Here is a 72,089-nt window from a genome sequence, read left to right on the forward strand (position 1 = left end):
CCCGCTTGGGTTGGATGAAGATGTTGGAGCCAGGACGGATCGGTGAACCTGGTATGGTGAAGACAAGGTAGGAAGATCTTCAGGGGCTTAGTGTTAGGTTTATTTAAGGGGGGTTTGGGTTAGATTAGGGGTATGTGGGTGGTGGGTTGTAATGTTGGGGGGGGGGGTATGGTATGTTTTTTTTTACAGGCAAAAGAGCTGAAATCCTTGGGGCATGCCCCGCAAAGGGCCCTGTTCAGGGCTGGTAAGGTAAAAGAGCTTGTAACTTTTTTAATTTAGAATAGGGTAGGGATTTTTTTATTTTGGGGGTCTTTGTTATTTTATTAGGGGGCTTAGAGTAGGTGTAATTAGTTTAAAATTGTTGTAATATTTTTCTTATGTTTGTAAATATTTTATTATTTTTTGTAACTTAGTTGTAACTTAGTTCTTTTTTATTTTTTGTACTTTAGCTAGTTTATTTAATTGTATTTATTTGTAGCAATTGTGTTTAATTAATTTATTGATAGTGTAGTGTTAGGTTAATTGTAGGTAGTTTATTTAATTAATTTATTGATAGGGTAGTGTTAGGTTTAATTATATCTTAGGTTAGGATTTATTTTACAGGTAAATTTGTTATTATTTTAACTAGGTAGCTATTAAATAGTTCTTAACTATTTAATAGCTATTGTACCTGGTTAAAATAATTACAAAGTTGCCTGTAAAATAAATATTAATCCTAAAATAGCTATAATATAATTATAATTTATATTGTAGCTATATTAGGATTTATTTTACAGGTAAGTATTTAGCTTTAAATAGGAATAAGTTATTTAATAAGAGTTAATTTATTTCGTTAGATTAAAATTATATTTAATTTAGGGGGGGTGTTAGTGTTAGGGTTAGACTTAGCTTTAGGGGTTAATACATTTATTATAGTAGCGGTGAGGTCCGCTCGGCAGATTAGGGGTTAATAATTGAAGGTAGGTGTCGGCGATGTTAGGGAGGGCAGATTAGGGGTTAATACTATTTATGATAGGGTTAGTGAGGCGGGTTAGGGGTTAATAACTTTATTATAGTAGCGCTCAGGTCCGCTCGGCAGATTAGGGGTTAATAAGTGTAGGCAGGTGTCGGCGACGTTGAGGGGGGCAGATTAGGGGTTAATAAATATAATATAGGGGTCGGCGGTGTTAGGGGTAGCAGATTAGGGGTACATAAGGATAACGTAGGTGGCGGCACTTTGCGGTCGGAAGATTAGGGGTTAATTATTTTAAGTAGCTGGCGGCGATGTTGTGGGGGGCAGGTTAGGGGTTAATAAATGTAATACAGGGGTCGGCGGGGTTAGGGGCAGCAGATTAGGGGTACATAAGTATAACGTAGGTGGCGGTCGGCAGATTAGGGGTTAAAAATTTAAATCGAGTGGCGGCGATGTGGGGGGAGCTCGGTTTAGGGGTACATAGGTAGTTTATGGGTGTTAGTGTACTTTAGGGTACAGTAGTTAAGAGCTTTATGAACCGGCGTTAGCCAGAAAGCTCTTAACTCCTGCTTTTTTCAGGCGGCTGGAATTTTGTCGTTAGAGCTCTAACGCTCACTTCAGAAACGACTCTAAATACCAGCGTTAGAAAGATCCCATTGAAAAGATAGGATACGCAAATGGCGTAGGGGGATCTGCGGTATGGAAAAGTCGCGGCTGAAAAGTGAGCGTTAGACCCTTTAATCACTGACTCCAAATATCAGCGGGCGGCCAAAACCAGCGTTAGGAGCCTCTAACGCTGGTTTTGACGGCTACCGCCGAACTCCAAATCTAGGCCTCAGGCATTAATTAATTACTGTTTGAGCATATATATGCAAACTAGGTTTGTTGCAGGTTATTTCAACAATGACATCTAGAAGCAGATAAATAGTTATAAAATTCTGAGTAAGATGATGTTATTGTAATTAGAGAGTGATGATAAACAAAAGCATACTTGATTTATAATAAAGTTCAGAGTTTGTTAAATAGCTGTGTCCAGGAAACAGAATGGGATTATTTTTGATACTTGCGGTTTGATGATATTTAGCATAGGTAATAGAAAATGCTGTATCTTGGATTAGTTGGTAAATTCATGCAGGAAACAGTCACAGATCTCAGTTGTTCAGGATCACAACTTCAAAGTTAATGCAAAGCACATTAGACCTGCGAAGGATTAAAAAGAGGCTGAGGTAATCAGGTGCATGAATGATTAATCAGGCAGGCAAGCAAGCTGAATGTAAATACTGCCCAAATGCAGCAGTCAGAGAAGGAAGTCTTAAAGGGATAGTGACATTAGGCTGAGATATGTTACACTAGGTTTAGCTTTCAACTAAGAATACCAAGAGAACAAAGCAAAATTGGTGATAAAAATAAATTGGAAAATTGTTTAAAATTACATGCCCTATCTGAATCATGAAAGTTTATTTTGGTCTAGACTGTCCCTTTAACAATACCTCATATCTCTGAGGATACCAAATGTGAGCATAACTGTACAGATGATTATATAGAAGGCTAGGGCTGCTTTCCTAAATAAACTATACAGTATTGCACTATTTTGTGCATTTAGTGTTTTTGTTTTTTTCATATAAACCGGCAATGTTTGGAGGGAAGTTTCCTGATCCATACCATACTAAAGGAAGCATTGAAGCCAGCACATCTCTTCTATACGGATCTGGCGGCAGGAACCATTTGCTGGACCACACTCAGGCTATCCTGGATCACCCTTACTTACCTCATACGATTGAGGTAAAGTCTAGTAAGTAGACACTTTTACCATTTAGGGATATCTCAATAGTATCTTCGCAGTAGAAATTTATGAATTCTGGATTCTTACTATAGAGAATTTTTGTGAAGTTGGGTACTACACTATACAAAGCCCTGGGATTAAGCAGCAGTTGCACTCTAAATTGAACGCTTCTGATTCATAGCACCTCAGAATTTATCTCATAGCGCCCCATTACCACTTGCTTTGTCCATATATATATATATATATATATATATATATAAATATATATATATATATATATGGAAACATTCAGACTTAACAAGCAATGGTACCATGTTTCTGAATAGTTTGTCTAAGAATAATTTTATTTTGTAGGATGTCTTTTTTGAATTCGGGAACAATAATCTTTTGGTCTTTAGTTCATAAGGACATTTTTCATTTTAATAGTGTAATATGTTAGCAATTTCTATATATGTGTTGCTAGTTATATAAATATTTTAATTTAATTTAATCTGGAGAATATTAAAGGAACATTCTAATGCAAAAATGACACCATTTAATTTATTTTTACATTTATTATTATTTATTACTATGTATAAGCATTGGGCATAGCCAGCCAGAAAAGGTATTCAGATTAGCTACCAGATGTTTCCTTATTGGGAGCTACAATAAAAATGCAAAATGATAATGCTAATGTTTTAGAGCATTTTATTATTGCACTGTTGCTAGTATAAAACAGTGTGCATATAAAAACACAAAACGTTAAATACATAGTTAAATTCAACTCACAAGCAGTAATGCCCTACTGGTAGCTATCCAGGCATATCTGGAGAGGTAATGACAAGAGGCATATGTAAGCAGCCACCAAGCACCAGCTAGTGCATTGATTATTCTGAACCCAGTGGTAAGTTTCCATCCGTGGAGGCTGAATTAGTTTCCAGGGTCTTGCATCAAGAAATTTAATAAAGGGCTTTATTACTCTAAGAGGTCTTGTGATGGTTGAGGGCTAACACCAGGGTCAATATTTAAACCTAAAAGTGCTACATCTTTGTATCATTTATTTAGAGCTAGATTACAAGTGGAGAGGTATTTATGCTCCCGCTTGAGCATTAACTCCACTAGAAGTACTTTTTTACGCATCGGGTTGCATGCATATTACAAGTTGAAAGTAAAAAAGTTTTTGCACGAGCGTTAAGTCAATTTGGGCAAAAAGACGAATTTCAAATATCTCAATACCCCATAGACTTCAATGGAGCATGAACAGTGGGGAATAAAAAAACTAACAACCTCACTCTCGTGCAATCAATTGCGTTTTCTTAAGTGTGCCAACCCACTGTATATATATATCAATTTATAATGTTTTTCCATAAAATATATAGGCTAGCTGCAAGAAAAAAAGCTTGTTTAACATTTTCTGCTCAGCAGGAAACATAACAATATAGGCTCACAGTATTTATTAGTGCTATGAGAAACTAACTCTTATTATGACTAACACACATATGTTTATCAAAACACTGTGCAGTTAAAATGGCTACATCACTGAATGTTGAATATACTTTTATACAGTCTTTTTAAACTAGTGTTGAGAGATGATGTTGTGGTTCTAATTATGTCAAGTTATTTGTGAGCCTAGAGAGAAAGGGCAGTAGTGTTTGTAAGTATGCAACAGCTGAAGCTCTCTGACACTGAAAATATAGAAAAAGTATATTTCTTACAGACACGCAGAACTGAAGCAACCAAGAGTGAAAGATAAAGAGATGGATTAAGAACTGAAGTGAGTATACAGTTGATTAGTTCAGAACTGAGAGCAGGTCAAAACTACATTGGCATATTCTAGATGCTGATGGGTTGTGTTCCAGACTTTGTAAGTGCAAATGAAACTTTAACTCAATACAGAAACCTGACAGATTTGTTAGAAGAGTTACTTACAAGCAGAACAAAGATTTGATCAAGCAGGTGTTGAGAGGAGACTTTGCTGAATCATCTAAGGGATTAAACGCTTACCGGATCCTTCCCAGCTGAGGAGGGAGAATCTTAACCATAACTTAACTTAAATAACTATTTACATGTGCATGTAGTGCAAAATAACGACAGACAACTTTATATGGGAGAAATTTTTGACCGTCACAGGTCAGAAATTTTATTAACCTAAATCAACTTCTAGAACCGATAGAAATGAATATGGTGGCATAGAGACCAACTAACCCAGAACAGCAAGGAGATTTCTGGCCCAACAGGAACAGCAGCAGAGGGGTTTCTGCTCTAAGGAGATGACGCTGAGGGGTTGCAGAGATCACGTGAGGCCTACCCTCCTCCCCAGAAGTGTGGTCATCACTCACCCCTAGCGACCTTCTCCTATGCAACAGGACCGGGATCTCCCGCCACAAGGAAGCATTTTAATGGTCCCTTGCCGCCAATACCCACAGCCCGATTTAGAGGAGGGGTGAAATTGCTCTTTGGATATCTCCAATGAATAAATCTAAACCCACATCAGAGAGATGAACTTTATCCCTTCTGTAAAGTTCAGTTCTATCAGCCGAAATGGCTCCGTACCACGAAGCCACCTGAACCTGTGACGGTTTTTGCCAATGATGAATTAATCTTTTTCCTAATCCGATATGTCGCCGTATGGGCAGACATATGCCTCCAGTGGAGCCGGGGGACTATATTGGACCATCCTATCATGACCCCTGGAATGCGAACGCTCAACCAACCGATGTCTGTTGCATAATTTTTATTAACTAGAGAACTGGCATGGCCCCCATGTCATTACCCCCCAAGTGAAGGATCAGGATATGAGGCTTACCCCAACGTACCAGGGCCTCAGATATTGTCCTCGCAAGTTGTGGCCAGCACATCCCCCTATCCCCTAACCACCTAATGGATGCTTTGTTGGAGGGGAAACCTAGGGATTGGCCAATTGGGAGGGATGCACAATGGAGGGAGGCCCAGTGGACGAAGGAATGGCCCACAATCCAAATTCTCTTCACTCCTGGAACAGTGCCTGTGGAGACAAATATTTTAGTATTTGCAAAACACGAGAAACCTCAAACAATTGGCTGGACATATTTCTTGAAACAATTGGACCGCCAACGCCCAATACGTTTTATGTCCTCGCTCGAGGACCCTGCTTGCGCCGCATCTGTCGCTGCCCCTATACGGAAGGAGTGTGGGGCCAGCTTGCTAGAGTCCAGCCCCGCTTTGACTGCCGCCAGCTTCAGAACCCTACCAAACTGGAACTTTGAAAGGGATCTGCCGTCCGCGTGAACCAAGAACTGTCCCGGGACTAGCGGTCTGTGGGTTAAATAAAGGTTAACCCATTTTACCGGGCAGCATGCACTGTCTGCTTGTGGATGCACGGGGATCCAAGTTCCCCTTCCTTCCTGTTCTGTTTTTGAACGTGGAAGGAAAAGGAGGAGGGACCCAGGAGCGCCCGAACGTGCTGCTACTGAATCCCCGATCCAGACTTCTGTTTAGAGGGTGCTACTAATTCACTAACCCTAAGGGCTCCGGCGAAGGCCAAATTAAATGCTGTTTTGAAGAGCACGGCTTCAAATTCTGATACACAAACCACATTGAGCGCCTGTACCAAACGTTCCAGGCGCTCGCGAATAATGGGCTCGCAAGAGTCAATTTTTCCCTGCTGTGATCTACCCCAACCCTTGACTACATGCCTGATGAAAAATGAGGTTGTGGGGTCAGGGATGGATAAAGCCCTGTAGAAAAATAATAGTGTGGCTAATTTGGACTGTATTGCCCCTTGATGGGCCCCAGAAGTGTGTAAACTCACCAGCCAATCGCATAACGTGTCCTGAGATCCCTGAGCAACATCAATTAACCTGGAACTACAGAAATTATCCTATTCAGTCCACATGCGGACATAAGAGTGCCATGTGGATGGTGCTAGGGAGGAGCGAACCAACGGAAGCAAGGCTATCCAGGAAGAACGAGCTGCCAAAGGAAATCAGGACAGCGTAAACCTAGTGTAGCTGCCCTTGGAACTAACTGCCTAAATTTTACCCATTCAAAACGTGACAGTGCGTCGGCCACCACATTGTTCACCCCGGGGACATGACGGGCCTGGAATTGGATGTTAAGCTCCAGGCAGCGCCACACCAAGTGACGCAACAAAGTGATCACCTTCGCGGAGGTGGCTGTTAAGTTATTGATTGCGTATACCACACTGATGTTGTCTGTCCAGAACACAACAGTCCCATTCGCCAATTTCTACCCCACAGCTCGACGGCCAAGACCACGGGGAATAGCTCCAGGAGAGTTAAATTACGAGTCAGGCCTGCTAGGGGCCATGACTTGGGCCAAGGTTCTGCACTCCACTCTCCCTGAAAGTAAGCCCCGTAGCCGTGCGATCCAGCTGTGTCCGTGAAAAGATGTAATAACTGACTTGACATGGGAAATGACCGCCACACCCGCACCCCGTTAAAATGTGTAAGGAATTTTTCCCATACTACCAGATCTGCCTTCAAATCTTCCCCCAGGGTTATTTTAGAGTTCGGGTTGGACCTACCGCTTAGCTGTCTCTCTAGTCTTCGGTTAAAAACCCGACCCATGGGGATAACCCTGCAGGCGAAGTTAAGCAGCCCTAATAATGATTGTAATTGTTTGAGGGAAATAACTGATTGCAAAATGGCCGCTCTGACCACCTCTAGCATGGCTTGAACTTTGTCAAATGGCAGCCTACAAAGCTGAGCGATGGTATCAATCTCTATCCCTAGGAAAACTAAACATGAAGTTGGGCCTTGAGATTTGTCTTCGGCCAGGGGCACACCAAAGTGGGTCATAATACTGCGCGCTTTGTTCATTATGGTTAAGCATTCGCCAGAACCTGCCCTACCTATGATGAGAAAATCGTCGAGGTAGTGTGCTATGGAATCGCTGCCCACGTCTGAAGCTACTACCCAATGCAGGAAACTGCTAAACGCCTCAAACAAGGTGCATGATAAAGAGCAGCCTATAGGTAGGCAACGATCCACATAGAACATACCCGACAACTTGCAACCCATGAGGTGGAATACTGAAGGGTGGAGTGGCAACAGCCTAAATGCTGATTCAATGTCAAGTTTCGCTAATAAAGCACCTGGACCCGCCCTACGAACCAGATATAGTGCACTATCAAAGGATTAATAGCGCACTGAACTGAGTTTTGGGTCAATGGCGTCATTGACTGAGCCACCTTTAGGGTTTGACAGGTGCTGAATGAGACAAAACTTTCCTTGTTCTTTTTTGGGGATCACCCCCAGCGGAGAAATGACCAAATTGGCTAAGGGTGATGAAGGAAAGGGCCCGGCCATGCGGCCTAAAGCCACCTCCTTATCAATTTTTTCCCTCACAACCTTAGGGTGCTAATAGGCTGAGTTAAGATTCCTATGAAATTTCCTGGCCTTAATGAACTTGACTGTTGGTATTTTGAAACCATATGAAAACCCTTCCCACAACATTCGTGCAGCACCTTGATCTGGGTATGCCCATAACCAGGGTGTCATTGCCCCAACCTTAATTGGCGTTTCCGCTTTTTTGGCCCAGGCTGGCATTAGTGGGCTTATTGGTTGTGGTATTGTCCCTTCGCTTACTGCATGCCAGGGTGTGGGCCAGAGCAGAATCTGCAGATGTGCCTAAAGGCGCATGAGCTACCCTTTTCGCTTTTTTATCCTGAAAGGGCCAGCATGTGCCCCCCCCCCCCTTTTTCTATTTGTATTGGAACGAAATGACTGCTGCGGGGAGGTAATGGAAGAGGAGGAACCCCCTTTGGGGTCCATCCACTGCCATAATTGATTATCTATGGAGTCGAAAGTTAAGGTAGGGTTACCCGCCATCTTTCTTCTGAACTCCGCATCATACTCCCTCCATACTCCCTCACTGTGATTACGCTGAATCCAATCTTAAACTTTTTCTTCTGTCCTGACCCTTGAAAACCCATTGAAGAGTCACTATTTGACCCTGTGTCAGAGGTGGATGAGTCAGAAGAAGAATTGTTATCATGTGTAAACAAATTATTCTCACCGTGGGAATTGGCAATCAGTCCTTGTTCGACGGTGTTAGCGACTTGGTCTGGATGCTGATTGGGAATAGCGACGGCGTTGGATGAGGCCTGCTGTCCATTTGAAGTGCTAGCGGCTGCTCCAGCATCCCCTGGGTTAATTACAGCAGCAGCGGGTTGCTGGACCTTTGTTGCCTCCTTTGAGCGAAGTACTCCCTGCAAAAGAGATAACAATTTGCGAGCACTTTGTTCTTGTGTGTGTGGGTTATCAATAGCAGGAAGTTGGGCAATAGCATTAGCATCCTGGCCTGAATTAGAAACAATTGTAGTAGCAGTGGTTTGGGCAATAACATTATCATTCTGCCCTAAATTAGATACAAATGCATTACTTGCGGCAGCAGACATAGTTGTGTGATGTCCCTGACCTACTGTCTGTCCCTGACCTACTATCTGCACATTCACCCCTTGCAAGCCTGCATTCGCCACCATGGAGGATGATTCATGAGGTTCAGCCACATGTAAACCACACTCAGACCTTTGGGGGTTAAGAATTAAAGCTGTTGGCTGTGCAGCCGTCTGACATACATCACCATCATGCAAACCACGTTCATACCTTTGGGGATTAATGAAACCTGCTGGCTGTGCGGCCGTTTGAGGTACGCCACAATCAGCCCCTTGAGGGTTAACGACTAAAACATCTTGCTGTGGTGCCGTTAAAAGTTGTCTACCAACAGCACTTACAATGTTACTGGAAGCAGCCTGCTAATTGGCTGTTTGCGCTGCAATTGCATTCCCTATTTGAAACCCCTGAACAAATTCTAAAGGCCTCTTTGCCCTTGTAGGGTTAATACTGCGAGCACCCCTTCCCCTTCTATTGCATGTCTGCCTGGCATTGCCTCTAAACTGTGAGCGACCCTTTTGCGGCACTTAAAAATACTGGTCCTTTTTTTCCGCCCGCTTGCGCTGAACACTGGCGCCATTATCACCCCCCTGTCCTACTATTAATACCCCATCCATGGGCAAGGACGGCTCTCGGTGCTCACCTGCATCTTCTACTGCACCGGGAGCCGATGTCCTTGCAACCGCGTGGGTTTTCGTCAAACCGGAAGTGCCGATGGGCACTTCCGGTGACGTCATAAGCATGTCGTCGGCCCCGGAGATAGGCCCTTCACCGCACGGTCGGAGTTTGGCAAGGCCGCAAGGCTCCAGCAATAGCACTGGAGAACTTGTGGTCACTGAAGGTGTCCCCCGATTAGTGAGTGGGTTAATCAAAACCGGAGTTTCAGCAGGGTTAATATTAGATATTACAGGCCCCTGGGGAATAGATTGAGAAGCAGCCATTGCTGCAATAATGTTTAGCTATAAACCTGATACTGCAGACACTGCTGAGGGAGGAACAAGCACTAATAAATGAAGCCATGTTGCTAGCTGCCATATTTTCAAAAGGCAAATTTATTTGCTGTTGAAGGGGGTTTACTTGATCTAGCTGATCATTATCTGACTCCTGCTCTTCTATATTATGTACCTGAGCTGTAACAACATTAGAGAACTGAGTTGGAGGAATAATATCCAAATCATCCAAATTATCAGATTGAACACTTATCTGTCTGGTCACATTTGCAGATCCAGATGGTGCTTGGTCAGTCTGAAAACGTCTGGGAGGCAAAGTAGAACGTCTTGAATGATTCATGTCTGCACTGATGAGGACAAAACTGCTTCAGTCAGGATCCGGAGAAGAAGAGGAAGTTGCAAGGGGAGATTCAGCTTTTCTACAGGTAAGGAGGGGCCTACCCTGAATAGCAACAATGTTGCACCTCAACACCAACCCTCTCTCTTCTATCCCACTCTCCTCCAGCCTTAACCCTTAGACTGCTCCAGGCTTATGCTAAGCCCTACACTGCATTTTCACAAAGTTGTAGCATGATGAGTTCCTGTCTTCCTGAAAGTGTAAGCCATCTTTAACAAAAATGGAGCATTAACTGCTCAAAGGTAAGAATTGCCTTATATATACTCATTGCTTTGCTTTACTATAAGTTTTCACAGCATTCTGGGGTTTTCCCTTTTTCAATACTAATTGGTACAATTGACACTCTCCCTGGTACAAAATATTTGGCACTTTGAGCAGGGTTAGTGTTGAAAACTGGAGACATAATAAATGTATTGACTTATTGTTTGGTCCCTGGGTGGTGACAGGATGGGCATTGGGGAAATTTGTAACCAACAAGTCCAGAAGTAGGGGAGCCATTAGGAGATATAGCTAAGCATTTGATCATATCCGTATATCGCTCAGCAAAGGCATGGAAGCAGCAGCAAAGGATGGTTATTTTGTGTTATAGGCAACATATCAATTAGAACAGGAAAAAGTATAGTTAGCTCAAGAGTAAAATCAGTTAGCACAGGCACAAAGGATAGAGAAAAGATAGCTTGGAAAAAGAGCAGTTAGCTACAAAAGTGAAAGAACTGAAAGAGGTAATTCAAGTACTGGGAGCATGATAGTTCCCCTTATGGCAGGGGAAGGGAAGGAGGGGGAGACCCAATTCCACAGAACTCTAACTGTAGTGCAGTGAAATCTAAAAAACAGTGTATCTGAGAAACAATCACAGAGTACAAAGCACAAATAAGTAATGAGACATATCATGAATGTCAAGCATGCCTGGTGACTAAAAAACAAAGGAAATAGCAAGGGAACAAAATCACCATGTAGACTACAGGCACCTGACAGACAGAGAGATTGAGGAAGTGCAGTAATACACCCAGACATAGTTCAATGATTTATCTAAACTGGCTAAACAAATGGCTCGGGAAACATTGTTTGAATTGTTGTTGTGACTGTGGGATGATAGCATAGATCTCTCACCTAAGAAATTTGTAGCCATGGGAACACTCACTCATGATCCGCAGTTCAGGCAAGTAATAATCAACTTTAAAAAAAAAAAAATAGGAGGTGGTATTACATACTTGTGTTTGCTGGATTGTACACAAGGGTTACAGACAGCAGACTGGGAGGGACTGGGCATGGGGCCCATGACCCTGGGTTTCATTTGAAGACTAATTAAAACTTTCCTATCAGTGTACAGAGCCCCAAAGTCAGAACCCCTGAGGAAGAGAATGTTACAGACAAAAAAGTAGCTGGTAGAGGGAGAGCATCCAGAAAGCAAATATAAATAAATCTGACCAGGGCTGTAGTTGCTAATGAGGAAATAGATATAAAACTGACTGAAAAGTTGGCTGAGAAATGTAGAATGTTAAAACCATTATCAATTTACTAAGACAGATGCAGATACAGTGCAAAAAACAGACAGGGAGAATTATAGGGAGAAAATGCTAAAGCTAACCACCTTAGTCCTCTCCGCCCTTCCCTTATTGCATAACCTGGATGAACTAGGGAAAGTAAATAAAGGAACAGCCTGATACCAATATTGACAAAGCTGATACAGGCTGGTGCGTGGTTCATTCCTCAGTTAGACTAAGATTTTGGCAAGTCCCTGAAACCCACACCCACTATTTTTGTACGATTAGTTGCCAGGAACGGAAGCCCATATGAGTAGATTAGGGTGTGGTGGGGAAATCAGAGCAGACCCCAAGAAATGCTCATTCTTTTGACAATTTTCCCAGATGACACACAAATACACAGGGTGCATCACTTGTTAATTTGAAAGGGCTGGGAGGACAAACAGTGAAAGCTGTAAAAAGACAATGCCGGATGTCTATTTCTAAAATGCCCATGTTTACCATGCAAGTAGGGATGACAAGTCTGTAGGAGATTATTTTGAGAATAAACATTCTGCTTAGGCAAAATATCAAGACAGAGTGTTCGTTCTTACATTTGGATTCTCACACTGTACAAAGCCCATCAGAACAGTGAAACCAATTGAGCGGGGTCAAGCTAAATGGACAGCAGTACTTATACCTCAACTTGCTACCCTAGGGTGTCTGAAACAGCACAGGCTGCCAGCGGGGCTCAAGAAAATTGTGTAGCCTCTCCATTTACTGCTAGAGACAGGTTGCATCTCTTTGGTATGTAAAGAAACCAGATGGTTCTTGGTGCATGACAGTGGACTACCAATGAATCAACAAACTAGCCCCTCCACTTGTGGCCACGGTGCCTGACATGTTGTCTCTGGAAGAACACATCTCTAAAGAGACTGATGAGTGCCATGCAGTCATAGATTTAGCCATGTATTTTTAAGAATACCCATTCCATGATTTGGAAAACGCCCGTCACATGTGCTATGTTTCATTACATATTACATTATGTCCTATGGTACAATAGAAGATGAAATTGCCCACAATGATCTCCTAACCAACCAATGCTAAACAAGCTGCATCTTTTGTGCAGGCAATGGGCTTTTGAAGAAACTTTATCGAACATCTGGGACTGATACTGAGACTAATTTATAATATAACCTGAAAAAAATCACATGAGACTAAGAACAAGAGAAAGCTTTCCAAGATGCAAATAAAGCTATTTCCCAGCACAGATAACTGGTGGACCTAAAAAAGGGCCAGAATTTCCCGTTTGTTGTCACTTGTACCCACAATTTGATGCTGTGGGGTTTATATAAGAGCAAAGTTACTGTTCAGGCAAAAAAGTTGAGTTTGTACAGGGTTGTCACCTCAGCCATGTTTTCCTGGACTTTTATGAGTTACACGTGCGGCAGGGTGTGCATGAAGGAACATGTATGGTGTTTCTGGTCAGCACTATTTATATTCCTCTTTGCACACCCTGTAACATGTGTAGCTCATAAGTGTTCAGGAAAACATGGCTGAGGTAGAAACCCTAGTTGGGTAGTATCTCTCAAATGTTATTAATCTGAGAATTTAATCAAAAGCAATACCAGAAGATAGAATAATTGCTGTTTCTTAATGTTTTAGGTGCAGCAAGATGCATGTTCCCACACCAGCATGTGTGCTTAAATGTTGTCCAGCTATTAAAGCAACCCTAGACCTCACTGTCACCACTTCTACTGTAGGACCCTTTAGGTTTTTTCCTAGGAGTTGGGCCTAAAGGGATTATTATCATCAAATGTAACAGAACTTTCAGTAATGATTTTTCTACATCTCTTATGGCATTCTGATGTGCTACTGTTAAAGATATTTACCCTCTTACATGCTACTATTATATTAATCATAATTAAAAACAGTAAAGGACCATTATAGACTGTTTTGACTGTTATTGCTGCTAAGGACTTACGTACTTTGATTGCCATAGTAACCTAACTTAGCCACTATATGCTGTTTAGAGGGGTTAGCAATCTCTGTGTGTTTATTTGTAAGTGTCTAGTCTTAGTCTGTGTATTTTATGAAAGCTGTATTTTATTATTTGAAACAAAGACTGGTTCCTGTCTTACCTGGGAAGCCAAGGGGCTTAAACTTACTTGAAATCGCACTTAGAAATGAGTAATAGCTCTAATTAATGTAAGTACCTGGCTTGAATTGGAAGATCCTAATATATATATACAGAGTCAGCACCAGATTTTCCATTAGGCACAGTAAGCATGTGCCTATAGGCGCACTGCAGTGAGGGGCGCCTGCCTGTACGAGGAACCATGATATTTTTATTTATTTTTTTAATTAAAACACACACGTTATGTGCTGCTCCGGGCGTTAGTCAATTAGGCGCCACATGATGTCACTGACCCTGATGCGACCAGTACCAGCAAGCGGAGCTGACAGCACAGGGAGGAAACAAGAGAAGAAGTTCACTGAAGAGAAGAGGAGAACTGTCTGTCGCCTAGGGAGAAAACAGAAGCAGCATCCATTCCTGTGAGTAAATTAACCCCTTCACCCAATAAGGCATATATATATATGTCTTGTGGTACTTTGGCTATCGTTCCCGCAAGACGTATATATATATATATATATATATATATATATATATATTTGCTTCAGTAAGCTCCAGCTGGAGTTCCTGAAGCTCAAGGCATCTGCCGCATATGAAACTCCAGTTCCATATGAGGGCAGATGCGTGATCATTACAGAAGGTGACACTGTGTGTGTCACCATCTGTAACAATATTCTGTTGGTGCCTGCGGGAGGTGTGGGCGGGAGGCGTGTGGCGGGTGGGCGGCCCAGCAGTGGAGGGGGAAGGGAGGGAGTGTGGTGCCCTACGCTACAGAAAAAATAAATAAAGGGACAGGGGTGGGGCAGCTACACTATAGAAAAGGGTTTTGGGGTGTCCTAACTAATTATCTAGGGAGGGGGGAGGGGGGGAAAACACTACACTAAAAAAAGAATTAAAAAAAAAAAAACATTTTTTTTTTTTTAAACGGCAAATAGTAAGAGGGGAGAGGTTTATAGAGCTGTTTGGGGTGATCCTACACTGCAGAAAACATGAAAAAAAAATATTTTGCAGATTTAAAAGTAAAACTGTGCTTACTTTGTTACCTTAAGCTTTAACTAATATTTTAGTTTTCCTAAATAATAAAAATATCCTGAGTTTTTTCACTTTTTGTTTTGTGAGGGGGTGCCGGGGGGGGCACTATTGTTTCTCTCTTTTTCCTTTACATATCTCCCCCTGGAGACACAGCGTGGAATTACTTGGATCCTCCAAAGCTTACTATCATAAGACCTATATCCTTTACAGATTTATGCTCATTTTCTGGACATTTTATTTTAATACTATTTGTGTATTTATGTGAACACGGCAAATTGTTTTGTCACATAATCATAATAATCATAATAAATGTGTTTGATCCTTTAGAAAAAAAACTACTATTAACAGGAAAATGCAATTAAGGTCTAATGGGATTTTTGAATATAAATATTTTGACAAGTTTTTTTAAAGAATTGTGATTGACCCCTATATTAGCTATTGGTAAAGATTGCTCTCAAGGCTATTTCAACAATGCTTTTCGGTTGCTTAATGCTAAAATACTACCCATTAGAGCTAAGTGAAACAAATGATTTGTGACAGAATCAACAGGTAGAGTGTAAGGGACTGCAATTGTTTTATGATTCCATGAACAAATAATTAACTAAACAGCCAAAATACTAGCAGATAGTAAAGCTGCTGTTTTTCTAGCAGAAAATAAGGCTCATTTTAACTTTGCTGCTCAGCACACAAGATGACATTTTAGGCTCACAGTATTCGCTAGTGCTATTAGTGCTATGAGAAACCAACTCTTATTATGACTAATACACACATATAGGGCTAGATTAAGAGTGGCACGCTAACTGTTGCGCACAAGCAATAAGGGGTTTATCACGACTCTTTGTGCGCATTACAGGTTAAGCATAACTTCAGAGATCTGGTTATATGCATTTGCAGATATATATATATATATATATATATATATATATATATACATCTATAAACACATAAATACATATATAGACATATATAAGTGCATTGGAGCCCTTTGCAGTCAAGTAGCTGAAAACATAAAAATAAATATTATTTATGCAATATACATATTTGAGTATTTAATTGTGTTTTTACTGTAAATATTTCACATTCCAATGTTCTTAACATAAGGGAATATGGTAAACATATGTTTAAATAGATATTCCTTTATATTTCTGTATATTTCTATACCTATATTCCAAGTTCAATTTTTTGCATGTGTCAGGTTAGCGCTTGTGCAAAAACTTTTTCTTTACTAAGATATGGAGAGCTCACAATGTCATCAATTACTAGTGGGATATCACTCCTGGCCAGCAGGAGGAGGCAACGAGCACCACAGCAGAGCTGTTAAGTGTCATTCCCCTACCTATAATCCCCAGCCATTCTCTTTGCCTCTGTTAAATGGAGGAGGTGAAGTTTTAGTTATCCTGTGTCTCTGCATCCTTCTCTGGCCGAGATCGGAGTGGCACCATTTTCGGCTGTTTTTGAACCAATTTAGTGACCCCGCCTCCTTAGCTGTTTGAAAATGTAGTGGTGTGTTTTTCTGATTGTCTGTGTGTACAATATTGTCTATACGATCTTTCAATATTTTAGGTGAACGTGCATTATTATTTAAGTCTATGATTGCACTCAGTGAGCTAGATTAATACGTTTCAAAAAATTATCTACACCATAGGTTTGAGTCCTGTTTGTGTCTCAATTGGTCAGACTGTTTTTGCCCTAATATATAAGTTAAAGGGACACTAAACCCAAAATTTTTCTTTCGTGATTCAGATAGAGCATGCAATTTTAAGCAACTTTCTAATGTACTTCTATTATCAAATTTTCTTTGGTCTCTTGCTATATTTATTTGAAGAAGAAGGCATCTATGCTAAGAAACCAGACAATTTTTGGTTCAGAACATGGACATCACTTGTTTATTGGTTCTGTCCAATCAGTAAGGACAACCCAGGTTGTTCACCAAAAATGGGCCGGCATCTAAACTTACATTCTTGCTTTTCAAATAAAGATACAAAGAGAATGAATAAAATTTGATAATAGGAGTAAATTAGAAAGTTGCTTAAAATTGCATCCTCTATCTTAATCGTGAAAGAAAATTTTTGGGTCCACTGTCCCTTTAAGGGAATTTGCAGCGTCTGGGAACAGGGGTCTGTTCCTGTCAATAAATGCTTTTTGTGTTCTGGAGCCAACATTGATTTATTAGGCAATTTGTTTATAATTAGATTTTATTATATAATAATACTCCTTTTATTTCTATGCCTCATGTCTCTCAGGCTGATGCTGTTTAGGCATTGCTACAGCTTTCTCCTCAACCGTCCCAAGCCTAAATGACTGCGCATATAGTGCCCTGCATTTCCTCTCAGTCTCCTGGAGGAGTTTTTTTGCCTACAGAAATTGCTGCACAGATATCTTCTGCTGTATCTGTGGTATTGTCTGTTTTTCCTATGCTAAAGGGAATACGCAAGAGGAAAATTAGAGATTCAGATAGTAGGGTTTCTGCTCCACCTTCTGATACCCTGGTGGCCCTCCCTCGTAAGGAGGATACGTTGATAGTCTCCAAGGATGAAATTTCAGATTTGGAGAGTATAATTCCTTCATCTGATGCTGAAGTTGTAACCTTCAGATTTAGGGGCCTATCAAGACCGCTGTTCCATAACCCTGTCTGCCTGCTCTGAGCAGGCGGACACACATCACCGGAATTCAACCCGATCAAGTACGATCGGGTTGATTTACACCTCCCTGCTGGCGGCCGATTGGCCGCGAGTCTGCAGGGGGCGGCGTTGCACCAGCAGCTCACAAGAGCTGCTAGTGCAATGCTGAATATGGAGAGCGTATTGCTCTCCGCATTCAGCGAGGTCTGTCGGACGTGTTCCGCACTGTCAAATCAGGTCCGACAGACCTTCGATAAATAGGCCTCTTAAGCTTGAACACCTTCGTGTTTTGTTAAAGGAGGTTTTGCCTACTTGGGACGACTCCGACCCGCCTATAGTTGTCAACCCTAGAAATCAACTAAACTTAATAAATACTTTGATTTTCTTTCCTCTGTGTAAGTGTTTCCTGTTCCAGACCGTGCAACAGAGATTATTGAGCAGGAATGGGATAACCCAGGGATAACTTTTTCCCTTCTCCTGTTTTTTTAAAAAAAAAATGTTTCCTGTCGCTGACTTCATTAAAGATTCATGCCTGACGGTACCTTAAAGGGACAGTCAAGGCCAAAATAAACTTTCATGATTCAGATAGAGCATGTAATTTTAAACAATTTTCCAATTTACTTTTAGCACCAATTTTGCTTTGTTCTCTTGGTATTCTTAGTTGAAAGCTTAACCTAGGAGGTTCATATGTTAATTTCTTAGACCTTGAAGCCCACCTCTTTCAGATTGCATTTTAACAGTTTTTCACCACTAGAGGGTGTTAGTTCACTTATTTCATATAGATAAGCTATCTGGGAGCAGGCACTGATTGGCTTGACTGCAAGTCTGTCAAAAGAACTGAAAAAAGGGGCAGTTTGCAGAGGCTTAGATACAAGATAATGACAGAGGTTAAAAGTATATTATTATAACTGTGTTGTTTATGCAAAACTGGGAAATGGGTAATAAAGGGATTATCTATCTTTTAAAACAATAAAAATTCTGGTGTAGACTGTCCCTTTAAGTAGAAGGGGCCATTTCTACTCTACTTGCTAAGAGAAGTACTATTTCTATAGAGGATAGCTGCTCCTTTAAGGATCCAATGGATAAAAATCTCAAGGCTTATTTGAAGAAAATGTATGTTCATCAAAGTCTCCAATGGCAACATTCAGTGTCTAGTGTGGCACCTTTTTTTTTTAAATTCTTTTATTAAACTAGTTCACAAGACATAAGAGAGAAAATTACATACATTTCATGTCCATGAAATAGATGGAAAATTATGATATGTTAATACAGAAACAATAAGTAAATACATAAACCACCGAAAAATAAGAGTAAGCCACATGTCTTCCAAGAATTAATCTCAATTTGAAAGGTTGCCCTGATTTAGAAGTTTCCAACACAAGTACAGGGCAATTCCTTTATATATTATCCCAATATATTTTGGTACTATCATGCCTGTGAACCATACAATTTTTTCTTTTATCCCCCCAGAAACATAAAATAGACAAAAAAAAAAAAAAAACGAAACAACATAACCATAAATAATAAGTAAATCACTCCATCCCTCTATAACATTACTCCCGTTAACACAATCTTCAAATTATTATGTTACTTATGAAGCTGGTATCCAGGAAAGAGGAAACAGCCCATTTTGGCAGCTGATATAAATGGTTTGGTGTTGAATAATGGAGATAATAACTGTTTCTTTCATGTAATTTGCAAGAGTCCATGAGCTAGTGACATATGGGATATACAATCCTACCAGGAGGGGCAAAGTTTCCCAAACCTCAAAATGCCTATAAATACACCCCTCAGAACACCCACAATTCAGTTTTACAAACTTTGCCTCCTATGGAGGTGGTGAAGTAAGTTTGTGCTAAGATTTCTACGTTGATATGCGCTTCTCAGCATTGTTGAAGCCTGATTCCTCTCAGAGTAGAGCGAATGTCAGAGGGACATGAAGGCAGTACCACTTATTTGAATATGATGATTTCCCTAACGGGGGGTCTATTTCATAGGTTCTCTGTTATCGGTCGTAGAGATTCATCTCCTACCTCCCTTTTCAGATCGACGATATACTCTCAATTTACCATTACCTCTACTAATAACGGTTTTAGTACTGGTTTGGCTATCTGCTATATGTGGATGGGTGTCTTTTGGTAAGTATGTTTTTTATTACTTAAGACACCTCAGCTATGGTTTGGCACTTTTTGCATTTATATAAAGTTCTAAATATATGTATTGTACTTATATTTGCCATGAGTCAGGTTCATGTATTTCCTTCTGCAAACTGTCAGTTTCATATATTTTTCTTACCTAGGCTTTAGTCTTTTTTTTCAATTGACTACTTCTTGCTATTGCGGGTATTAGGACCGCAGGTGCGTCAAATGCTAAACTTTATTGTGTCATTCTTGGCGCGAAAATATTTTTGGCGCAAAAAAATAAGTTTATGACGCAACTTCGTCAGCGTCATTAGTGACGCGAGTGTGTCATTTCCGGTTATTTTTTTCATTATTTCAATACCCCTTGTATGTTTGCCTCTTGCTTTTTTCTCTATCAGAGGCCTATGCTTTTGCATTTTTTTCCCATTCCTGAAACTGTCATATAAGGAAATAGATAATTTTGCTTTATATGTTGTTTTTTCTCTTACATTGTGCAAGATGTCCCAATCTGATCCTGTCTCAGAAGTTTCTGCTGGAACATTGCTGCCTGACATCGGTTCTACCAAAGCTAAGTGCATTTGTTGTAAAATTGTAGAAATTATTTCACCGAATGTCATTTGTAATAGTTGTCATGATAAACTTTTACATGCAGATAGTGTTTCCATCAGTAATAGTACATTGCCAGTTGCAGTTCCTTCAACTTCTAATGTGCATGATATACTTGTAAATTTTAAAGAATTTGTTTCTGATTCTATTCTGAAGGCTTTGTCTGCATTTCCATCTCCTAATAAACGTAAAAGGTCTTTTAAAACTTCTCATTTAGCTGATGAAATTTCAAATGACCAACAACATAATAATTTATCCTCTTCTGATGAGGATCTATCTGAGACAGAAGATCCTTCCTCAGACATTGACACTGACAAATCCACTTATTTATTTAAAATAGAGTATATGTGTTCTTTATTAAAAGAAGTGTTAATTACTTTGGATATTGAGGTAACCAGTCCTATTGACGTTCAGTCTAATAAATGTTTAAATGCTGCTTTTAAACCTCCTGTGGTTTCTCCAGTGGTTTTTCCTATTCCTGAGGCTATTTCTGATATGATTTCTAGGGAATGGAATAAGCCAGGTACTTCTTTTATTCCTTCAAGGTTTAAAAAAGTGTATCCTTTACCAGCACAATCTATAGAGTTTTGGGAAAAAATCCCCAAAGTTGATGGGGCTATTTCTACTCTTGCTAAACGTACCACTATTCCTATGGAAGATAGTACTTCCTTTAAGGATCCTTTAGATAGGAAGCTTGAATCTTATCTAAGGAAGGCCTATTTATATTCAGGTCATCTTCTCAGACTTGCTATTTCTTTGGCTGATGTTGCGGCTGCATCAACTTTCTGGTTGGAGAATTTAGCACAACAAGAATTGGATTCTGACATATCTAGCATTATTTGCTTACTGCAACATGCTAATCATTTTATTTGTGATGCCATTTTTGATATTATCAAAATTGATGTTAGATCCATGTCTTTAGCTGTATTAGCTAGAAGAGCTTTGTGGCTTAAATCTTGGAATGCTGATATGACATCTAAATCTAGATTACTATCTCTTTCTTTCCAAGGTAATAATTTATTTGGTTCTCAGTTGTATTCTATTATTTCAACTATCACTGGAGGAAAAGGAGTTTTTCTGCCTCAGGATAAAAAACCTAAGGGTAAATCTAAGGCTTCTAACCATTTTCGTTCCTTTCGTCAGAATAAGGAACAAAAACTCAATCCTCCTCCCAAGGAATCTGCTTCCAATTGGAAGCCTTCCTCAAATTGGAATAAATCCAAGCCATTTAGGAAACCAAAGTCAGCCCCTAAGTCTGCATGAACGTGCGGCCCTCATTTCAGCTCAGCTGGTAGGGGGCAGATTAAGGTTTTTCAAGGATTTTTGGATAAAATCTGTCCAAAATCATTGGATTCAGAGCATTGTCTCTCAATGGTATCGAATAGGATTCAAAGTAAGACCTCCTGTGAAAAGATTTTTTTCTCTCACGTATCCCTGTAAATCCAGTAAAAGCTCTGGCTTTTCTGAAGTGTGTTTCAGACCTGGAGTCTTCAGGGGTAATCATGCCAGTTCCTCCTCAGGAACAAGGTTTGGGGTTTTATTCAAACCTATTCATTGTACCAACGAAAGAAAATTTATTCAAACCAGTTCTGGATCTGAAAATTTTGAATCATTATGTAAGAGTACCAACTTTCAAGATGGTGACTATAAGGACTATTCTGCCTTTTGTTCAGCAAGGACATTATATGTCCACAATAGACTTGCAGGATGCATACCTTCATATTCCGATTCATCCAGAACACTATCAGTTTCTGAGATTCTCTTTTCTAGACAAGCATTACCAATTTGTTGCTCTTTCATTTGGCCTAGCAACAGCTCCAAGAATCTTTTCAAAGGTTCTGGGTGCCCTACAATCTGTAATCAGAGAACAGGGTATTGCAGTGTTTCCTTATTTGGACGATATCTTGGTACTAGCTCAGTCTCTACGTACTGCAGAATCTCACACAAATCAACTAGTGTTGTTTCTTCAGAAACATGGTTGGAGGATCAATTTACCAAAGAGTTTCTTGATTCCTCAGACAAGGGTCACCTTTTTAGGCTTCCAGATAGATTCAGTGTCCATGACTCTAACAGACAAGAGACGTTTAAAATTGGTTGCAGCATGCCGGCACCTTCAGTCTCAGTCATTCCCTTCAGTGGCTATATGCATGGAAGTTTTAGGTCTCATGACTGCAGCATCGGATGCGATCCCCTTTGCTTGTTTTCACATGAGACCTCTACAGCTTTGCATGCTGAATCAATGGTGCATGGATTATACAAAGATATCACAATTAATATCCTTGAATCCCAATGTACGACACTCTCTGACATGGTGGATAGATCACCATCCTTTGGTTCAAGGGGCTTCTTTTGTTCGGCCAACCTGGACTGTGATCTTAACAGATGTGAGTCTTTCAGGTTGGGGAGCTGTTTGGGGATCTCTGACAGCACAAGGGGTTTGGAAATCTCAAGAGGCGAGATTACCAATAAATATTTTAGAACTCTGTGCAATTCTCAGGGCTCTTCAGTTCTGGCCTCTGCTAAAGAGAGAACCGTTCATTTGTTTTCAGACAGACAATATCACAACTGTGGCTTATGTCAATCATCAGGGTGGGACTCACAGTCCCCAAGCTATGAAAGAAGTATCTCAGATACTTGCTTTGGCGGAATCCAGCTCCGGTCTAATCTCTGTGGTGTATATCCCAGGTTTAGACAATTAGGAGGCGGATTATCTCAGCCGCCGGACTTTACATCCAGGGGAGTGGTCTCTCCATCCAGATGTGTTTTCTCAGATTGTTCAGATGTGGGGTCTTCCAGAAATAGATCTCATGGCCTCTCATCTAAACAAGAAACTTCCCAGATACCTGTCCAGGTCCAGGGATGTTCAGGCGGAAGCAGTGGATGTGCTGACACGTCCTTGGTGTTATCATCCTGCTTACATCTTCCCGCCTCTAGTTTTCCTTCCAAGAGTGATCTCCAAAATCATCATGGAACAGTCTTTTGTGTTGCTGGTGGCTCCAGCATGGCCACACAGGTTTTGGTATGCAGATCTGGTTTGGATGTCCAGTTGCCCGCCTTGGCCACTTCCGTTATGGCCGGACCTACTATCTCAAGGTCCATTTTTCCATCAGGATCTCAAATCATTAAATTTGAAGGTATGGAAATTGAACGCTTAGTTCTAAGTCATAGAGGTTTCTCTGACTCAGTGATTAATACTATGTTACAAGCTTGTAAATCTGTCTCTAGATAGATTTATTATAGAGTTTGGAAGACTTACATTTCATGGTGTTTATCTCATAAATTCTCCAGGCATTCTTTTAGAATTCCTAGAATTTTACAGTTCCTTCAGAATGGTTTGGATAAGGGTTTGTCTGCAAGTTCCTTGAAAGGACAACTCTCCGCTCTTTCTGTTTTATTTCACAGAAAGATTGCTATACTTCCTGATATACACTGTTTTGTACAGGCTTTAATTCGTATTAAGCCTGTCATTAAGTCAATTTCTCCTCCTTGTAGTCTTAATTTGGTTCTGAAGGCTTTACAGGCTCCTCCATTTGAACCTATGCATTCTTTAGACATTAAACTACTTTCTTGGAAAGTGTTGTTTCTTTTGGCCATCTCTTCTGCTAGAAGAGTTTCTGAGTTATCTGCTCTTTCTTGGGAGTCTCCGTTTCTGATTTTTCATCAGGATAGGGCAGTTTTGCAGACTTCTTTTCAATTTTTACCTAAGGTTGTGAATTCTAACAACATTAGTAGAGAAATTGTTGTCCCTTCCTTATGTCCTAATCCTAAGAATTCTTTGGAGAGATCCTTACATTCTTTGGATGTGGTAAGAGCTTTGAAATATTATGTGGAAGCTACTAAAGATTTCAGGAAGACTTCCAGTCTATTTGTTTTATTTTCTGGTCCTAGGAAAGGTCAGAAGGCTTCTGCTATTTCCTTGGCTTCTTGGTTGAAACTTTTGATTCATCAAGCTTATTTGGACTCGGGTCAGGCCCCGCCTCAGAGAATTACAGCTCATTCTACTAGATCAGTCTCCACTTCGTGGGCTTTTACGAATGAGGCTTCAGTTGATGAGATTTGCAAAGGGCAACTTGGTCCTCTTTGCATACATTTACTAAATTCTACCGTTTAGATGTATTTGCTTCTTCGGAAGCAGTTTTTGGTAGAAAAGTTCTTCAGGCAGCTGTTTCAGTTTGATTCTTCTGCTTTTGATTTAAGTTTTTTTCTTTCAAAAATGAAAATAAACTTATTTTTTTGGGTTGTGGATTCATTTTTTCAGCGGAATATGGCTGTTTTTATTTTTATTCCCACCCTCTCTAGTGACTCTTGAGTGGAAGACTCCACATCTTGGGTATTAATATCCCATATGTCACTAGCTCATGGACTCTTGCCAATTACATGAAAGAAAACATAATTTATGTAAGAACTTACCTGATAAATTCATTTCTTTCATATTGGCAAGAGTCCATGAGGCCCACCCTTTTTATGGTGGTTATGATTTTTTGTATAAAGCACAATTATTTCCAAATTTCCTTTGTTGATGCTTTCTACTCCTTTCTTTATCACCCCACTGCTTGGCTATTCATTAAACTGAATTGTGGGTGTGGTGAGGGGGTGTATTTATAGGCATTTTGAGGTTTGGGAAACTTTGCCCCTCCTGGTAGGATTGCATATCTCATATGTCACTAGCTCATGGACTCTTGCCAATATGAAAGAAATGAATTTATCAGGTAAGTTCTTACATAAATTATGTTTTTTGAATCACCAATGTTTCAGCTCTGATCAATGGTAACCATTTATCGAAAAAGTGGTACATTCTGTAACAAATACAGAATTTATGGAAATATAATTGTTCTAATCAAGGTGATTCTGGCTGAATGGAAAGATCCATCCAGTTTTTAAGATCTGAGATAGATTTACTAAAAACCTGTGGAAAATTCATCCCATACCAAAATTTCGGATACAGAGTTGTATCCCCAAATATTTTATGTAATCTGTTGTTTTAAAAGGATGATGTAAATAGCTATCTGGCTTCTTCATAATCCACATCAATTCGCTTGAGATGTTTTTGAGTTTTCCAAGAAAACCAGTAAATCGTCAGCATACAATAATATTTTAATCTTCTAGTAAAATTTAAATTGTCAGCATACAATAATATTTTATTTATATTATTTTTATTATAGTTTGAAGTAAAACTTTAACAAGAAAAAAACAATAGAACCAGAGAGTAGTTCAGAATTCTTACAGGTAAATAGGGTTTTGTTACAGTAAATGTTGCACATATTATTAATTAGAGTCTTTTCTTCTTTGTCCCGTGGTTCAAAGCCTTTTCACAGTTTTGCAAATGTTATGGTAGGCTCAAGGTAATTGAGTTGAGGAGAATGGTATGTGAGCCTCTCCATGTTCCGTTAAGGGGGGACATCAGAAAATTATTTTCTCTTATTTCTAGTGCAGTTCTATTATGGATTTCATGAATCCAAATTTACTTGTTCAATGTTACAATTGGAGAAAGAAATAGAAAAGATGGGAAGGAAGAGGAGAGAGGAAAGAGAAAAAGAGGGAAAAGAGGAAAAAAAGCATAGACCAAATTGTTAGGAGTATGAGTATATATCTCTGAGATGGGTTTATGTGTCTAGATCACTAAATTTGAAGGATTCCCACAAGAACATCATGTCCTGGTGTAGTGTAATTTGACCTAGTTTGAGGTAATATAGTCTCTCTAGGAGTAGGTTTCTATTAACTAATTCTATCCATTCCGACATTGTGGGCACTACAGATGATTTCCATTTTCTTGGTATTAGCTGGTTAGCTGCATTTAGCATGATATGGAATAAATGTTGCCGTATTTTGCATGTGATTGACGGTGGGTGCCTTAAGATTATTATTTCTGGGCCAGGTGTTATTTGAGTGTGCAGTGTTTTATTAATACTCGAAAAAATAATGGACCAATATGGTTTAATATGTTCACATTCCCACCAGATGTGGGATAGGTGGCCTTCTTTGTGACAGCCTCTCCAGCATGAACCTGAGGATTGTTTGTGTATGTACTTGATTCTGGCTGGCGTTAAATACCACCTCATCAATAATTTGATGTTGGTTTCTTTTGCATGAGCTGAGTGAGCAGAGTGTAACAGAGATGAGAACCTGAGCGACCAAGTTTTAGCAGGGGTATTTAGGCGTAACTCATTATCCCATCTTTTAGTGTAGGAGGGGAGTTCGGGGAAGGTATATGTTAAGATGAGTTTATACAATTTGGAAATGACTCCTTTTATCTCCTCTGTAGTTATACACATTTGCTCAAATATTGTGGGAGGCCGAGTGAGGTCTTTTTTAAATTTATGTGTCATTATAAAGTGTCTTGTTTGGTGTACATGGAGCCAAGATGATAAGAAAGGATGCTCTAATAGGTCAAGTTGGGTTCTATCTTTAATAAACTTAGTCTCGTGAGTGATAAGGTACATGGGAAGGAGTTTTTGTGGGTCTGTGAGGAGTTTGCAATCTGAGGTTTTCCCGGGGCTGAATTCTGGGTTATTTAAGAGCGTGGTGAGGGGTGAGAATCTGGAAGAGATTTTATTTGACGTATTACAGAGATTTTCCCAGTCTGACCAGGTCTCATTGGAGATTGAGGACGAAGAGATGGAATGTCTGTTAAGGTAAACAGGGTTCCAACATGCTGTGCTGAGGTCATGATTAGGAGCTAAATCGATTTCAATTTGCACCCAGCTTTTGTGGTTGGAAGTGTTAAATTTGTACCAGTCATGTACTCTCTGAAGCGATATGGCACGTTTGTAGGATAGGAGATCTGGGACCCCAAGGCCTCCTTCTGATGGGGGTTTAAAAAGTGTGTCTCTATTAATTCGTGGGGGCCTACGGTTCCAAATGTATCTTTTGCATAGTGTCTAGGTCTTTTTGTATGCCTGGGATGGGGACTGTTTGGAGAATGTATAATACTTTTGGGAGCAGGACCATTTTTGTTGCTTGCATTCTGCCTATCCACGATATATTTTTTGGAAGCCAATGTGATGTTAAGGTTAGGAGCTCTGTGATTAGATTACCATAATTATATTTGCGCAAGTCTTGTTTGTCTGGAGTAATGTGAATGCCAAGGTACTTGAGGTATTTAGTTTGTTGTTTTAGGGGACAGGTGGATTTCAGGTTGTTAAGGGTGGGGGTTGTTAGGTTTATAGGGAGGTATTCTGATTTAGTCATGTTTACTAGAAAATTTGAAACTGTGCCAAATTGTGTTAGTTCAGTGATAGCTTGTTGTAGAGATACTTTAGGGTTTGTAAGTGTTAGGAGGATGTCGTCTGCGAACATGGCTAGTTTATGTGTCTGGTTAGCAATAGATATACCTTGAATTTGGTTGTTTAACCGTATTTTGATAGCCAGGGGCTCTAGGGATAAAACAAAAAGAAGTGGTGAGAGGGGGCAGCCTTGTCTAGAACCGTTTCGGATTTCAAAGGGATCCGAAAGGGTACCATTAATTTTAACCTGTGCTGTAGGGTTTGAGTACAAGGCAAGGATTTTATAAATGAAGGGTTCTGGGAAGTGGAAGTGTTGTAGGGTCGTGCGTAAGTAAGTCCAGTCTAGTCGGTCGAAGGCTTTTTCAGTGTCAGTGGAAACGAAAACAGTCGGGGTTTTGGTTTGTGTAACATATTCCAATAAATTTAATACTTTGACCGTGTTGTCTTTTGCTTCTCTCTGTGGGATAAACCCTACTTGGTCTTGATGAACTATGGAGGGGAGAATTTGATTAAGTCGGGTTGCTAAAATTTTCGCATACATTTTGAGGTCAATGTTCAGTAAGGAGATTGGACGGAAATGTGCCGGTGAGTTCGGGGGTTTGCCAGGTTTTGTTAAAACTGAAATGTTGGCTTGCAACATTTCGTCAGGAAAAGGGAATTTTTCTGGGATTGAGTTGAATAGGGATGTTAAATGTGGCGCTAGCAGAGGAGCGAAGGTTTTATAATATAAACCTGTGTAGCCATCAGGGCCTGGAGCTTTATTTTGTTTTAATTGCTTTATCGCTTCTGTTACCTCTGACAATTGGATTGGACGATCTAATTGGTTGCATTGATCTAGGCTCAGTTTGGGGATAGGAAGATTTTCTAGGTATTGATTACAGAGGGAGGCGTGACTGTGAGGGTCTCTAGATGGGAAAAGATTATAGAGTTTGTGGTAAAATTTCTTGAACTCTTTAGCTATTGATTTTGTGTCTTCTAGGTGTGTGCCATCTGGGTTCTTTATAGCGTGGATATAGGTTTTTTGTTGTTGCTTTGTTAATGCTCTAGCTAAGAGTTTGCCTGACTTATTACCCTCCCTGTAGAAATTTTGCTGAAGGTGTAGAAGCTGTTTTTGTGATTTTATCTGTAATAAAAGGTTAATTTGTTCTCTTTTGGATTGTAGTTGTTCTAGGGTGGATCTGTCAGAGGGGTTAGATTTGTGTTTGTAATCTAAGTCTGATATGTCTTTAGCCAAGAGATTTATTTCCTCACGTCTTTTCTTTTTTATTTGGGCGGCAGTTTTGATAAACTCCCCTCTTATAGTACTCTTGTGGGCTTCCCAGAGGGTGACCACATTTACATCTGGTGTCTCGTTTATAGAGAAATATGAGCTTATCTGTTCTGAAAATAACTCTGTTTGCTTTGGGTCTAGCAGTAATGTGTCATCTAATCTCCACTGAAAAGTTCTTATGGGGGCCGTTGGCCATTTTATGGTGCATGATACTAGGGAGTGGTCTGACCAAGTTGTATGATGTATGGAGGAGTGTGTGGTGTGTGATAGGATTAGGTGATCAACCATAATGTAGTCCAGTCTGGAATAGTTACATTTTGGATGGGAAAAAAAGGTGAAATCTATTTTTTGAGGGTTGAAATATCTCCAGGCATCATGTAAGCCGAGGAGTTTAAATTTTTGCCAGATAATAGGGAGGTTCGGGATTTTAGCTCTAGAAGAGGGGTTTGAGCAGTCGACTGTGGGGTCTAGGGGGAGATTCAAGTCTCCTGCCATGATTAAGGAGCCTTTTGCTTCTTTAAGGAGTAGGTCTACAACTGAGGATACAAATTTATCTTGGTGTGAGTTTGGGGTGTAGACGTTTATTAGAGTTACTGGTTTACCATATAGGAGACCTTTTAAACATATGTACCTGCCTTCTTTGTCTCCTATGGTTTGGGTTTTAACAAAGGGGAGAGATTTGTGGATTAAAATGCTTACTCCATTAATTTTTTTGTGTGGGTTAGTGCTGTGGAAATGTAGGGGGTAGTGTGAGGAGAAATATTTGGGGATATTTTTCCCCTTGAAATGGGTCTCTTGGAGCATTAGTATGTGTCCTTTTTTTTGGAGGTCTAGTATAGCTAGCCTTCTCTTGTTAGGGCAATTGAGTCCTTTAGCGTTCTGTGTGAAGATAGTTAAATTTTGTGGTGTGTGATTAATCGACATGTTGTACATGTGTCAGAGAGGGTAGTATGTGTGAACATAGATTATATACTGGTGAACATATAAGTGGTGTCATATGCTTCAATAGAGAACAGGACAGAATAGAAAAGAAAGGAAGGGAGAAGAATAGGTAAAGAAGAAGAACAGTAAAACACAATAATTTCAACACATGTTCAAACAACATAATTCTATTCTAGGGAGATAAACTCCCGGCTAGGTGAAAAAAAAAAAAAATAAAGTCAACATTAGTTAACTGTTAACAATTTAACCTTTAAGACACTATTTTAATATCTCTGAGGTTCTGTATGCCTCGTGAGTTCTGGAGTATAGATAATACTTGCAGTTAGGGGTCTCCATTGGGGACTATTCGAGAGTTCAGGATATGTCCTTGTGTGCAGCAAAGATTTTTCATCCCCTTTCTTCTAATGATGGAGATGTGGATTGTACAGATTTGCGGGGTTTCTTCTGAGACGCCTGTCTCCACTCACTCCTTTGTGGAAGAGGGTTCGGTTTGCTTGGACTTGTGTGTTTCTCTTGAGGCTCTGCATTTTCCTCTAGCTGAGGGATAGGGATGTCTAGATCCCTGCATATGTCTGGTATATCTTTAGTAGATGTGCAAGTGATGCGTCTTCCTTTCCAAAGGATTAACAGATGAAAGGGGAACCCCCATCTGTAGGGGATGTTTAGTTTTCTCAATAGCGAAGTGAGTGGTTTAAGTTCTCGTCTTTTTGAAAGAGTTCTCTGTGACAAATCGGCGAACATTTGAATGTCCATGTTGTCATATTTTATGGGCTGTTGTTCTCTGGCTAACTTCATTAGCTCCTCTTTCTCTTGGAAATTAGTGATGCGGGCTATGATGTCCCTTGGTGCTTGTCCCGCTAGTGGTTTAGGTCGTAGGGCTCTGTGAGCTCTGTCTATGCAGATTTTTGAGGGTGTTTCTTCTTTTTTTAACGTGCTAAAGAAGTCTTGGAGATATTGTTCAATATCTGGTGGTAAAATGGTTTCAGGGATTCCCCGCAGTCTAATATTATGACGTCTGCTGCGATTTTCGATATCATCTATCTTATCCTCCAGCTCATTGATAGTTGTATCTTGTTTCTGAACGGTGCTTTGCAGGTCTGTGATAGAGTCTGCATGTAGATCCTGGGTGTTTTCGAGTGATTCTACTCTGTGACCAATGTCAGAGATGTCCTTTTTGAGGTCTGAGATTTCCTCCTTGATGCATTGCTTGACCTGTGAAATAAGAGAAGAAAAGTCCTTTTTTGAAGGGATTGTTTTGAAGAGAGCTGTGGGGATGGTAATGCTTTCTGAAGCGAGGTCACTTTCAGATTCTGAAGAACTGTGTTCAGACCTAAGGTCTGGCATTGCATCTTCTGTAGGCGCTATGTTTTTTGTCTCAAGCGTCTTGAAAAAGTTGTTTACTGTATGAGTGGATGTTTTCAGGGGTTTAGCATTCTTGCTTGGTTTATTAATTTTTTTTGGAGACATCTTTGGATGGATTTTGCCCCTCTGCCTTCACTAAATCCTTAAAAGATAGATAAAGATCTTGGTGCTGGGTACAAAGTTCTTTAAGTATATACTGTCGTTGCAGGTTCTTTATAAGAAGTATAATCTGTTAATCTGGCCCAAAAAGAGTGAACACACTGCAGCTGTTCGTAGTTAAGGTGTGATCAAGTTTTCCATGTGCAGAGGCTTGTACAAATGTCCATATAATGTGTGACACCTTATATTTGGTTGTCTGTGCTTGGAGGGCTGTGTTTGGTTCTATGAGACTTTTCCACATGCAGCAGCGTATGTGTTAATTATAGCAGGGTATGTAAGCTTTCATTTTGTCAAATCCACTTGAGGGGATGTTTATAACACCTTTAATCTAGCTGTCAAAGTTTTTTGTGCACCGCTTGCTATAATAAGTCTTTAACACTGTGAGGGTGATGGAGCACAACTTTTCTTTTATAGCAGGGTGAGTATTATATGATCCGTTTTTCTTACCCCCTTGTTGCAGTGATCTGTTTGCTGTAGCTTGCTCCCGGTGGATGGTAATTTAAGTGCGCATCAAAACTTTAGTACAGGCTGCGGCCCGTCGCTGCATTATCTTCAGTACGTTCCGGTGTGGCATTTAAGGTACCGGAGTTCTGGTAGGTCTATGTGCTTTCCGGATGGTTTGTCTCTGGGTATCTCTTAATGTAGGTGTCTCCGGACCCTGATCTTCCCTTACCATGCCGCCATCAGAGCTTGAAGCGAGGTGTGTATGTGCGCTCAGTGCGCTCTCTCCCAAAAGGCAGATCTCTTGTAGCGAGGCACACAGGTCTAGCAGAACCTATGTCTGAGGTTAGTCGCTCATTTATCTAGCGGTTTATGGCCTTAAAGTGCAGGATGGCTAATGCCTAAGGCGTTTTCACCTAGCTGGGGCCTAAGAGCTCAGTCAGACAGCCGCCATCTCTCAGGCTGGCTAGCTCCGCCCCCAGCATACAATAATATTTTAATCGTCTAGTGTGGAATCTTATTAGTATGATGCCTTGTCTGATTCTCTTCAAGTAGAGACTCCTCTGGAGGAGATCCAAGACAGGATTAAGGCTCTCAAGCTAGCCAACTCCTTTATTTCTGATGCTACCATGCAAGTTATCAAACTGGGAACCAAGATATCTGGCTTTGTCGTGCTAGCCCACAGGGTGTTGTGGCTGAAATCATGGTCAGCGGATGTTATGCCTAAGTCCAAGCGTCTAGCGCTTTCTTACAAGGGTAAGACCTTGTTTGGACCTGGTCTGGCAGAAATAATCTCTGACATTACTGGTGGAAAAGGGGCTTTTCATACCACAAGACAAGAAGAATAGACCTAAAGGACGCAAAGTAATTTTCATTCCTTTCGTAACTTCAAGGGAAAGTCTTCTTCTCCCTCTTTCAAGCAGGAATAGTCAAAGTCTTCTTGGAAACCCAGTGAGTCTTGGAACATGGGGAAGCAATCAAAGAAACCCGCAGCTGAGTCTAAACAAGCATAAAGGGTTTGCCCCCGGTCCAAAATCGAATCATGCAGGGGGCAAACTTTCTCTGTTTTATCAAGCATGGGTACGAGATGTCTCAGATCCTTGGGCTCTGGACATAGTGTCTCAGGGTTACAAAATCAAATTCAAAACTTTTTCTCCCAGGGGCAGGTTTCACCTTTTAAGATGATCTGCAGACATGATAAAAAGAGAGGCATTCTTGAATTGCGTTTGGGACCTTTCTTCCCTGGGGGTGATAGTTCTAGTTCCTGTAAGGGAACAGAGCTTGGGATTCTATTCAAATCTGTTTGTGGTTCCCAAAAAAGAGGGAACTTGTCATCCTATCCTAGACCTAAAGTGTCTTAACAAGTGTCTCAGGGTACCATCCTTCAAAATGGAAAACATTTGTTCCATTCTTCCCTTGGTCCAAGAGGGCCAGATCATGATGAAAATAGACCTGAAGGATGCATATCTTCATGTTCCCATCCACAGGGATCATCACAAGTTCCTGAGATTCACATTTCTAGACAAACACTTTCAGTTTGTGGCTCTTCCGTTTGGCCTTGCCACAGCTCCCAGAATGTTCTCAAAGGTTCTGGGTGCTCTCTTGACAGTCATCATGTCTCAGGGAATTGCAGTGGCACGACATATTGGTCCAGGCGCCATCTTTTTAACAAGCAAACTCTCATATAGAGATCTTGCTGTCTTTTCTATATTCCCATGGATGGAAAGTAAATCTGTAAAAGAGTTCCCTTGTTCCAGCTACAAGGGTGGTTTTCTTAGGGACCATAATAGGTTCCCTGTCTATGAAAATGTTTTTGTCAGAGGTCAGAAAATCCAAAATTCTTATCTCTCTCTTCAGTCTACTGTTCGGCCATCAGTGGCTCAATGTATGGAGGTAATTGGTCTGATGGTCGCTTCCATGGATATCTTTCCCTTTGTTTGATTCCATTTGAAAGCTCTGAAGTTATGCATGCTCAGACAATGGAACGGGGACCATTCGGATCTTTCTCAGAGGATAGATCTAGATCAGTCGTCAAGATATTCTCTCTTGTGATATCTTTCTTAGGAGCATCTGTCTCAGGGAACATGCTTCTGGAGACCTTCCTGGGTGAATGTAATCATGGATGCCAGTCTGCTGGGCTGGGGAGCAGTCTGTGACTTGTTAAAGGTGCAGGGCCTATGGACTCGGGAGGAGTCTGCTCTCCCCAAAAACATCTTGGAGTTGAGAGCGATTTATAATGCTTCTGATGGCATCTCAGCAGAATGCAAAGCTTCCAAGGTATGGTTCAAGGTCGAGAGATTGCAGGCCTCCCTGATAGATGCTCTGGCAGTCCTTTGAAATTTAAGTCTGGCATATCGTTTTCCTCCTTTTGCTCTCCTTCCATGAGTCATTGCTCATATCAAACAGGAGAGAACATCAGTAATTCTTTTAGCCCCTGTCTGGCCTTGCAGGATCTGGTATGCAGACCTAGTGAAGATGTCTTCTCTTTCACCTTGGCAGCTGCCTCTGTGGAAGGACCTTCTAACTCAGGGTCCATTCATTCATCCAAATCTCATTTCCCTGAAGCTGACTGCTTGGAGATTGAACGTTTAGAACTGTCTAAGCATGTTATTGAGACCTGTTACTAGGAAGATTTACCATAAGGTATGGCATAAATACCTTTATTGGTGTGAATCCGAGGGTTAATTATTGGAGTAGGGTCAGGGTTGCTAGGATTTTGTCTTTTCTCCAGGAAGGTCTGGAGAAAGAATTGTCAGTCAGTTCTCTGAAGGGTCAGATTTAAGCATTATCTATTTTTTTGCATAAACGTCTGGCGGATGTGCCAGATGTTAAATCCTTTTGTCAGGGCCTGGTCAGAATCAGGCCTGTGTTCAAGTCTGTTGCTCCTCCTTGGAGCCTTAACCTTGTTATTTTGAGTCTTTGCATTCCATAGATATTAACTTGTTATCTTGGAAGGTTTTGTTTCTTATTGCTATTTCTTCTGCTCGGAGAGTCTTGGAACTCTCAGCTTTGCAATGTGATTCTCCTTACCTTATTTTTCATGCTGATAAGGTGGTTCTTCGTACTAAGTTGGGTTTTCTTCCTGAAGTGGTTTCGGATAGAAATATTAATCAAGAAATGGTTGTTCCTTCTCTATATCCTAATCATTCTTCTCATAAGGAATGTTTGTTGCACAACTTGGATGTTGTGCATACTTTAAAATTTTACCTACAGGTGACTGAGGATTTTCGCCAGGCCTCTGCCCTGTTTGTTTGTTTCTCTGGAAAACGTAAAGGTCAGAAAGCTACTGCTACTTCTCTTTCTCTCTGTTTGAGAAGTATACTTTGTTTTGCTTATGAAAATGCTGGTCAGCAGCCTCCTCTTTTTGAGCTTTCAAAAATAAAGATTCTGTGGAACAGATTTGCAAGGCTGCAACTCGGTCCTCTCTGCATACCTTTCCCAAATTTTACAAATTTGATACATTTGCCTTGGCTGAGACTTCTGTGTCCTCTAGCTTGGGTATTAGTTCCCACTAGAAATTGATGACCTTGTGGACTCTCCATATCTTAGGAAAGCAAACAAAATGTATGCTTACCTGATAAATTTCTTTCTTTCAGGATATGGAGAGTCCACGACCCCACCCTTAAATTTAAGACAGTTATTTTTTTTACTAAACCTCAGGCACATCTACATCTTTGTGTTATTAATTTTTTCCATTTTCTTTTCAGTCAAATGACTGGGGATTATGGGTAGGGGAGTGACACTTAACAGCTCTGCTGTGCACTAGTAATTGATGACGTTATGAACTCTCCATATCCGGTAACAAAGAAATTTATCAGGTAAGCATAAATTTTGTTCTACTTTCAACCTGTGATACAAGTGCTACCCAACACATGCAAAAAGTTTAGTTAACGCATGATTAAATCTACCTAAAAACCTATAATTAAAAAATAAAAGTTAAAATAAAAAAGCCTATTCTTAAAACCCCAAAGGTTGTACTCACTGATTAAAAATGTAGCTCCTCTTGACCTAACTTTCTTCATATCAGCTCCTGGCGCCGGGGGCCCATCTTCGTGGTGGCAGAGGTGGGCTTTGGTGGCCTCTTCCGTCACCTTCGCTCTGCAATCTTCATCCACATCGGAAACCTCTTCATCCTGGATCCAGGCGTCCATCTTCCTGGAGGCAGACTTAGTGGCCTCTTCCACTGCCTCCGCTCCACATGTTCTTTTATTCGGCTCTCTTCCTAGAACCCTGGTCTTCATGTGGTTGCTGACACACACTGAGTTTACGGAAGCGTGGAACCCCTTTATATAGGGGAACCACTTCATCTCTATTAGCTGTTTTTAAATCAGTCAATTTCTATTGGTTGATTTTAATCAGTAAATAGCAAGAATGTATTTAATTTCTAATCATCCAATAGAAAAGAATACAAACTAGAGACAAACTGCTCTAGGGTTCCAATGTAGCCCATCCAAATTCCAAAAATATCATCAATTTAGTGCCGCCAAGTGGCACTACTTTGTAAAAAAAAAAAGTATTTTCAAAAATGAATATCTCTTCAAATTAAATTCATAAAAATGTTTGCAAAATTGAGGGTGACACTGGAACCCAAGACAGTTCCTTGCAACAGAAAATAAAAGTCTTCAAATAAAAACAATTATTATACAGTATAATCTCCAACAACTGCATAATTAAATTAATCTGGCCCATATTATAATCTTTAACAGTACTGCTCTTAAGACACATGCTAAATAAATATAATCTATGACAATAATATACATATTACTTTTTTCTGTTGTCTATCTATCTATCTATCTATCTATCTATCTATCTATCTATATATATATATATATATATATATATATATATATATACAGCACACTCTCAAAAACAAAAATGTTTCCTTGAACCAGGGTGCTTAGAGTAATATTCACAGACACAGAAAAAAATACTCTTTGGATTTAAATCACTTTCAGTGTTGCACTGTCCCAAAACAAGACTGAATAAACACTGCAATTGATTTTAATCCAGAAAGTGCTTTTTGCTGTTTTTGTGTGTGTGTGTAAATATATATATATATATATATATATATATATATATATATATATATATATATATATACTAGAAAGGCATGACATGGCATGACATATCAGTAAAAAAAATAACATACAAATGCATGCATAAGGTATAGGGTATAAATCTATAAGGCGGTTATTACAAAGATAACAATTTTTTACTGACATGTTTGATATATATTGTGTATATGGATTCCAGGACATACTTGAATCCAGGACATACTTGAAAACGAGAGACATCTCAATGTATCCTTACTGGTAACATATTTGATAAATAAGTAATATATATATATATATATATATATATATATATATATATATATATATATATACAGTGTATACAGTGGGGAAAAAAAGTATTTAGTCAGCCACCAATTGTGCAAGTTCTCCTATTTAAGAAGATGAGAGAGGCCTGTAATTTTCATCATAGGTATACCTCAACTATGAGAGACAAAATGTGGAAACAAATCCAGACAATCACATTGTCTGATTTGGAAAGAATTTATTTGCAAATTATGGTGGAAAAAAAGTATTTGGTCAATATCAAAAGTTCATCTCAATACTTTGTTATATATCCTTTGTTGGCAATGATAGAGGTCAAACGTTTTCTGTAAGTCTTCACAAGGTTGTCACACACTGTTGCTGGTATGTTGGCCCATTCCTGCATGCAGATCTCCTCTAGAGCAGTGATGTTTTGGGGCTGTCGCTGGGCAACATGGACTTTCAACTCCCTCCAAAGGTTTTCTATGGGGTTGAGATCTGGAGACTGGCTAGGCCACTCCAGGACCTTGAAATGCTTCTTACGAAGCCACTCCTTCGTTACCCGGGTGGTGTGTTTGGGATCATTGTGTCTGGTAGGGGTGGGGAGCGCTCAGAAGAGAGCTGTGAGTTGGACTTATCTACTTGGAAACAATGTGTCTAGTGTCTTGGTAAAAGTTATATTTGTTACTATTCTTGAGACTTAGTGTCCTTTCGGTGTCTGGTTATAACTAATCAATAGTGTGTTGCCCTTTCAATACCTCTTAGTGAGAATTGTGAAAAATTGTGCTATTTTGCACTGAAATCCTGCTGTGAGTGTTGATTAGTGACGTGATGCGTGCACTTTAAAAAGAAAAAGGGAAAGAAAAGACATATATGTCAAATTACTGTGTATAATCTGAAGATGAAAGGGTATATCGTGAATTGCGATTAGGGATGGGCAAATGTGTAAATTTTCGAATTTCGAATGTAGAACGAATGTCATTACTGAAATTCGAATTCTAAATCCGAATGTCGATAAGAACGAATATTCTTAAAAATTCGAAAATCAAATGTTATTTACAGTTTTCGAATGTCACTTTCGAATTTGAATGTTTATAATTATATCGAATGTCCACATTCGAAATTTCGATTTTAACATTCTATTTAACAAATACTATTCAGAAGTTCAATAGTTCATGTGGTAGGGCGGGAATCTAGTAAATTGATATATAATAGATACAAATATATCATTTCGAAAGTTTCCATATAGAATATTGCATAATTTTAATATTACATTTAAAGAAAGCATTAGAAATACTATTACAAACATATAAATTCGAATTTTTAGAATTCGAATATTGCATAATTCGAATATTACATTTAAAGAAAAAGCATTAGAAATACTATTACAATCTAAATTTGAATTTTTTGAATTCGAATACACGTATTGCATAATTCTAATATTACATTTAAAGAAAAAGCATTAGAAATACTATTACAATCTAAATTCGAATTTTTCGAATTCGAATATTGCATAATTCGAATATTACATTTAAAGAAAAAGCATTAGAAATACTATTACAATCTAAATTCAAATTTTTCGAATTCGAATATTGCATAATTCGAATATTACATTTAAAGAAAAAGCATTAGAAATACTATTACAATCTAAATTCGAATTTTTCGAAAAGAATATTTTCGAATGTAATCGTAAAATTCAAAACCGAACATTCAAAAATCGAATGTTAGAATGTTATGTAAACATTCGAAATTCGATTCGAACGAACGAATGTGTTAAAATTCGTGCCGTTTTTCGAATGTTGCGAAACATTCGCCCATCCCTAATTGCGATAGCGTGTTGGGTCTGTGGGTGGATAATGTGTGACAGTTTATATTAGACTTCCTGTAACAAGTGTCAAGCTCTTCATATAATAGAATTCGTATTGGCACACGATTATACACAATAAATGGAAATAAACAGTTTTTTGTAAAGTTAAAAATATATTTTACTATGTTAAAAATGATAACAATAAAAAAATGGAAGCAGCATTACAAATGTTGCAACATATAATTCAAGCGTCTGTAAATAGCCGTAGGTGGATTTATAGCCAAAACGTTGCAATTAACGTATATAGCAATTGATATGTTATGGAAAGAATTCCAAATGAAACATACAAAGCATACAAAGCATACACAGCATACAAAGTCTATGTACATTCACAGTGTTGTGTTACGGAACACGATTGCAAGTTTGCTATATGTTTGCTAATCAGACTGTAGCGATCTATTTGAAACAATAGTCATAAGTTGTGGCCACAACTATATGTAAGGATGTATTTGTATCCAAAATGTCTCTGTTTAAAAAGGTAATATATCTTCCGTTTGTTTTGGAGAGATTAAATGGTGCTCCCCCTTACCGGACCTCCAATAGCTCTTACCTGCTGTTAGTGGGTTATGAGAAGGTTGCCTATGTGTTCGGATGAGTGATTGAGCTCCTCTCAAGTTGGCGTCTTACCGTTAGTTCTTCCCGGCAAATTCTTCCTACCCTGGCGTGTACACTGTCCGTTCCACGTGACTTTCGGAGGGCCAATCGGGTAGCCCGGGTTGTGGGGGGAGTGTTTCCTCTTTGGTTTTTCTCTGGAGCCTGTATGTATCCACACCGGATAGTCTGTGTCCTGAGACTACCCAGTTGGCCCTCCGAGAGTCACGTGGAACGGACAGTGTACATGCAATCGTGTTCCGTAACACAACACTGTGAATGTACATAGACTTTGTATGCTTTGTATGTTTCATTTGGAATTCTTTCCATAACATATCAGTTGCTATATACGTTAATTGCAACTTTTTGGCTATAAATCCACCTACGGCCATTTACAGACGCTTGAATTATATGTTGCAACATTTGTAATGCTGCTACCATTTTTTTATTGTTATTTTTAACATAGCAAAATATATTTTTAACTTTACAAAAACAGTTTATTTCCATTTATTGTGTGTAATTGTGTGCAAATACGAATTATATTATATGAAGAGCTTGACACTTGTTACAGGACGTCTAATATAAACTGTCACACATTATCCATCCACAGACCCAACATGCTATCGCAATTCACGATATACCCTTTCATCTTCAGATTATACACAGTAATTTGACATATATGTCTTTTCTTTCCCTTTTTCTTTTTAAAGTGCACGCATCACGTCACTAATCAACACTCACAGCAGGATTTCAGTGCAAAATAGCACAATTTTTCACAATTCTCACTAAGAGGTATTGAAAGGGCAACACACTATTGATTAGTTATAACCAGACACCGAAAGGACACTAAGTTACAAGAATAGTAACAAATATAACTTTTACCAAGACACTAGACACATTGTTTCCAAGTAGATAAGTCCAACTCACAGCTCTCTTCTGAGCGCTCCCCACCAGACACTTTTTCACATACCTCCTATATTGGGAGTATATCAGATTTGGGGAAGCAACGTTAAGTCTGATTACAGTACCACCATACACATCTCTAGACTATATCGTGTTTGGGATCATTGTCATGCTGAAAGACCCAGCCACGTTTCATCTTCAATGCCCTTGCTGATGGAAGGAGGTTTGCACTCAAAATCTCACGATACATGGCCCCATTCATTCTTTCATGTACACGGATCAGTCGTCCTGTTCCCTTTGCAGAGAAACAGCCCCAAAGCATGATGTTGCCACCCCCATGCTTCACAGTAGATATGGTGTTCTTTGGTTGCAACTCAGCATTCTCTCTCCTCCAAACACGACGAGTTGTGTTTCTACCAAACAGTTCTACTTTGGTTTCATCTGACCATATGACATTCTCCCAATCCGCTTCTGGATCATCCAAATGCTCTCTAGGGTACTTCAGATGGGCCCGGACATGTACTGGCTTAAGCAGGGGGACACGTCTGGCACTGCAGGATCTGAGTCCCTGGCGGCATAGTGTGTTACTGAGGGTAGCCTTTGTTACGTTGGTCCCAGCTCTCTGCAGGTCATTCACTAGGTCCCCCAGTGTGGTTCTGGGATATTTGCTCACCATTCTTGTGATCATTTTGACCCCACGGGGTGAGATCTTGCGTGGAGCCCCAGATCGAGGGAGATTATCAGTGGTTTTGTATGTCTTCCATTTTCTAATTTTTGCTCCCACATTTGTATTCTTCACACCAAGCTGCTTGCCTATTGCAGATTCAGTCTTCCCAGCCTGGTGCAGGTCTACAATTTTGTTTCTGGTGTCCTTTGACAGCTGGAGTTTGGAGTGTGACTGTTTGAGGTTGTGGACAGGTATCTTTTATACTGATAACAAGTTCAAACAGGTGCCATTAATACAGGTAATGAGTGGAGGGCAGAGGAGCCTCTTAAAGAAGAAGATACAGGTCTGTGAGAGCCAGAAATCTTGCTTGTTTGTAGGTGACCAACTACTTATTTTCCACCATAATAAGCAAATAAATTCTTTCCAAATCAGACAATGTGATTGTCTGGATTTGTTTCCACATTTTGTCTCTCATAGTTGAGGTATACCTATGATGAAAATTACAGGCCTCTCTCATCTTCTTAAGTGGGAGAACTTGCACAATTGGTGGCTGACTAAATACTTTTTTGCCCCACTGTATATATATATATATATATATATATATTTATATATATATATATATATATATATATATATATATATATATATATATATATTAGATATTCAGTTTGGAAAAGTAGTAAAACTAGTGCGTATTATAACTGTTTTTGAATTTAATTATTTCTGTGAGCCCCAACATATCACATCCAGAATAAATGCAAAATATAGTTATAGTTATTTTAAATATGAAATTTATTTAAATACAATATTCTCTGAAACAGTACTTTGTTAAGCAAGCTGTGAATATTAAACAGTGAGAAAGTGGAATTTGAGATGCAGCTGGGATGTGAAAAAAAATAGTATTTCTTTTTTTTTTTCACCAGGAGTGCTTCCCTCTGCAACATTATAAAAAAATCTAAATATCCTGTGGACATGACGAATGAAAGTCAATAATTGGGAGATGTGCTTTTTTTAAATAACAACTTGGAACACTTGTCATATATTAAAAATTCAGACTTATGCAGCTTTATGCTCCTTAACCAAAATACCACTAGAGAATGCATTAATGCAACATTCAATCATTTATACAACATGACTGGTGGTTTAATAGAGATTTCAGTCAAAATTAGCCATTTTACCAGAAGACACATTTAAGTAGCTAAGTTTGTCACTGGGTTTAATATTTAATGCAACAAAAATCTTTTTTGTTTTCTTTGCATACATGGATTTTACACAGATTTAATAGAGGCTGAAAAACACAAATACTTCTGTACCACAACATAGCAGACAGCAGATTTTTGCTGAATGTCCTAGAGCCATATTAAATTGGTCTTTTAAAGGAGGTCACGTTTTATAATACATTTACCTTTGCAGCACATTTGACAAACATACTTTTAAAGAATTTACAGCAATAAAAAATAATATCGGTGTAGATTGATTTCTACAAGAAAAAAAAAACACCTTAATATTTATAAAATCTAAATATTTATAATAAAAAAGAAACAACCAAAGCATGACCATTTAAAATAAATGTGATCATGAGGCATGGCGTACTGATCTTTATTACGTGAAGCAAAAGAAAAGTTATTCAGATTATTTTCATGCATTGTCAGTGTAATTTCAGTAAATACATTTACTGTAAAAATTCCCCATCTATACTAAATCTCATCATGTAACATTAAAGCCATCAAACAAGTGTAACATTAGCAATGCAGACAATTAATTTTACAACATTTTGTCAACACTGTGCAACTGACAATTTTCTAACCATGCTGACAGAATAATGTAGATTTTATTAAATACGAGGCAGTTATTATGGCAATATTTCTTTTCCAACTTCATAACAAACCAGAACAACAAAATATAGTATTCAATAAAGTTGTACAAAAAAATCTGTTTATTGGCATGTTGACATAGGAGAATGAAAAAGAATATATTTAAAGTCATCGGCCCCGGTATTATTACTTAGTGAAACATTCATCAGAAAGTAAGATTATTGTTTTCTTTGACAATCACTTGTCAAACCAGAGATTAGGGGGAGGACAGTTTTTTGTAAGGTACCTAACATGCATTGAACAAATTAGGAAGATATCTCTGTTCTTTATTTGTATCTTGGACACTTAATTTAAGGACATCTGTCCTAACATTTTAGTTTTTCATTTGTTTTTAGTCGGATTATAAATAATTGTGTATTTAGTGGATTACTGCTTTGAATAAATAATTGTACTTTGGCTTACTATAATACTAATTATTTTTGCTGTCAGGACTGGATTTCTGAGCAACTGTTTTTTGTTATTTGGTTATGAGTGACTGGAGAACGCTAGAGTCTATCTCTCCTGTTTATTATTTATTACCATATATCAATTTGGTTTAGGTATTGCATACAGTGACCAAACACCTGTAATGTAATCATTAAATAAGATAAATGCTATTGTATTTGACTGTTTTAATCCAGCTAACAAACAAGTTATCAATTTTTCAGAAGCCAAATTTCTTTCACTCCTGCAGGCTTTTTTCCACAAATGCATTTGGGCTTGTGATTACTGAGAAAACATGCTGCCAATATCAGAAATATTGATATTGAGGCCTTTTCTTTTGTAGGATTTATAGAAATAGAATGTTCCTCTTAAATAATAAAGTTTATTTTATAAATGCTATAATTTGTATGATGATTATATAAAAGCATATTTGTGTGAATATATGTTTTTAAGGTGGAAGCAGCAGGCTTTAGCCAAAGACTGAATGTGAGGAGTGAAGGAAAGATTTGAGTTAAGTATGACCCCAAGACATCGGGCGTGTGGGGAAGGGGTAATGATGGAATTATCAATAGTTATAGAAATTATGGGGGTGAAGACATTGGAAGAAGGGGGAAAGATAAGGAGTTCAGTTTTGGAGAGATTTAGCTTAAGGTAGTGAGAGGACATCCAATATGAGATGTGAGAAAGACAGTTAGTGAAAGGGTTAGTAAGGAAGGAGGTAGGTCTGGTGGAGAGAGGTAGATTTGGGTGTCATCGGCATACAAATGGTATTGAAACCCATGGGACTTTATTAAGGAACCTAGTGATGACGTGTAGATTGAAAAGAGAAGGGGACCAAGGACAGAGCACTAAATGTACGGTTAGTCAGGTAGGAAGAGAACCACAAGAGAGCTGTGTCACAGATGCCGAAGGATTGGAGGGTTTGGAGCAGAAGAGGGTGGTCAACAGTGTCAAAGGCTGAAGACAGGTCAAGGAGGATAAGCAAAGAGAAGTGGCCTTTGGATTTTGCTGGAAGTAGGTCATTGGTAAACTTGACAATTGCTGTCTCTGTAGAGTGATGGGAACGAAATCCAGATTGCAGTGGGTCAAGAAGAGAGTTTAGTGTAAGGAAATGGGATAGACGTGCATAAACTAGCTTTTCAAGGAGCTTTGAGGCAAGAGGGAGTAGGGAAATAGGGCGGTAGTTGGAAGGGGAGGTTGGATCGAGGGAAGGTTTTTTGAGGATAGGTGTGACCAGTGCATGTTTTAGAGATGAGGAAAATATACCAGTGCTGTGGGAGAGGTTGAAAATGTGTGTGAGTATGGGGGTGAGGGTAGAAGAGAGGGAGGGGAGTAGCTGTGACGGGATGGGGTCGAGGGGACAGGTAATGAGGTGGGAGAACAGTATAAGGGCAGAAACTTCCTTCTCATTAACAAAAGAGCTGCATTTTTGGATATTTGGGTTTTGGGTGATTGTGAGCCTTTGAGGGGGTGGCAGATTGGAAGTATGTTGAGAGCTGATTTCACTTCTGATGGAGTCAATTTTGTTGTTGAAGTGGCTGGCAAAATCTTGAGCTGAGAGAGAGGTTGTGTTAGGAGGTGGGGGTGGGCAGAGAAGAGTGTTGAACATGGAGAACAGACGTTTAGGGTTAGAGGAAAGAGTAGAGATGAGATTAGAAAAATATTGTTGCTTATAAAGATTAAGGGCAGAATAGTAGGAGTTCAGGATGAACTTTTAGTGAAGAAAGTCAGCTGAACTCTGAGATTTTCTCCAGTGTCGCTCAGCAGTATGGGAGCATCTGCGTAGGTATCGTGTCAGAGGAGTATGCAAGGGCTGAGGATGAGAGTGTGGTTTCTGAGCTAAGGTTGGAGGGGCCAGAGTGTCAATGACCGATGTAAGGGTGGAATTATACTGGCAGATAGATTGGTCAGGGCAGGAAAAGGAGGTGATGGATGAGAGGAGAGGTTTGAGAGAGCTAGCGAGCTGATGTAGATCTAGTGACTTAGTGCTTCTGTGAAGTTTGGTGTGAGGGGTAGAGGGAGGGGGAGTTGTAGGTAGGGAAGTGATGTTGCAGGTTAGGAGATGATAGTCAGAGAGAGGAAAAGGGGAGTTTGTTAAATTTGAAAGAGTACATCGATAGGTGAAAGTCAGATCAAGGGAATGACCATCTTTGTGAGTGGGAGAGTTAGTCCATTGTGACAGGCCAAAAGAGGAAGTGAGTTGAAGAAGTTGTTTTGCAGAGGAAGCAGTGGGATTCTCAAGAGGGATGTTAAAGTCGCCAAGAATGAGGGCAGGGGTGTCTGAGGAAGGGAAATAAGGAAGCCAGGCAGCAAAGTGATCTAAAAATTGAGTTGGGGAGCCAGGGGGCGGTATATGACTGCAACATGTATAGAGAGGGGAGAGAATAACCGAATCATGTGCGCTTCAAATGAAGAAAATGTGAGTGAAGAGAAGGGCTGTATTTGTTGGAAGGTGCAACGAGAGGAAAGTAAAATACTGACACCACCTCCTTGTCTATTGCCAGACCTAGGAGTGTGGCTGAAATGGAGACCCCCATGTGACAGTGCAGCAGTGAATACTGTGTCTGAAGCAGAGAGCCAGGTTTCTGTAAGAGCCAGAAGGTTAAGAGAGTGGGAGATAAAGAGATCATGGATAGAAGTGAGCTTGTTGCAAACAGAGCGAGAGTTCCATAGTGCACAAGTGAAGGGGGGTGGTTTTAGATGTAAGAGGAATGCGATTAAGGTTATCAGAGTTTAGTTTATGAAGTCTATTGAAAGGCTCACAAGGATGTGAAAGGCTAGGAGGTTGTGAGGGACCAGGATTAGGGGAGATGTCGCCAGCAGCTAGTATGAGCAAGAGGGAGAGTGACAAAAGATGAGAAGCAGATTTGCAGTAATGAGACTGTTTTTGGCTGAAGTGCAGGGGGGAGAGAAAGTGTTTGGGAATAGGTAAAGTTCATGAGTACAAAAGTAAGGTGAGTATAAGAGAGATGGGCTAATGGTAATGAACAGTGCAGGTGGAGAGGGAGAAGGAGTAATTGAGTAATGTAGTTTGTTATAGAGACAAGAGGTAGCAAAAAGGAATATGAAGATATTGAGCATTATTATGAAAGTGGGAACCAAGTATACACATAAGACACAGTGTTACAGCAGCACTTGCAAAAGGATACAATGATATACATAAAACACAGTATTACAAGAATACTTGCCTTGTGTCTTGCCCCTTGCCCAATCCTTGTTCAATTCTTGTCTAATTCTTAAAAATTAGTGCCTCACTTATAAAATGTTCACTTAATTCTTGTCTAATTCTTAAAAATTAGTGCCTCACTTATAAAATGTTCACTTAATTCTTGTCTAATTCTTAAAAATTAGTGCCTCACTTATAAAATGTTCACTTAATTCTTGTCTAATTCTTAAAAATTAGTGCCTCACTTATAAAATGTTCACTTTGAAAATGTGAACATATGCTATTGTTAAAAAGTACACTGTCCTGTAGGCAATGCACCCACCCCTGTGCAATGCACCTCCCAGACTAGTGTGGAATATATACAGACAGGGCGGTCAGCTGAGTCCACTAAATTTAGTTGATTGCTAATCAAAGACAGTTGGTAAGGCCAATTGGAATGTTAGATTCTGGTCATGGTGAGATGATTTAAGTAAACAGACAATAAAATTTGGAGGGGGTTAAAACTGTGACATAAGACAACTATAAATTTTAGGATTGAGCATCACATGGCAATTAACTAGACATTAGAATTGAGACATTGGGAAAAACCATTACAATAAATGCAGGACTTAATTTGAACAGCCTAAATTCATGTGCTCAATATATATATACACAGAGAGACTTGGAGTAAAATGACAGAAAAGCAGGGAATAGCAGGATTTCAATGCAGGGCCTTTATTCACATACGAAAAAAGAGAGACTTGGAGTAAAATGACAGAAAAGCAGGGAATAGCAGGATTTCAATGCAGGGCCTTAATTCACATACCAAAAAGAGAGACTTGGAGTAAAATGACAGAAAAGCAGGGAATAGCAAGATTTCAATGCAGGGCCTTAATTCACATACCTGAAAGCAGAAGAGACAATAGGTTAACTCAGCATTCCTTAGCAGATGTCAGTAGGCAGTTTGTTAGTTAGTAACCAGCAGTGTGGAGAGTATTGAGTGTAATTCTTGTATAATTCTTAAAAAATTTTGCCTCAATTATAAAATGTTCACTTTGAAAATGTGAATATATGCTATTGTTAAAAAGTACATTGCCCTGTAAGCAATGCACCCACCACTGTGACTTGATTTTTTAAGCCTCCATCAGGGAAATTGTGTAAAATTTCTGTACAGAACGACACAAGCTTGTTTTGGCCAGACAGGTCTGTTACTAATCATGCCACAAATGCCCCCTATCTACTTGCTGGCAAAAACAGTGGCACACACAGAACAAAAGTATCTACATGAGAGAGCATTGTCTACCCTGGCCTTTTCCACCTGCCAACTTCTCTTTTTGGTCTCAAAATTTTTCAGACAATTAAAAGCTGTTCTTTTCTTTGTTGCTGGCCTTGGCGTTGAAGCTGTAAGCTTGCAAGAGCCACTGTTTGTAAAATCCTGGTTGAAGAATCCCTAGTTCCAACCTTTGCATTGTCTGTGACCCTGCTTGTGTCACCATTTGCTCCTTACTTTTTCAACTGCCCAATATTGCATTTGCCTCTTACTGGTTGGCATAACAGTTTCTGCTGCTCCAGTGTCCTGAACCACAATGTAGGCTCAAAGTTCAAACCAATTTTGGCCTTACAGTCCACCAATTGACCTTTTGCCCTACCATATTTGGTCCTCTATGCTAAGATTGGCTGTGTTCATGTATCACAATATATGTTACATACACTTATTTCTGCATTCTTCTGTACTTCAGCATGGGTTTTGCCTAGACCAGATACAGGTGAGCTTCCAACTTAGTCATGGGCATACTGTCCTGTCCAACGGACTTTATGTATTACTATACATGTACAGAAAATGTGTACAAGACACAAAAAAATGTGTACAAAGTACCACAACTTTTTGTGTCTTGTAGACATTTTCGGTTTGATATGTTTCTAGTGTACAGCACCATTCCATATTAACATATTGATATAAACGATTATAACATGGGGATTACCCCACAGTGATAGAAACATATAGGGAACCAACAACAGTAGTGCCCTTATTTCCCTTTTCTCCCTCAAACAAATAGTTCTTCTGTATCAGTTGCAGCTCTACCATGAGACAGTGTCCTTATTGCAGCTCTAATAAAAATGTTCAAATATCTAGCTGATAAAGTTAAAAATTACCTTTATTCCATTTTCATATACAGAGTCCAAAAGTTATGCAAGCAATGTTTCAGGCTTACCAAAATCCCTTATTCATGCTAGTGGTAAGCCTGAAACAACGCTTGCATAACTGTTGGAGACAGAATCTGAAAATGTAATATAGGACCTTTTTGGACTTTAACAGCTGGAGATTTGGAATTTTGTATTATAGTGGGCCTGGTAAGCCTTCTCCATGCTGTTTAAGTTTGGTGCTGCTTCCTATTCTTATTGAACTTATTGCAGCTCTAGCCACAGCCTGCCATATAGTGCTCCTCTGCCAGATGCAACATACAATTATGTATAGTTTCTGAAATGTTTTAAAAAAATAAACATTACATTCAGATGAATAGCTGTCAATATTTTTTTCTGACAAAGGTACTTTCAGAAGTGTATTATACATTTTCTGGTTGGGGAACTGTAGTAGTAACAGGCAAAGAATCAATTGGGGCATAAGGGTTTGTGACTCTCAGCATATCAACTCTAATTTAGGGCCAGATTACAAGTGGAATACGTGTTTGTGCGCATCTGTCATGCCGCGCCGCTCTAGCCGTTGCTAGGGATGCGGCGCAACCTGTATGCTCGTTGCCTAGGGGGGGAGTCAGCTCCTCTCTGTGTGCGGTGATGATGTCACCGCCGCACGCTTTCTCCCTCAGAAGCCGGTTAGGATCTCCTGTGGCGCAAATCCTGCGCCTATGTAAGTAACTCAGTCATACCTATCACTGCCCAAGTATAGGTGTTACTTACTGTTCTCCTGGGTTGTGCTTATGTGTATGCTGGACTGTTATATTGTTGCTGAAGGTTGCCTGTCTGACCACTCTGCCCGTTTAACCCTTAAACTGCTTGATTGATATACTGTTGCTGAACCTTGCTTGCCTGATCACTCTGCCTGTTTAACCCTTAACTGCTGGACTGTTATATTGTTGCTTAACCTTGCTTGACTGACCACACTGCCTGTTTAACCTTTAAACTGCTGGATTTATATACTGCTGCTAAACCTTGCTTGTCTAACCACTCTGCCTGTTAACCCTTAACTGCTGAATTGATTTACTGTTGCCAAACCCTGCCTATCTGATCATCCTAGTGGTTTACCTCTGCACTGCCTTACTGTTGCCAATCCCTGCCTGCCTGACCATCCTAGTGGTTTACCTCTGGACTGCCTTACTGTTGCTGATCCCTGCCTGCCTGACCATCCTAGTGGTTTACTCCTGAACTACTTTTCTCTGGTTTCCTGTCTGTTGCCACCAAGGACTGTCCTGCCTGTGGTAAGTGCCACTTATCTCATCTTGCAAACCTTCTCTGCTCTTGGATATTCCCTATCATTCCGGCTCGATGCCAGGATAACACGACTACTGGACGAGTTTGGTCTGATAGAGGAGTATCCCACGAGCATTACATTATACTTGGGCCATGGAGTCAGATGAGGTGGCACGAGCAGTTTATCTACAGGGACAGATGTTGGGAACCCATACCACACAGTTGCAGAATATGGATTCCAAGCTAGAGGCTATTACCGCTCAAATCTCCTTACTAGTTACAGCAAAGAATACCGCTCCTGTTGTTGTACTGCCAGTCTCTACTCCTAGTACTATGGCTTCTTCCTCTGCTTCTGGAAGTATACTACGGATACCATTGCCTGACAAGTATGAAGGTATTACGGATTGCAGGGGTTTTCTTAACCAATGGTAATTGGATTAATGCCTAAGCGCTGAGATAATTATACAAAGCAGCTGTAGCTATAAAGGTTTCCCCAAAACCTTAAGGATAGCTAGGTAAGGATAATTACAATGTCTGTAAGATACTCCAGACTAATAATTTTAATACAGTTGCACTGACCAAAAGTAGCTTAATATGTAAACAAATGGCTTATGTAAAAACCTCTATATAGGAAGTATATAAAAAACTTAATTAATCTACAAAGTGTGTACAATCAAATAACATTTGAAACAATAATAAAAGTATAATCAAATAACATTTGAAACAATAATACAAGTATGTAAAATCAAATAACATTTGAAACAATAATAAAAGTATAAAATGCTAAATTACATAATACTGTGCACAGTAAAAATACTGTCTAGTAATCACATCAATATAGCAAAATGAAAAACATTAAGCATAAACCCATATCTATCTGGGCATTAAAATAAATTAGTGTAGTATCAATTAAAAACAGAAACAGAAATAAAATAAAATACAATTGTAGAAAAGCACAAAAGAGCAGTCTTTAGTTGATTAATTGTGCAACAGTCTTTGCTGATATATACCAGACTTGTCTTTTGAAAGGGGTATGCAGTAGTTAGAAGAAGCTGAAAAGCAGGCTTGTCTTTGGCAAACAGTTTGCAGTGGTTAGTAGAAGCTGTTAAAGACTGATTGCCTTATGCTGTTCTCCTGGGGGTAAAACTGGATCTCCAATCTTCCTTCTTTTGCTTGAAGCTTTCTTTCAAATGGTGCCGCTCCACAAGTGAGTTCACAGGGCGTATTTATCCCTAGGCCAACAAGGCCATGGCCTAGGGCGGCAGATTTTGGGGGGCGGCACAGTGGCACTTTCAAATGCATATTTTTTTTTATTTTTATTGTTTTTTTACGTTAGGTTTGAAAAAAATTATTTTCGTTCGGCAGGTCACGTGACCCGGCTTTTTGCCGAGGTCACGTGCCGTTTTTTTCAGCCGCCCGCCTTCCTATCCCATACTGTTGTTGCCACTGACAGTCTGACTGACTTGCCGCAAGCGGATGGAGGCACGCACGTGCGCACGTGATCTCCCTCCCAGAGCAGTGAGGAGCGGCTGTGAGGATTGCACGCACTGACGGCGGGCTGACTTGCTTCGTGCATTATCGCAGCACCAGAGAGCAGTGTGTGAGACAGACTTGTGTGGAGGATCGCGACGCAGACGGACAGGTGCCAGCCAGGACAGTCACCGGAGTGGAGAGGACTGGTAAGGACGGATGGGGGCAGCAGGGTTGACCAGGCGGGAGGAAGACTGGTGTGAACTGTGAGGACTCGGAGGGGGGTGATCAGCGGCAGTAAGAGTCACTGTCTCACACAGCCACAGAGGGAGTACTAAGCAACCTGGACCCAGGGGAGCTATATAGGGGGCTTATGGGAGTCATGGTATCATGGCTGGGACAAATGGCAAAGAAATATGATCATCATCATGGCCATGCTATGAGCTAGAAATAGAATAGATCTGTTTCACCATACATACACTCAAACAGAGCACCAACAAATACCCAGTATGCCAGCGCACACACACACACACACACATTCTCTCAATGAAACACGGTAAACACCCATGTCTGTCCGCGTACACACAAACATAGCTCCCACTATGAAATACTCAGTCACATATGAACTACCATATACACAAAGCACAGCTGTCAATAAGAAATATGCAGGTCTGGGCTACCATACACACAAATTCAGCTCCCATTAAGAAAAACCTGGGCATGTACACACCATACCTACACAGCTCCAACATATCCACATATATGTACACAGTTTTCTATTTGAAATACCAGGGCCATACCACTACTATATGCTAAAAATACAGAACAGCTTTGTGGACTGTAGATATATTGGCATAGCTTTGTCAATGAAATAGGTTTATGGCACCAAAATGATCTCTTCATCAAATGCACAACCCCCACTACTATATCACACACACACAAACAGCTATATTCTTACATATACTTCTACAACCCTCTCTGAAATACAAATACAGCACTGTGTCCCCAAACCCAAATACATGTCATACACAGCTCCCTGTCTCTCTATATGCACAGCTCCCTGTATCAAGTGCACAACACTGAACACTCTGCCTCTATACACACACACACACCATTTTCCAATACACAGCTCTCACTATCTAATCTATATCTATACACAAACCATATCTATGTCAAATACACAACTGCCTGTATTCCTTATATCTATACACAACTCTATGTAATTGTCACATATAGGTCCCTATATCCCTAAACACACTTGCATGCCTCCCCACTATTTTCAATACAGAACAGATGCATCATGCATCCACAGCTTTCTGTCTCCAAATACACACACAAGGTTGATATAGGCACACACTCACTCTTCCCTGTATCAAACTAGGTCCTTACCCCATAATCAAATATACATGATATATATATATATATATATATATATATATATATATATATATATATATATATACACACAGTCACACTTAATTCCCAATGTAATAAATGTGCCTTTTCCATTACTGGCCTGCTATTTATTTTTCAATTGTCCAGCTTCAACAAATCCTGCATACACCTTTTTTTAGAGCATTCTTACATTCTTGTCTGGCTTCAAAGTTTAAAATATATAAGTGTATGTGAATATGAAAAAAAAAATAAGTATCAGTACAGGGAAATTGTGGTGGTGTCCCATTTTTATTTCTGTTTATATCAAGTTATTTTATATTTTTTTTTAAATATGTGTATGCATGTAATATCTGACTGAAACCCACATGTTTTACAGGATATATATATATATATATATATATATATATATATATATATATATATATTCACACAAATTGCTGTATGTCTCCATACCTGTCTTTATATATATATATATATATATATATATATATATATATATATATATATATATATATATATATAATTAATTAATATTATGGGGGGAGATAAAAAACTGAAATGAAAATCCTCCATGTCGCAAAATTAAATCAATGTAAATATTTGTATAGGAAATTAGCACATCTAGGCAAGAATCCCCACTTGCTTTTCCCCAGAATTTTTTATTTTTTTACCTACTAGTGAGTGATTTCTGATTTGCTGCAATAATCCTGTTAAAAGGATATCTGTGTTAAAACACCTGTGTGACCCTGTGTGACCTAATCACTGTGATCGTGTGGGGGATGCATATTTACACTGAATTAATTGCTTGTACTTGATGATCTAGATCACTTTGATAAATAGCACGTCACAACTGTATTTCTGATTTAAACCAGTGTTTCTTATCTTTATTTCTTTATTCACCCTGGGTCTGCCATAATTGTGATTCATTTTACAACCCAATTTTATTTGTCTCACATCAAAAAAAAAATTGGACCCTAAAGAAATCATTTTTATTTTTGTGGGACATATACAAGGGCATTTGATGTAAATACAATGAAAAGAAAAGTTTATATTGGATGAAATTAGATTTTAGAAAGTTGCTTAAAATGAAATGCTCTGTCTAGAGTTTATGATCTATGATATCTGAATCCTGAAAGAAAAAATGTGGGTTTTGTATCCCTTTAAAGAGACACACTCAGTAAAGTCCAAATTAAACTTTCATGATTCAGATAGTGCATGCAATTTTAACTACTTTCAATTTTACTTTTATCCTCTTTTATTTGTTCTCCTCTTCTTGGTGTTCTTGGTTGAAAGTTAAACCTAGGAAGGCTCATGTTCTCTTCTTCTTGGTGTTCTTTGTTGAAAGAAAGCTAAACTTATGTAGGCTCATGTTCTCTTCTTCCTTCTTGGTGTTCTTGGTTGAAAGTTAAACCTAGGTAGGCTCATGTTCTCTTCTTCTTGGTGTTCTTTGTTGAAAGCTAGGTAAACCTAGTTAGGCTCATGTTCTCTTCTTGTTGTTTTTGTTTGAAAGCTAAACCTAGGTAGGCTCAATCATGCTACTTTCTAATCTAAGCTCTTGAAGGCCGCCTCTTATCTGACTCGTGCATTTGACAGTTTTTTTTACTGCTACAGGGTGTTACTTCATGTGTTGACTTGATGCATATACTTTTATTGTGGTTTTACGGCTTTGTTTTAGATAGTTTTTTTTTTTTTTTAACATGTTTCATAGTGTTTTTAATAAATAATAATAAAAGAAAACACCATTATAAGTGATATGCTATGCTTACAAAATGTTTTTAATGTTTAATGTCCCTTTTCAAGCCAATTATGGAAAACTGTGTAGCATTGTGTTTTATCCTTGAGAAGTCAGCAGGTGCATTTCAATGTCTGAGAATTAGAAAATTCTCTATTTTATGATATAATTTGCCTGAAAATGGTCTTCAAATAAATGGTTAATGGCAATATATTGCAAAGTTGTTTCATTATGCATAATCATAATAACATTTTTGATATAAAATTCTAAAGTTGTTCTGATAACTTATGTTTTGTACTTACTACTTGTTTGATTTAGAGCCCTCAATAACTTAATCATACCTGTTTACTTTAATTGTATGTGTTGTGCGCATGAATGCACAATAATTAATTTAAAAAACCTTTTAGATTAGTATATAAAACAAGGCTCAAGCAGGTTAAAGACTCTGTGCCTGTCATCTATCTTATCTATCTATGTATTAAATATGTTAGGAAGCGGCTGCTGTTGGTATTAGGGAAGCAGAGCAGGAGCAGTTGATGATTGTGTGGCCAGGAGGTCTTTGGAGTAGCGGAATAACAGGAAGTTACAGGTATGAGATGCATGCAGGCTGAAGGACCATTGCATTTTATGGTCTTATATCCTCTTCATGAAGGGAAGTGTAGGCATTTTATCTTCTTTTTGCTTACAGTGTTTAAACATGAGTGACGGCAGGAAAAGGAAAAGTGGTGCCGGATACAGATTACAAGCAAAGCAAAGGAAGGAGCAAGCTGAGCATGATGTAGAAACATCTTCTAAAATTTACACTTTTTTCAATAAGTCTATTGTGTCTGTCCGTGTTGTCCCAAAGGATGATGAAGATATTTCAGCAGGTAATGTGGAGAGCAGTAGTTTATCCACTTCTTGTAACCTTGCTGCTTCTGAAGCCTCAATTACAAGTGCCACAGTGTCAGAATATGATTGTGAGGTAATTGCAGGACCTTCTGGGTCTGGGAACATTGCAGCCTCCCCTAGCAGCACTGCAAGTGCTGAGTGTTTAGACACTAGTGCTCTGAATCCAGAGTCAGAAGAACTGGCAAGTTCAGAGAGCATTGCAGCAGGACACTCTATGGCTTCAAGTTCAAGTACTCTTGTTAAAGAACTTGAACAGAAATTTAGCACTGACCCTGCTGAGTGGATTTTGAATGAAGAGACTAGAGACTATGTTGCTATACATGGTGTCATTCAGAATGACAATGGGCCTTTCACAAAATCTAAAAGGCAATATGGCAACAGGGTTCGTTCACTGACCAAGAAATTGTTTGAGAGACAACTGCTCAATGGGGAGACAAAAAAAAGATCTTACTTTTTGTGCTCCTTGTTGTTTATTTGGTGGAAAGCCACAGATAGCAAATGATGGATTTAATGACTGGAAGAATGCCATCGCTCGACTGAATGAACATGAGAACTCACCTGAACATAGAGCCTGTCTGTCCAAATTAAACGACAGAGGAAATACCTTAGCAAGGCTTGATGAATCTCTTGTAAAGCAAATGTCTGAGGAAATCTTGTATTGGCGAAATGTTTTGAGAAGAGTTGTTTCGGTTGTTAAGTCACTTGGCACTCGTGGCCTTCCATTCAGAGGCCACGATGACAAATTTGGGTCAAAACACAATGGAAACTTTTTGAGAGAGCTGGAACTGGTTGCAGAATATGATCAATTTCTTCATGAACACATAAAGAAATATGGCAATGCAGGGAAAGGGAGCACGTCTTATCTTTCCTTTACTACTTGCAAGGAGTTTATTCAGCTGGTGGCAGAGAATGTTTTGAAAGAGATCATCAAGGAAGAAAAGATTTCAAAATATTTTTCCATGGCGCGAGCCGCCATCTTCCCCAGCGATACTGCTGCATAACTTTTCTCTCCCCCACTGATCTGTTGCTCTGGGGTACATATACCGTTTAAAACACCAGCCAGCTCATACATTGCAGTACACAGAACTAACCAAGTTCATCAGTGATAGATCTGAATATAAGAGTCCCTGCATACATGAAAAAAAAAGCCATTAAGAAGTTGAACATGGAGGGGATAGGTGGATTGGAGTCAGAGATACTCCAAATGCTACATAACAATTTTATGTGTCTGGATCGGAGGCTCACTGCATTAATTCAAAAAGTGTCAGCAGTGCGAGTCGTGGCTTTGCATAGTGCTGAGCAGCCTATAAACGGTGTTCCCGGTGAGGAAACAGATGTATTAACTGTCCCTGCAGCGGATTTACCTATATATGATAACAGCAGTAAGACTAAATCAGATGCAACGCATTCGCCTGGGGAGCCCCTGCTTGCTGGAGATTTGATTGACCGGTCAGCTGCATGGCGGGATAAAGCAGAGCCTCAAGACAAGGAAGGGACTTTTCTGTCCACACCACAATGGGGGAAGAGAGCGCTACCTCCTAAGAATTGGTCCGGTTCAACTACAGACGGGTGGGTCTTCATGGAGAAGGGGGCTTACCCGCTGTCTTTTGCCCTTGGTGTTCAGCTCCCACTAGGAGAAAATATATCAGGCCGTATGGGCCAACAAATAGCGGGGACACCACAGGCGTATGAGACAGAGAGCCAATACACCCTGAGGGGGAAAAATCTGATGCTTCTCTTTGCCGAAGCTGTTGCTGCAGGATCCTCCAGGCTGAATACTCCCTGGTTTGGCAGTATAAAGGCCCTACACATAGACAGTTATCTGCACCGTCTGGACAGTACAGGCGTAGGGTAAAGGTGACTATGAGAATCTTGAGATGCTGACTACTCCTCTGCTTGTTAACGCTATCCTTTATGTGTAACTCTTATATTCTCATACATGAAGGCTTCTGAGCTAGATTCTGGAGAATTTGGGACATAATGCCTATGAGACTTTTAGTATGCTTTTTAACCAGATGAGTATGTTGTGCCTTTAAGATCTATAATGTCATGTTGGAGGTTCTAGTAGCAATTTCTGAGTAAATATTCACTAGACAGCTGAGCGCCTATATCCAGAAAATATCAATCTAGATTTTAAAAGAGAATGGTACTGCACAGGGTAGATAAAGCTGTTCCCTGTATTAATATTATAATAGGCTCCTCACTGTTTATTTAGCCATAGCTCTGTAGTCTCTGATAGAACTAAATAACTGTTGTTTTGTAGCTGACAATTAGATGTGGCCTGTACCTTTCCTATTTTACTGTACTGTTATCACGCTGCATATTGCAATCCTATGTAAACATGGTACAATGGTTGTTTTTTTTTTGTTTTTTTTTCTTTCAATGAATGTGTGACTTTATGCCATTGCAGGAAAGTGTGTTGAGATTATCCACATTCTGTAAATAGCAATTCAGACTATATTGTATATAGTTTCTTCATATTAGAAAGGATTATCTTATTAACGTTCATACTGGCACTATATTTTACATTAGTTTTATCTATGTTACTAGTCAGATGTTGAGGATTGCATATGTGCTGGGTAGATGGTATGTAACTGCACCGCTTATACAATCTCAGATAGAAGTTAGCCCATTTTTTCTTTTTTTTCTTCTTAGAGCAGCATAGATTGCACAGTTAAGATATAGTATATCCTGAATTCAATAAGGGATTTATTTTCTTTAGAATGCCCCCTATTGGATTACATTGTACCCTCAGGTTGAATGGGGTGACACTTGAAGAGGGGGGGGAGACTAATGTCAAGGACAAAATATGAATATGAATGGCTCTGCCTGTCACTCCCACACACACTTATTTTGACCTGTTGAGAAGGTAAACATGCATAGTTATTACCGGGGAGGTACCACTTATCGGGATAGTACAATTTGCGGCCCTGCTGTCAGTGGCCAAGGCAGTGGGGTACGTAATTCTTGGCCCTGACTCCTAGCGGTAGTGCTTCCTTTCATATAGAGTTATTTCCCCTCCCTTTAAGTCAATGTTTAGAATTCCTAAACTTCTAATCTAGGCCATAGAGTCTTGTTCGTAACTTCCAATTGTAATCTAGAGGGGCTATATTTCTCACTTGTTTATGATTGATCCCCCCCCCCCACGCCACTTTTCTTCTAACTAATATATTTTAGGAGCCTAGGGGAGGTCCTGGTAACTTCACTGCCCCCTATTACTAAGTCTCAATATGTAGCTATCCGAATATATTTTTCAGTCCTGGGGTGGTACCACATATACAGCCTAGCTAATAACTTAGGTGCAGTTGGTTCAAGTTGCAGTTATCCTGCTATGTTCTCCAATAGATGTTGATTATATAAAACATTTTTGCTTCTGTATAAGTTGTCTAACCTACTAATGTTCATAATTGATCATTTGCCCTCCTCTGTTTCTATAGATTTCTGGGCAATTCTGAGGCCCTGGCAGGCATAGGAGGTGCGTTTGTCCATTATAGACCCAAGAGCGGTCTATCGTATACAAAAACCCTCAGTTTCGTGAGTTGCATTATTTGAGGTCCAAAAGTGGCCTCTATTGTTTATGAGGGACAAAATTAGAGGGTAGCTTTTCAGTTTGCTCTCCAAATTTATGTATATGTATATTGAACCAAGAGAGGTTTGTATTTCCAGTAGTAGTCAGGTGCAAGAGGATGTGTCTTGTTTTTTTTTCATTTTTTTTTCTAGTTTCCTGACTTTATATATTACTCTGTGTAATCAAGCAAACTGTATATTTGTAACTCTTTTACCCTCAATAAAAAATATTTAAAAAAAAATATATATATTTTTCCATCAGTGTTGATTCTACACCTGATATAGCTCATATTGATCAGCTGTAATTTATTTTAAGATACGTAAAAGAAGATGGTCACCCAACAGAACGCTTCCTAAAATTTATTCCAAAACCTGGTCATAAGTCAAAGGAACTTGCTGAAGCTGTAGTTAACACACTTAAATTATATGACCTGGAAATTGCTGATTGTCATGGTCAATCATATGATAATGCAAGGAATATGTCAGGCCATTACAGTGGATTGCAAACTAGAATTAAAGAACTCAACCCACTTGCAGTCTACATACCATGTTCTGCTCACTCGTTGAACTTGGTAGGAACCTGTGCAGCATCATGCTGCAGGGAAGCTAGGTCTTTCTTCAACCTTCTTCAGACGCTGCATACGTTTTTCACTATATCAACAGGAAGATAGGCCATTTTACAGGAACATCTATCATCATCTTCTAGCACACTGTCGTTAAAGAGAGTTTGTGCAACACGTTGGTCATCTCGTCAGGATGCGTGTAAAAGCTTAAATCGCAATTGGCCACAAGTTATTGATGCACTAAAGAGCATTGCAGAAGATGATGAAGAAAAAGACAATACACGCACAGAAGCTGAAGGTTATCTTAAACAAATGGAACGCTTGGAGACCGCTATCATGGCCACTGTGTGGGAATCTTTCCTCGAAAGATTCAATGCAGTTAGCAAGACCATCCAAAGTGTTGATATTGACATTGGTACTGTGATCGAACTGTATGGATCACTCATACAGTTTGTCAAAGATTGCAGAGAACTATTCAGCACTTATGAAGCCTCAGCACTGACAAAATCTATTTCAAAGGATTATGAATTTAACACAAAGAGGAGACGACATCCACCTTTAAGTGCCAGATCAAGCGAAGAAAACAATGATCAACAAGATTTTAAAATCAACACCTTTTATGTCATCTGTGACAGTTTGATAGCTGAGATCAGCAGAAGGAAATCAGCTTACAGTGATTTTTATGGTCTGTTTGACTTTATACCCAAAATTTCAGAACTGGAGCCTTCTGTTGTAGTGGAACATGCAGAGAAACTAAGACAACACTTTAACAAAGACCTGGAAGATACATTTGTGGACGAATGTCTCCAATTTCGAGCACATTACATGAGCTTAGAAAAAAACAACATCTCATTCAGTGCTACAGCTGTACCAAAGGCTGTGTAAATCTGGTCATTACCAACTCTACCATAATGTTGATATTGCAATCAGAATGTTTTTGTGCACTCCAGCAACAAACTGTTTTGCTGAGGGTTCTTTCTCTGCATTAAAACGTATAAAAACATACTTGCGTTCAACTATGGAAGAGGAGAGACTGAATGCATTAGCTCTGTTGGCTATTGAAACAGACATTGTTGATAATTTGAAGTATGATGACCTTATTGACCAGTTTTCAAAGCTAAAAACCAGGAGAAAGCCAGTTTCGTTCTAAGGCAAAGTTAAGACCATTTTCATTAGAAGGCTACATCTAGCTCAGACTATTCTGTTCTGTTTTTTTATTGAGAGAGTTATTTTTTAAAATTTATAATATCCATTTATTTTTATATCTGAAGAGTGAATGCAATTCTTCATACAGTGTATTTTCAAAAGTGTTAAGTGCACTTTATTTGGTTTATTGTTCATTGAAATTTAATATTAATGTTTGTTTGGTTTTAAGACTACCACTAGCACAGTTATTCTCTTAAAGTTTTTTTGCAGCACTTTATTTGCACTATTGTTCACTTGAAGTTTATCTTAATGTTAATTAGAAGAAGAGGGATTATTTAATATTTATTTATTATTAATCTGTTAATTACAGTTTGATTTGTAAGTTTTATTTTATTGTCGTAACCTTATTGGTTTACTAATGCAATAAAAAGGTAACAATGGCTGAAGCCTTGCCGTGGCGTTACTGCTCACATGTATACTGTGTGTGTAGTATGTACACATGTGCTGATTCAACCTTCCTGAGACTGTATGCAAGCTTTTTAAGAGCCCTGGCTGGGGAAAATGTAATTTTAAAATAAAAAATAATAATAAAAAAAAATAATCAAAATTCCCTAACCAAAAAATGATATGTCACAAAATGACCTAAATCCTGGGGGGGGGGGGGGGGCCCCCAGCAGGATTTTGAGTGCCTAGGGCAGCACAAAACCTAAATACGCCCCTGGAGTTCAGTGAACTCTTGCAGCGTCAGTGTGCTACACCTCTAAAACAACTTTTCCTTGCTTAGTATGTGCTAGTTGTAGCACAGTAATACGGGCATGGAATTCTTGCACCTTTTACAGAAGGAATGTGCCTTTCTTTGCTAAAAGTTAGACAATATTCATCGCCTCCAAAAACAAGCTTTTACTGTGCAGTCATATTGGTGTGGAACAGATCTTTAGTTTGAGAATGCTGGTGAGATGTCTACTCCTTGTACTGAACCACAGGACTGACCAGACAGAACAAATTAGCTTTAACTCATTTTGCGATATTGATGTGATTACTAGACAGTGTTTATACTGTGCACAGTATTATGTAATTTAGCATTTTATACTTTTATTATTGTTTAAAATGTTATTTGATTGTACAAACTTTTATTATTGTTTCAAATGTTATTTGATTATACTTTTATTATTGTTTCAAATGTTATTTGATTGTACACACTTTGTAGAATAAATTAAGTTTTTATATACTTCCTATATAGAGGTTTTTACATAAGCCATTTGTTTACATATTAAGCTACTTTTGGTCAGCACAGCTGTATTAAAATAACTAGTCTGGAGTCTGGGATGGCAGTGCTCTCAAGGCAGCCTTTAGGAGGGGTCTGCATGAACGCATCAAAGATGAACTCATGTAACGTGACGTTCCTTCTTCTTTGGATGACTTTATATCGCTTTGTATCAGTCTGGACTCTCGCTTCCAAGAGAGACAAGCTGAAAGAGACAGAACCAGGAGGCTCCTTCCCTCCTGTCCTCCTATACGTCCGGCTTCAGCAGTATCCTATACCCCTTCAATAGCTCCAGTTACCCCAAGGAACCCATGGATCTCTCCTGCTTCAAACCTTCAGAATCTGAAAGACAGAGAAGAAGGAGATTGAGACTATGCTTTTATTGTGGGTCTAACACCCACCAACTAAAGGACTGTGACATTCGGCCGGGAAAAGCCAATGCTAAGGGGATAACACTGGGATGCCTCTAAGCATGATCACTACTAAATCCCCTCATTCCACTCGGATTCTGGTACCTGTAACCCTTACCTTCTTTCAGAATACAGTCCACACTCAAGCCTTCATTGATTAAGGGGCAGCTGGAAACTTTCTGGGTCACCGTTTTATGATCAAAGCTGGCTTGCCAGTTCTGCAGAAAAGACATTGTCTCAAAATAACTACTCTGGAATGCATCCCCCTTGGTTCAGGGTTGATCCATTTTGAGTCAGAACAGTTGCAGTTAGAGGTAATTCATTCCCAGCACAGCCTGTCATCCTTGGTCTTCCTTGGTTTCAGGTACACAACCCACAGTTCGACTGGGCTGAAGGACATCTGGCCTCCTGGGGTACCTCCTATTTCCCCTCCTGCCTTTCTAAAGTCACTCCTCTGCCCCACATCCCATAGCAAGTATACAGACTCCTCCAAACCTTACTGCAGTATATTCAGATTTTGCAGATGTGTTTGAGAAAAAAAAAGCCGATGTGCTGCCACCCCACTTTCCTTATGACTGCAAGATCAACCTCTTTCCCGGAGCCCCACTTCCTAAAGGGAGGACTTTAGGAAGTGGGGAGTATATCCAAGAGAACCTAGTTAAAGGTTTCATTCACCCTTCCTCCTCTCGTGCTGGGGCAGGCTTCTTTTTCAACAGTTAGAAGAATGTGGGCTCAGACCCTGCATTGACTACAGGGCCTTGAACAACATAACTATCAAGAATCGCTATCCCATTCCTTTGATCACCAAACTGTATGACTCACTCTAGGATGCTCACTTCTTCACCAGGCTGGATTTACATGGGCATACAATCTGATTTGTATCTTTCCAGGCCACGAATGGAACACCACCTTCAACACAATATCTGGGCATTACGAATACCTTGTAATGCCCTTTGGGCTAATTAAAGCCCCTGCAGTCTTCCATCCATTTGTCAACTATGTCTTCCGTGACCTCCTCCACCACACTGTCATCGTCTATCTGGATGACATCCTTGTTTTCTCTTCAACTTTAGAGGAGCATCATAAACACGTAAGAAAGGTTCTTCTATGTCTCAGAGACAATTCTTTAGTACAACATGACCACTTTGGTGGAAAGGATTGCAAGCTGCACTATAGATGGATGATTAAAACAACAATTTATTAGTTACAATTTAAAAATGTTAGCACACATCATAGTAATTACACCCAAGCACACAGGAGAGGCTGCTCTCCGACGCGTTTCCTGCTACAAAAAGCACTTCATCAGGGATAGCAGCTGATTCCCTGTACTGCCCTTTATACCGGTAAATTCGATTTAACCCCTTCGGCACCTTAACACATTTTAATTTTCACAACAACGTGTGATGTGTTATGAAATGGTAGATATCAATTTGTTTTTAGTGTCAGAAGGGCCATATCATTACCGGACTAAATGGCTAAATTCATACTCTATTAAGAACATAGGTAATAGAAATAACAAAAAATAAGAATAAAAACATTGTTGTACTATTCTAGATGTTAAATAAAGAGAAATGTTGGCATAATTCAATTTATGGGGTAAACTTATTGTATAAAAAGATGGATATTAATGGAATGAGAAATAAATTTTGAAACATTACCTAAGTGCAGTATGTTACTTATTGCTTTTTGTTTTCTATTTTATACTATTTGATGTATATGGAACAGAGTGACTGAGTTTTTATGTATCATATTATTTATATATTTATATTGGCTTCCTGCATATATTAGTTATAAGATACTGTATGCCTTAATCATTACATTTCAGGCTACATGATACTAGGCTAAGGGATAGGGACTAAAACCCAGTTCTACATAATTCTAATTATATCTATATACCTGTATATAGTTTAAGGTCCCAAATTTTATTCATTCCTTTGGGGCTGCCAGTTTCTAATTTGAAAATCCAAAAGGCTTCCTTTTTATTTAGTTTAGCTAATCTATCCCCTCCTGTATTAAGTTTGGGAATCCTATCTATTACTTGGAATTGAAAATATGACAGAATCTGTTCAAGCATCGCTTTCGTGTATGACTGGCCTACTCGATGTCTCGCAAAATGCCTGGCCACCGGTGTTTTAGGGTCCAAAGCTTCCAAAGACAGGAGATGTTCTCGTATACGATCCTTTATGGGTCTTATAGTTCTTCCTGTATACTGACAGCCACACAATTTGCAGGAGATCAAGTAGACCACATAGTCAGACTGGCAAGTAAAATGTCTATAAATTCGGAATTCACATTTAGTAGTGTGAGACACAAAAAATTCACCTGGTTTCACATACTGACAAGACTTGCAAGGTTTAACTCCACACTTAAAAGTCCCATTCTCAGGTCTAAGCCAACTTTCTGCCCTAGACATGGATAGTGTACCTGATTCTGAAAAATTCCTATTTACATATTGACTCAACATCTTAGCCCGCCTGGAGACAAATTTGACCCCATTAGTTGAAATGTTAGTGAGTGTAGGTTCTTTCTCCAAGATTGGAAGATATCTTCTGACTATATTACATATTTTGTTATATTGTTGGCTATATTGTGTAGAGAATACAATGGTCTCCTCAGAGTTCTTAATTCTAGATTTATGTTTGTCCTGGAGTAATTCATTCCTATCCATTAGCCTTACATTCTCTTGTGTGGTAAGTAAGAGATTCTTATTATAGCCTCTCTTTGCTAGACGTGTTTTTAGGAGATTTGCATGTTTATCATAATCCTTAATATCACTACAATTCCTGCGTAGCCTCATAAATTGGCCTTTGGGGATGGCCATTTTTAAGTGTTTAGGATGGTTAGACTCTGCTCTTAAGATGGTATTTCCAGCTATTTTCTTTCTGTATGCCTCCATTGCTACTGTTTTACCCTCTTCCTCTATTTTAATCGTTAGATCGAGAAAGCTGATGCTTTCTTTACTCCAACTATAGGTAAATTTGAATTTCATGCTGTTATCATTCAATGATTCCACAAATTCATCAATTTGTGACACATCCCCTTGCCAGACTATCAACACGTCATCGATAAATCTAGTATAGAATTTTATGTTATCCTTGAAATGGTTAAGATCACCAAATATCTTGAACAATTCAAAGTAACTAAGGTATATGTTAGCATATGAGGGGGCGAATTTCACCCCCATAGCTGTACCCCTATGCTGTAAATACATTTTGCCTTCAAAAACAAAATAATTGTGGGTTAATAAATAGCCAACAACATCAACCAAGTAGCTAATAAAGACGATATCAAAGTTTGTATAAAACTTTAGTGTTTCTTCCAAGGCTAGTAAGCCTTGTCTGTGTGGAATACAGGAGTACAAAGAAACTACGTCTATGGTGAGAAAAAGACATGTATCATTTAATTTTAGGCCTTCTAATTTCCTGAGTAAGTGTTTTGTGTCGCGTAAATAGCCTGGCATGTTTGTTACAATGGGCTGCAGAAATTCATCTACCCATGCCCCTAATTTTTCGCCTAGTGTACCAATTGTGGAAATGATGGGTCTGCCTGGTGGCTTAGAGGGATTCTTATGAATTTTTGGTAAGTGTTTAAAGGTAGAGATAACAGGGAATTTTACTAGCAATGTCTCTGCAGTTTTTTCATTTAGAATGCCCAATCTGGTCCCCTCCTCTAGAATACTTTCTAGTTCTTTAACAAATTTTATGGTGGGATTGAACGTGAGTAGTTTATAGGTGTCATTGTCATTTAGTTGATTCAGGGCCTCCATTTCATAGGAGATCCTATCTTGGACCACTATTGACCCACCCTTATCTGAATTGGTAATGACCAAATTTTTGTTTAATTTTAAATCTTGTAAGGCCCTCCACTCTGTTCCAGATAAATTGTTAGCCCTTCTTGTTTTCTGATATTTCTCTCTTTCACAGTCATAGAGTTTAGTCAATTCCTGTTCAACAATTGTATGGAACAATTCTATATTGTCACCTCTAGACTGTGAAGGGTAGAAATATTTGTTGGTATATTTGATGTTACTTTTAGGAATTACATGTTGTATTTCTCCACAACTAGTGCTCTCCTTATGTAATGTAGCTAAACTAGTTAAATCACATAGTTCTCCAAAATTCATATGTTCAATATTACTAGATAAGATGTTACCACTATACAAGTTTACTGCATCATTATCTGGCAGGGGAGCCTGTTCACTAATATTTATTTCAGAGAAATGTTTTTTTAAAGTTACTTTTCTCATGAATTTATTTAAATCCAGGAGAACATCAAACAAATCAAAGTCATTGGTGGGTGCAAACCCAAGTCCTTTCGCTAAGACTTTTTGTTGTTCATCTGTCAGCGGTGTACTTGAAAGATTGATCACATTCTTCCCCTCTGGTTCTCCCGTTTTTTGACCCTCTGTTGGCTCTGCTCGGGTATCTTGGTGTAGATGTACCTGGATCGGCTCCTGTATTTTTACCCACCAATGTAGTGGAGTCCTGTTTTACCAATTCAGAAAAAGGTTTTCGCTTTGTATTCTCCTTTGATCTTGCTCCCAGTCCCTTACTTTGTTGTTGGGTGGTCGTTGTTATTTCATCGTTATCCATTATGTTAGATCCATCCAGGATTGTTCCCTGTTCTAACTCTGAAGCAGTTGATTGGTCTCCAGCCATACTTGGGGAGCCTTCTGTGCTTACACTGCTTTCACTGAAAGTGACTCTGCCTTTTTCTTGACTCTGTTTTTTATTATTTCTGAATCTTTGTCTCCTTCCTTTCTTTTTTTCTTCAGAAGAGCCTTTATTACTCATATTCCAACTATAGACTATATTCAGTTCATAGTCCTTGCAGTCACGTTGATATTTGCCAATCTTTCTATCCATGATTTCTTTATCCAATTTCTCCAATGTTTCATTAAATTGTTTGTCGAATGCTTCAAATCTTGTGTCTTGTTTGGTTAATTCTATTTTCTCCTGTAGATTGGTAAGTTCTATAAGTACTGTTTCTCTTTCTCCTTTCTTTTTATTAAGTAGTTTACCCATAAGTATCAGTGAGCATTTAGTGAGTGTTTCATTCCAATCTTCCATGAATGTTGTATCCTCTCTTTCATTAGCTGGATACTTTTTCATTCTTAATCCTCTTGGGACTTTGTTCTCATTAATATATAGTTGCAAGAATTCTATTTCCCACCAAAGTCGCAACTCTTTGATACTTAGTTTCTCTTTATTAGCAAAAAGATGTACAATGTCATCCTGTGTGCTTTCCTGGGTGGCTGTGCTTTTAATCAGATTCTCCATCTTAGTGCGTCTCAGTGCAATATTGCCGTATGCCATTTTTATTTCTGTTTACACCAATGTGTTAAAATAACATGTTTAAGCAAAGTCTCTGGTGTTATAGTTGGAATATAAAGGAAATTAAATCCAATAAGTCAGCATCAACATTCATACAAAAATTCCACAATACACCATTATTGGCAAAACGGTATTGTTCTCTAGATTCACTCTGAGTGATTTTTATGTGCAAGCATACAGTGATTCTGAATAGTATATATATGCTGTGTGCAGAAAAAAGATAGATGACTTCACTTTCAACTCTTGATTCGTATCACAACCTGGTATACACAATGTAAGTGACGTTTCAGTAGAAAAAATTCCAAGGTGTAAGTGAGCAAATAGAGCGAATGAAACAACAGGTATAAATTCAATGTTATATGAAATCGCAAGTACAGTCTATAGCAAAAATTTCCTTTTCTCTTTTTCACAAAGCACAAACACGCTCTTCACAAAGTTCAGGCAATATACCCCCACACCGGACAATACCTTGTAACTTCAGACTATTCGTCCTGTCGGTCCTACTCACTGCAGGGAGGGGAAGCGTGATGCTGGCAAGCTCTGTTACTTTCCTTGTGTTTGGAACGCTGTACGCACCTGGTGTTCAGCTCGATTGATTGCACGTTACCAGCAACACTTACACTTGCACTATCACCTCAGAGACTAGGCTGGATGCACAATCCTTTCAATACAGCGATTTCCCAATGCTGAAATAACGAACAACATGACCACTTTGGTGGAAAGGATTGCAAGCTGCACTATAGATGGATGATTAAAACAACAATTTATTAGTTACAATTTAAAAATGTTAGCACACATCATAGTAATTACACCCAAGCACACAGGAGAGGCTGCTCTCCGACGCGTTTCCTGCTACAAAAAGCACTTCATCAGGGATAGCAGCTGATTCCCTGTACTGCCCTTTATACCGGTAAATTCGATTTAACCCCTTCGGCACCTAAACACATTTTAATTTTCACAACAACGTGTGATGTGTTATGAAATGGTAGATATCAATTTGTTTTTAGTGTCAGAAGGGCCATATCATTACCGGACTAAATGGCTAAATTCATACTCTATTAAGAACATAGGTAATAGAAATAACAAAAAATAAGAATAAAAACATTGTTCCAAACACAAGGAAAGTAACAGAGCTTGCCAGCATCAAGCTTCCCCTCCCTGCAGTGAGTAGGACCGACAGGACGAATAGTCTGAAGTTACAAGGTATTGTCCGGTGTGGGGGTATATTGCCTGAACTTTGTGAAGAGCGTGTTTGTGCTTTGTGAAAAAGAGAAAAGGAAATTTTTGCTATAGACTGTACTTGCGATTTCATATAACATTGAATTTATACCTGTTGTTTCATTCGCTCTATTTGCTCACTTACACCTTGGAATTTTTTCTACTGAAACGTCACTTGCATTGTGTATACCAGGTTGTGATACGAATCAAGAGTTGAAAGTGAAGTCATCTATCTTTTTTCTGCACACAGCATATATATACTATTCAGAATCACTGTACGCTTGCACATAAAAATCACTCAGAGTGAATCTAGAGAACAATACCGTTTTGCCAATAATGGTGTATTGTGGAATTTTTGTATGAATGTTGATGCTGACTTATTGGATTTAATTTCCTTTATATTCCAACTATAACACCAGAGACTTTGCTTAAACACATTATTTTAACACATTGGTGTAAACAGAAATAAAAATGGCATACGGCAATATTGCACTGAGACGCACTAAGATGGAGAATCTGATTAAAAGCACAGCCACCCAGGAAAGCACACATGATGACATTGTACATCTTTTTGCTAATAAAGAGAAACTAAGTATCAAAGAGTTGCGACTTTGGTGGGAAATAGAATTCTTGCAACTATATATTAATGAGAACAAAGTCCCAAGAGGATTAAGAATGAAAAAGTATCCAGCTAATGAAAGAGAGGATACAACATTCATGGAAGATTGGAATGAAACACTCACTAAATGCTCACTGATACTTATGGGTAAACTACTTAATAAAAAGAAAGGAGAAAGAGAAACAGTACTTATAGAACTTACCAATCTACAGGAGAAAATAGAATTAACCAAACAAGACACAAGATTTGAAGCATTCGACAAACAATTTAATGAAACATTGGAGAAATTGGATAAAGAAATCATGGATAGAAAGATTGGCAAATATCAAAGTGACTGCAAGGACTATGAACTGAATATAGTCTATAGTTGGAATATGAGTAATAAAGGCTCTTCTGAAGAAAAAAAGAAAGGAAGGAGACAAAGATTCAGAAATAATAAAAAACAGAGTCAAGAAAAAGGCAGAGTCACTTTCAGTGAAAGCAGTGTAAGCACAGAAGGCTCCCCAAGTATGGCTGGAGACCAATCAACTGCTTCAGAGTTAGAACAGGGAACAATCCTGGATGGATCTAACATAATGGATAACGATGAAATAACAACGACCACCCAACAACAAAGTAAGGGACTGGGAGCAAGATCAAAGGAGAATACAAAGCGAAAACCTTTTTCTGAATTGGTAAAACAGGACTCCACTACATTGGTGGGTAAAAATACAGGAGCCGATCCAGGTACATCTACACCAAGATACCCGAGCAGAGCCAACAGAGGGTCAAAAAACGGGAAGAACCAGAGGGGAAGAATGTGATCAATCTTTCAAGTACACCGCTGACAGATGAACAACAAAAAGTCTTAGCGAAAGGACTTGGGTTTGCACCCACCAATGACTTTGATTTGTTTGATGTTCTCCTGGATTTAAATAAATTCATGAGAAAAGTAACTTTAAAAAAACATTTCTCTGAAATAAATATTAGTGAACAGGCTCCCCTGCCAGATAATGATGCAGTAAACTTGTATAGTGGTAACATCTTATCTAGTAATATTGAACATATGAATTTTGGAGAACTATGTGATTTAACTAGTTTAGCTACATTACATAAGGAGAGCACTAGTTGTGGAGAAATACAACATGTAATTCCTAAAAGTAACATCAAATATACCAACAAATATTTCTACCCTTCACAGTCTAGAGGTGACAATATAGAACCTACACTCACTAACATTTCAACTAATGGGGTGAAATTTGTCTCCATGCGGGCTAAGACGTTGAGTCAATATGTAAATAGGAATTTTTCAGAATCAGGTACACTATCCATGTCTAGGGCAGAAAGTTGGCTTAGACCTGAGAATGGGACTTTTAAGTGTGGAGTTAAACCTTGCAAGTCTTGTCAGTATGTGAAACCAGGTGAATTTTTTGTGTCTCACACTACTAAATGTGAATTCCGAATTTATAGACATTTTACTTGCCAGTCTGACTATGTGGTCTACTTGATCTCCTGCAAATTGTGTGGCTGTCAGTATACAGGAAGAACTATAAGACCCATAAAGGATCGTATACGAGAACATCTCCTGTCTTTGGAAGCTTTGGACCCTAAAACACCGGTGGCCAGGCATTTTGCGAGACATCGAGTAGGCCAGTCATACACGAAAGCGATGCTTGAACAGATTCTGTCATATTTTCAATTCCAAGTAATAGATAGGATTCCCAAACTTAATACAGGAGGGGATAGATTAGCTAAACTAAATAAAAAGGAAGCCTTTTGGATTTTCAAATTAGAAACTGGCAGCCCCAAAGGAATGAATAAAATTTGGGATCTTAAACTATATACAGGTATATAGATATAATTAGAATTATGTAGAACTGGGTTTTAGTCCCTATCCCTTAGCCTAGTATCATGTAGCCTGAAATGTAATGATTAAGGCATACAGTATCTTATAACTAATATATGCAGGAAGCCAATATAAATATATAAATAATATGATACATAAAAACTCAGTCACTCTGTTCCATATACATCAAATAGTATAAAATAGAAAACAAAAAGCAATAAGTAACATACTGCACTTAGGTAATGTTTCAAAATTTCTTTCTCATTCCATTAATATCCATCTTTTTATACAATAAGTTTACCCCATAAATTGAATTATGCCAACATTTCTCTTTATTTAACTTCTAGAATAGTACAACAATGTTTTTATTCTTATTTTTTGTTATTTCTATTACCTATGTTCTTAATAGAGTATGAATTTAGCCATTTAGTCCGGTAATGATATGGCCCTTCTGACACTAAAAACAAATTGATATCTACCATTTCATAACACATCACACGTTTTTGTGAAAATTAAAATGTGTTAAGGTGCCGAAGGGGTTAAATCGAATTTACCGGTATAAAGGGCAGTACAGGGAATCAGCTGCTATCCCTGA

This window comes from Bombina bombina, chromosome 6 (genome assembly GCF_027579735.1).
Source record: "Bombina bombina isolate aBomBom1 chromosome 6, aBomBom1.pri, whole genome shotgun sequence".
Taxonomy (NCBI): domain Eukaryota; kingdom Metazoa; phylum Chordata; class Amphibia; order Anura; family Bombinatoridae; genus Bombina; species Bombina bombina.